Source organism: Panulirus ornatus, chromosome 55 (genome assembly GCF_036320965.1).
Source record: "Panulirus ornatus isolate Po-2019 chromosome 55, ASM3632096v1, whole genome shotgun sequence".
Classification (NCBI taxonomy): domain Eukaryota; kingdom Metazoa; phylum Arthropoda; class Malacostraca; order Decapoda; family Palinuridae; genus Panulirus; species Panulirus ornatus.
Window position 1 is genome coordinate 29410565 of NC_092278.1, and position 65563 is coordinate 29476127.

The 65563-nt window shown below is 43.0% G+C and overlaps 2 protein-coding genes across 3 annotated transcripts; both read left to right on the forward strand.

The window, feature by feature from the left end:
• Nucleotides 1-18201: 18201 nt before the first annotated feature.
• Nucleotides 18202-45634, forward strand: LOC139765630 (anti-lipopolysaccharide factor-like). Its single transcript, XM_071693316.1, has 4 exons — nt 18202-18376; nt 42602-42760; nt 44275-44411; nt 44970-45634. Exons 2-4 carry the CDS (start codon nt 42609-42611, stop codon nt 45080-45082), a joined length of 402 nt encoding a protein of 133 aa, XP_071549417.1. The 5' UTR covers nt 18202-18376; nt 42602-42608; the 3' UTR covers nt 45083-45634.
• A 6629-nt stretch (nt 45635-52263) lies between these two features.
• Nucleotides 52264-56688, forward strand: LOC139765629 (anti-lipopolysaccharide factor-like). Of its 2 annotated transcripts, XR_011716707.1 has the most exons (5): nt 52275-52411; nt 54041-54211; nt 54916-55052; nt 55582-55753; nt 55922-56688. XR_011716707.1 is itself a non-coding variant. In XM_071693315.1 (4 exons), the coding sequence occupies exons 2-4, from the start codon at nt 54060-54062 to the stop codon at nt 55692-55694; spliced, it is 402 nt and encodes a 133-aa protein (XP_071549416.1). In that variant the 5' UTR covers nt 52264-52411; nt 54041-54059; the 3' UTR covers nt 55695-56688. The 2 variants fall into 2 exon arrangements, 1 of the variants encoding a protein (XP_071549416.1); XM_071693315.1 differs by having other exon boundaries at nt 52264-52411; nt 55582-56688.
• Nucleotides 56689-65563: the final 8875 nt, after the last annotated feature.

Below are 65563 nucleotides of genomic sequence, written 5' to 3' on the forward strand. Positions count from 1 at the left end.
TGTACCAAATAACCTTGCTCTGATTCACATTTACTCTCAGCTTTCTTCTTTCACACACTTTATCGAACTCAGTCATAAGCATTTGCAGTTTCTCACCCGAATCATCCACCAACGCTGTATCATCAGCGAACAACAACTGACTCAGTTCCAAAGCCCTCTCATCCACAACAGGTTGCATATTTGCCACTATCTCCAAAACTGTTTCATTCACCTCCCTAACAACCCCATCCATGAACAAATTAAACACCCATGGAGACATCACCCTACCGCAAACCGACATTCATGGGGAACCAATCACGTTTTTCTCTTCCTACTCGTACATATGCCTTACATCTTTGATTAAAACTTTTCATTGCTTCTAGCAATTTACCTCCCACACCATATACTTATAATACCTTCCACAGAGCATCTCTATCAACTCTATCATATGCCTTTTCCAAATCCATAAATGCTACATACAAATCCATTTGTTTTTCGAAGTATTTCTCACATACATTCTTCAAAGCAAACACCTGATCCACACATCCTCTACCACTTCTGAAACCACACTGCCCTTCCCCAATCTGATGCTCTGTACATGCCTTTACCCTCTCAATTAATACCCTCCCATATGATTTCCCAAGAATATTCAACAAACTTATACCTCTGTAATTTGAGCACTCACCTTTATCCCCTTTGCCTTAATACAGTGGCATTATGCATGCATTCCACCAATCCTCATGCACTTCACCATGAACCATACATATAGTGAATATCCTCACCAACCAGTCAACAACACAGTCACCCCCTTTTTTAATAAATTCCACTGCAGTACCATCCAAAACGCCACCTTGCCGGCTTTCATCTTCCGCAAAGCTTTTACTACCTCTTCTCTGTTTACCAAACCATTCTCCCTGACCCTCTCACTTCGCACACCACCTCGACCAAAACACCATATATCTGCCACTCTATCATCAAACACATTCAGCAAACCTTCAAAATACTCAATCTATCTCCTCACTTCATCACTACTTGTTATTACCTTCCCATTAGCCCCCTTCACCGATGTTCCCATTTGTTCTCTTGTCTTACACACTTTATTTACCTCCTTCCGAAACATCTCTTTATCCTCCCTAAGATTTTACGATACACTCTCAATCTCTCATTTGCCCTCTTTTTCTCCTCTTGCACTTTTTTCTTAACCTACTGCCTATTTCTTTTATACATCTCCCATATATATATATATATATATATATATATATATATATATATATATATATATATATATATATATATATATATATATATCTTTTTTTTTTTTGCTTTGTCGCTGTCTCCCGCGTTTGCGAGGTAGCGCAAGGAAACAGACGAAAGAAATGGCCCAACCCACCCCCATACACATGTATATACATACGTCCACACACGCAAATATACATACCTACACAGCTTTCCATGGTTTACCCCAGACGCTTCACATGCCCTGATTCAATCCACTGACAGCACGTCAACCCCGGTATACCACATCGATCCAATTCACTGCATTCCTTGCCCTACTTTCACCCTCCTGCATGTTCAGGCCCCGATCACACAAAATCTTTTTCACTCCATCTTTCCACCTCCAATTTGGTCTCCCACTTCTCCTCGTTCCCTCCACCTCCGACACATATATCCTCTTGGTCAATCTTTCCTCACTCATTCTCTCCATGTGCCCAAACCATTTCAAAACACCCTCTTCTGCTCTCTCAACCACGCTCTTTTTATTTCCACACATCTCTCTTACCCTTACGTTACTTACTCGATCAAACCACCTCACACCACACATTGTCCTCAAACATCTCATTTCCAGCACATCCAACCTCCTACGCACAACTCTATCCATAGCCCACGCCTCGCAACCATACAACATTGTTGAAACCACTATTCCTTCAAACATACCCATTTTTGCTTTCCGAGATAATGTTCTCGACTTCCACACATTCTTCAAGGCCCCCAGAATTTTCGCCCCCTCCCCCACCCTATGATCCACTTTCGCTTCCATGGTTCCATCCGCTGCCAGATCCACTCCCAGATATCTAAAACACTTTACTTCCTCCAGTTTTTCTCCATTCAAACTTACCTCCCAATTGACTTGACCCTCACCCCTACTGTACCTAATTATTTTGCTCTTATTCACATTTACTCTTAACTTTCTTCTTTCACACACTTTACTAAACTCAGTCACCAGCTTCTGCAGTTTCTCACATGAATCAGCCACCAGCGCTGCATCATCAGCGAACAACAACTGACTCACTTCCCAAGCTCTCTCATCCCCAACAGACTTCATACTTGCCCCTCTTTCCAAAACTCTTGCATTCACCTCCCTAACAACCCCATCCATAAACAAATTAAACAACCATGGAGACATCACACACCCCTGCCGCAAACCTACATTCACTGAGAACCAATCACTTTCCTCTCTTCCTACACGTACAAATGCCTTACATCCTCGATAAAAACTTTTCACTGCTTCTGACAGTGATGGATTTGTATGTAGCATTTATGGATCTGGAGAAGGCATATGATAGAGTTGATAGAGATGCTCTGTGGAAGGTATTAAGAATATATGGTGTGGGAGGCAAGTTGTTAGAAGCAGTGAAAAGTTTTTATCGAGGATGTAAGGCATGTGTACGTGTAGGAAGAGAAGAAAGTCATTGGTTCTCAGTGAATGTAGATTTGCGGCAGGGGTGTGTGATGTTCCCATGGTTGTTTAATTTGTTTATGGATGGGGTTGTTAGGGAGGTGAATGCAAGAGCTTTGGAAAGAGGGGCAAGTATGAAGTCTGTTGTGGATGAGAGAGCTTGGGAAGTGAGTCAGTTTGTTCGCTGATGATACAGCGCTGGTGGCTGATTCATGTGAGAAACTGCAGAAGCTGGTGACTGAGTTTGGTAAAGTGTGTGAAAGAAGAAAGTTAAGAGTAAATGTGAATAAGAGCAAGGTTATTAGGTACAGTAGGGTTGAGGGTCAAGTCAATTGGGAGGTGAGTTTGAATGGAGAAAAACTGGAGGAAGTGAAGTGTTTTAGATATCTGGGAGTGGATCTGGCAGCGGATGGAACCATGGAAGCGGAAGTGAATCATAGGGTGGGGGAGTGGGCGAAAATCCTGGGAGCCTTGAAGAATGTGTGGAAGTCGAGAACATTATCTCGGAAAGCAAAAATGGGTATGTTTGAAGGAATAGTGGTTCCAACAATGTTGTATGGGTTCGAGGCGTGGGCTATGGATAGAGTTGTGCGCAGGAGGGTGGATGTGATGGAGATGAGATGTTTGAGGACAATGTGTGGTGTGAGGTGGTTTGATCGAGTAAGTAATGTGAGGGTAAGAGAGATGTGTGGAAATAAAAAGAGCGTGGTTGAGAGAGCAGAAGAGGGTGTTTTGAAATGGTTTGGTCACATGGAGAGAATGAGTGAGGAAAGATTGACCAAGAGGATATATGTGTCGGAGGTGGAGGAAACGAGGAGAAGTGGGAGACCAAATTGGAGGTGGAAAGATGGAGTGAAAAAGATTTTGAGTGATCGGGGCCAGAACATGCAGGAGGGTGAAAGGAGGGCAAGGAATAGAGTGAATTGGATCGATGTGGTATACCGGGGTTCACGTGCTGTCAGTGGATTGAATCAGGGCATGTGAAGCGTCTGGGGTAAACCATGGAAAGTTGTGTGGGGCCTGGATGTGGAAAGGGAGCTGTGGTTTCGGGCATTATTGCATGACAGCTAGAGACTGAGTGCGAACGAATGGGGCCTTTGTTGTCTTTTCCTAGCGCTACTTCGCACACATGAGGGGGGAGGTGGATGGTATTCCAGGTGTGGCGAGGTGGCGATGGGAATGAATAAAGGCAGACAGTGTGAATTGTGTGCATGGGTAGATATGTATGTGTCTGTGTGTGTATATATATGTGTATATTGAGATGTATAGGTATGTATATTTGCGTGTGTGGACGTGTATGTATATACATGTGTATGGGGGTGGGTTGGTCCATTTCTTTCGTCTGTTTCCTTGCGCTATCTCGCAAACGCGGGAGACAGGGAGAAAGCAAAATAATAATAATAAATAATAATGATAATAATCATATATATATATATATATATATATATATATATATATATATATATATATATATATATATATATATATATATATATATATATATATATATATATATAAATTCCTGGGGATAGAAGAGAAAGAACACTTCCCATGCATTCCCCACGTGTCGTAGAAGGCGACTTAAGGAGAAGGGAACGGCAGGCTAGAAACCCTCCCCTCCTTGTGTTTCAACTTTCTGAAAGGGGAAACAGAAGAAGGTGTCACGCGGGGAGTGTTCATCCTCCTCAAGGGCTTAGATTGGCATGTCTAAATGTGTGTGGATGTAACCAATATGAGAAAATAGGAGAGATAGGTAGTATGTTTCAGGAAAGGAACCTGGATGTTTTTGCTCTGAGTGAAATGAAGCTCAAGGGTAAAGGAGGAGAGTGGTTTGGAAATGTTTTGTGAGTAAGGTCAGGGGTAGGTGAGAGGATAAGAGCAAGGGAAGGAGTAGCACTACTCCTGAAACAGGAGTTGTGGGAGTATGTGATAGAGTGTAAGAAAGTAAACTCTAGATTGATATGGGTAAAACTGAAAGTGGATGGAAAGAGATTGGTGGTTATTGGTGCCTATGCACCTGGGCATGAAAGAAAGATCATGAGAGGCAAGTGTTTTGGCAGCAGCTGAGTGAGTGTGTTAGTAGTTTTGATGTAGGAGACCGGGTTATAGTGATGGATGATTTGAATGCAAAGGTGAGTAATGTGGCAGTTGAGGGAATAATTGGTATACATGGGGTGTTCAGTGTTGTAAATGGAAATGGTGAAGAGGTATTAGATTTTTGTGCTGAAAAATGACTGGGAATACCTGGTTAAAAATGTGAGATATACATAGGCATACGTATGTAAGTAGGAGAAATGGCCAGAGAGCGTTATTGGATTGCGCGTTGATTGATAGGCGCGTGAAAGAGAGACTTTTGGATGTTAATGTGTTGAGAGGTGCAACTGAGGGGATGTCTGATCATTATCTTGTGGAGGCGAAGGTGAAGATTTGTCGATGTTTTCAGAAAAGAAGAGAGAATGTTAGGGTGAAGAGAGTGGTGAGAGTAAGTGAGCTTGGGAAGGAGACTTGTGTGAGGAAGTACCAGGAGAAACTGAGTGCAGAATGGAAAAAGGTGAGAACAAAGGAGGTAAGGGGAGTGGGGGAGGAATGGGATGTATTTAGGGAAGCAGTGATGGCTTGCGCAAAAGATGCTTGTGGCGTTAGAGGTGGGCAGACTTGAAAAGGTAGTGAGTGGTGGGATCAAGAAGTAAGATTATTAGTGAAAGAGAAGAGAGAGGCATTTGGAATTTTTTTGCAGGGAAATAGTGAGAATGACTTGGAGCTGTATGAAATAAAGAGGCAGGAGGTCAAGAGGAAGGTGCAAAAGGTGAAAAAGAGAGCAAATGAGAGTTAGGTTGAGAGAGTATCATTAAATTTTAGGAGGACAAAAAGATATTTTGGAAGGAGGTAAATAGAGTTTGTCAGACAAGAGAACGCATGGGAACATCGGTGAAGGGGGCTAATGGGGAGGTAATAACAAGTGGTGGTGATGTGAGAGGGAGATGGTGTGAGTATTTTGAAGGTTTATTGAATGTGTTAGATGATAGAGCGGTAGATATTGGGTGTTTTCGTCGAGGTGGTATGCAAAGTGAGAGGGTTAGGGAGAATGAAGTGGTAAAAAGAGAAGAGGTAGTAAAAGCTTTGCGGAAGATGAAAGCCGGCAAGGCAGCGGGTTTGGATGGTATTGCAGTGGAATTTATCAAAAAAGGGGGTGACTGTTGTTGACTGGTTGGTAAAGATATTTAATGTATGTATGACTCATGGTGAGATGCTTGAGGATTGGCGGAATGCATGCATAGTGCCATTGTACAAAGGCAAAAGGAAAAAAGGTTAGTGTTCAAATTACAAAGGTATAAGTTTATTGAAATTATATAGGAGGGTATTGATTGAGAGGGTGAAGATATGTACAGAGCATCAGATTGGGGAAGAGCAGTGTGGTTTCAGAAGTGGCAGAGGATGTGTGGATCAGGTGTTTGCTTTGAAGAATGTATGTGAGAAATACTTCGAAAAACAAATAGATTTGTATGTGGATCTGGAGAAGGCATATGAAAGAGTTGATAGAGGTGCTCTGTGGAAGGTATTAAGAATATATGGTGTGGGAGGCAAGTTGCTGGCAGCAGTGAAAAGTTTTTTTTATCGAGGATGTAAGGCATGTGTACGAGTAGGAAGAGAGGAAAGTGATTGGTCCCCAGTGAATGTCGGTTTGCGGCAGGGGTGTGTGATGTTTCCATGGTTGTTTAATTTGTTTATGGATGGGAGTGTTATGGAGGTGAATGCAAGAATTTTGGAGAGAGAGCAAGTATGCAGTTTGTTGTGGGTGAGATGTGTTGGGAAGTGAGTCAGTTATTGTTCGCTGATGATACAGCGCTGGCGGCTGATTTGGGTGAGAAACTGCAGAAGCTGGTGAATGAGTTTGGTAAAGTGTGTGAAAGAAGAAAGCTGAGAATAAATGTGAATAAAAGCAAGGTTATTACGTAGAGTCGGGTTGAGGGACAAGTCATTTAGGAGGTAAGTTTGAATGGAGAAAACTGGAGGAAGTGAAGTGTTTTAGATATCTGGGAGTGGATTTGGCAGCGGATGGAACCATGGAAGCGGAAGTGTGTCACAGGGTGGGGGAAGGGGCGAAAGTTTTGGGAGCATTGAAAAATGAGTGGAAGGATAGAACATTATCTCCGAAAGCAAAAATGGGTATGTTTGAAGGAATAGTGGTTCCAACAATGTTATATGGTTGCGAGGCATGGGCTATAGATAGGTTTGTGCGGAGGAGGGTGGATATGTTGGAAATGACATGTTTGAGGACAGTATGTTGCGTGAGATGGTTTGATCGAGTAAGTAATGAAAGGGTAAGAGAGATGTGTGGTAATAAAACGAATGTGGTTGAGAGAGCAGAAGAGGGTGTATTGAAACGGTTTGGTCACATGGAGAGAATGAGTGGGGAAAGATTGACAAAGAGGATATACATCTCGGAAGTTGAGGGAACAAGGTGAAGTGGGAGACCAAATTGGACGTGGAAGGATGGAGTGAGAGAGATTTTGAGCGATCGGGGCCTAAACATGTAGGAGGGCGAAAGGCGTGCAAGGAATAGAGTGAATTGGAACAATGTGGTATACCGGGGTCGACTCGCTGTCAATGGAGTGAACCAGGGCATGTGAAGCGTTTGGGGTAAACCATGGAAAGTTTAGTGGGGCCTGGATGTGGAAAGGGAGTTGTGGTTTCGGTGCATTATACATGACAGCTAGAGACTGAGTGTGAACGAATGTGGCCTTTGTTGTCTTTTCCCAGTGCTATCTCGCGCGCGTGCGGGGGAAGGGGGGCGTCATTTCATGTTTCAGGGTGGCGACGGGAATGAATAAAGGCAGCAAGTATGAATTATGTACATTTGTACATATGTATATGTCTGTGTATGTGTATATATGTATACGTTGGCATGTATAGGTGCGTGTGTGGACGTATATGGATATACATGTGTATGTGGGTGGGTTGGGCCATTCTTTCGTCTGTTTCCTTGCGCTACCTCGCTGACGCGGGAGACAGCGACAAAGTATTATATATATTGTTACGAACTCTATACTTATTCTGGCGAGGTCGCCAACTTCACATATGTTACAAATACTAATTACTATACTAATCGTTGTCTTTGCAAGGACGTTAAATTTGTTACGTTACACAACACAGGGTAACACTATCTTAAAGTCATGGGATTAAATCAAACACCAGCATCAAAACTTTTTGTGATGAAACTAAAGAGCACAAAATGACAGACACATGAATCAGGCGCAAATCATTTACGTTAACACTGAACATGAGTTTAACATTCCAGGTAAGATTTCAAACCAGGAGATCTCTTTCCTTTATGGCAATTTCTCTTCGATAACATGATTTAAGATACACTTATTGTTAGACACTTTTATGACAAAAATACTCCATGACACTCGAAATTAAATGACAGAGGCAGTACAACACCGTAGAATCTATATCACGCACTTCACTCTGGTTACGGGCTTTGGGACAGAGGGAAAAACCACTTACCTCGCTGGGCTAGAGAAGGAATCGAGGCTCAGCGGGTGTCAGAGGTTTTTATTACAAGTAGAAACGATTTGCGTCCCCCCTGTTACCTAACAATGCTACCCTTGATTGGCTATCGGCTAAGGTCCAGTTGTTATTGGAGGAGGGTGGCTCCTAAGTGCCAATCTTACTTGGTTAGAGAGCCGCAGGTCCGCCGGTGATTGGAGAAGGGGCTATCCGTGAACCTGCTGGTTGGCTGAAGGATCCTAAATCCGTCCCACATCTTGCCTAAAGCTCAATCTCCTTTTGTAATGACAGCGACAACGCTGTACAGGAGGCCGTAGCCTGACCTCCCAACTTGGCCTGTTGCCTCGGATGAAAGGTCCAAGTGTTGTGGTTAACTGACCGCGCGGCCAGCTGGAATCTCCTGAGGCGTGGGAACGCAGCAGGCCTAAGGGTCCTGTTTCCCCCTCGGTTTCCTACCCTAAAATATCACTTACACTATGAATACAAAGACATTCACACATACATATATACCCGAACATGTGGGCACACACACGTTTGTAACAACCTCTGGAATCTCTAGGGGTGTGGGAACGCAGCAGGCCTGATGGTCCGGCTCTCCCCTCGGTCGTCCTGCCATAAAATATCATTTTACACCACAACCAAAAGTCACACACATATATATAGAGACGAACATGTGGGCACACACACACACATGTTCGTAACGATACATATATACATAGGGTTTTGATGCACAAGACCGGGTTATAGTGATGGGTGATTTGAATGCAAAGGTGAGTAATGTGGCAGTTGAGGGAATAATTGGTATACATGGGGTGTTCAGTGTTGTAAATGGAAATGGTAAAGAGCTTGTAGATTTATGTGCTGAAAAAGGACTGGTGATTGGGAATACCTGGTTTAAAAAGAGAGATATACATAAGTATACTTATGTAAGTAGGAGAGATGGCCAGAGAGCGTTATTGGATTACGTGTTAATTGACAGGCGCGCAAAAGAGAGACTTTTGGATGTTAATGTGCTGAGAGGTGCAACTGGAGGGATGTCTGATCATTATCTTGTGGAGGCGAAGGTGAAGATTTGTATGGGTTTTCAGAAAAGAAGAGAGAATGTTGGGGTGAAGAGGGTGGTGAGAGTAAGTGAGCTTGGGAAGGAGACTTGTGTGAGGAAGTACCAGGAGAGACTGAGTACAGAATTGAAAAAGGTGAGAACAAAGGAGGTAAGGGGAGTGGGGGAGGAATGGGATGTATTTAGGGAAGCAGTGATGGCTTTCGCAAAAGATGCTTGTGGCATGAGAAGCGTGGGAGGTGGCCAGAATAGAAAGGGTAGTGAGTGGTGGGATGAAGAAGGAAGATTATTAGTGAAAGAGAAGAGAGAGGCATTCGGACGATTTTTGCAGGGAAAAAATGCAATTGAGTGGGAGATGTATAAAAGAAAGAGGCAGGAGGTCAAGAGAAAGGTGCAAGAGGTGAAAAAGAGGGCAAATGAGAGTAGGGGTGAGAGAGTATCATTAAATTTCAGGGAAAATAAAAAGATGTTCTGGAAGGAGGTAAATATAGTGCGTAAGACAAGGGAGCAAATGGGAACTTCAGTGAAGGGGGCAAATGGGGAGGTGATAGCAAGTAGTGGTGATGTGAGAAGGAGATAGAGTGAGTATTTTGAAGGTTTGTTGAATGTGTTTGATGATAGAGTGGCAGATACAGGGTGTTTTGGTCGAGGTGGTGTGCAAAGTGAGAGAGTTAGGGAAAATGATTTGGTAAACAGAGAAGAGGTAGTAAAAGCTTTGCGGAAGATGAAAGCCGGCAAGGCAGCAGGTTTGGATGGTATTGCAGTGGAATTTATTAAAAAAGGGGGTGACTGTATTGTTGGCTGGTTGGTAAGGTTATTTAATGTATGTATGATTCATGGTGAAGTGCCTGAGGATTGGCGGAATGCTTGCATAGTGCCATTGTACAAAGGCAAAGGGGATAAAATTGAGTGCTCAAATTACAGAGGTATAAGTTTGCTGGGTATTCCTGGTAAATTATATGGGAGAGTATTGATTGAGAGGGTGAAGGCATGTACAGAGCATCAGATTGGGGAAGAACAGTGTGGTTTCAGAAGTGGTAGAGGATGTGTGGATCAGGTGTTTGCTTTGAAGAATGTATTTGAAAAATACTTAGAAAAGCAAATGGATTTGTATGTAGCATTTATTGATCTGGAGAAGGCATATGATAGAGTTGATAGAGATGCTCCGTGGAAGGTACTAAGAATATATGGTGTGGGAGGCAAGTTGTTAGAAGCAGTGAAAAGTTTTTATCGAGGATGTAAGGCATGTGTACGTGTAGGAAGAGAGGAAAGTGAGTGGTTCTCAGTGAATGTAGGGGTGTGTGATGTCTCCATGGTTGTTTAATTTGTTTATGGATGGGGCTGTTAGGGAGGTGAATGCAAGGGTTTTCGAAAGAGGGGTAAGTATGCAGTCTGTTGTGGATGAGAGAGCTTGGGAAGTGAATCAGTTGTTGTTCGCTGATGATACAGCGCTGGTGGCTGATTCATGTGAGAAACTGCAGAAGCTGGTGACTGAGCTTGGTAAAGTGTGTGACAGAAGAAAGTTAAGAGTAAATGTGAATAAGAGCAATGTTATTAGGTACAGTAGGGTTGAGGGTCAAGTCAATTGGGAGGTGAGTTTGAATGGAGAAAAACTGGAGGAAGTAAAGTGTTTTAGATATCTGGGAGTGGATCTGGCAGCGGATGGAACCATGGAAGCGGAAGTGAATCATAGGGTGGGGGAGGGGGCGAAAATCCTGGGAGCCTTGAAGAATGTGTGGAAGTCGAGAAAATTATCTCGGAAAGCAAAAATGGGTATGTTTGAAGGAATAGTGGTTCCAACAATGTTGTATGGTTGCGAGGCGTGGGCTATGGATAGAGTTGTGCGCAGGAGGGTGGACGTGCTGGAAATGAGATGTTTGAGGACAATATGTGGTGTGAGATGGTTTGATTGAGTAAGTAATGAAAGGGTAAGAGAGATGTGTGGCAATAAAAAGTGCGTGGTTGAGAGAGCAGAAGAGGGTGTTTCTAAATGGTTTGGGCACATGGAGAGAATGAGTGAGGAAAGATTGACCATGAGGATATATGTGTCGAAGGTGGAGGGAACGAGGAGAAGTGGGAGACCAAATTGGAGGTGGAAAGATGGAGTGAAAATGATTTTGAGTGATCGGGGCCTGAACATGCAGGAGGGTGAAAGGCGTGCAAGGAATAGAGTGAATTGGATCGATGTGGTATACCGGGGTCGATGTTCTGTCAGTGGATTGAATCAGGGCATGTGAAGCATCTGGGGTAAACCATGGAAAGTTCTGTGGGGCCTGGATGTGGAAAGGGAGCTGTTGTTTCGGTGCATTATTACATGACAGCTAGAGACTGAGTGTGAACGAATGGGGCCTTTGTTGTCTTTTCCTAGCGCTACCTCGCACACATGAGGGGGGGAGGGGGATGGTATTCCATGTGTGGCGAGGTGGCGATGGGAATAAATAAAGGCAGACAGTATGAATTATGTACATGTGTATATATGTATATGTCTGTGTGTGTATATATATATGTATACGTTGAGATGTATAGGTATGTATATTTGCGTGTGTGGACGTGTATGTATATACATGTGTATGGGGGTGGGTTGGGCCATTTCTTTCGTCTGTTTCCTTGCGCTACCTCGCAAATGCTGGAGACAGCGACAAAGAATATATATATATATATATATATATATATATATATATATATATATATATATATATATATATCCCTGGGGATAGGCTATCCCTGGGGATAGGGGAGAAAGAATACTTCCCACGTATTCCCTGCGTGTCGTAGAAGGCGACTAAAAGGGGAGGGAGCTGGTGGCTGGAAATCCTCCCCTCTCGGTTTTTTTTTTTTTTTTTTTTTTAATTTTCCAAAAGAAGGAACAGAGAAGGGGGTCAGGTGAGGATATTCCCTCTAAGGCCCAGTCCTCTGTTCTTAGCGCTACCTCGCTGATGCGGGAAATGGCGAATAGTATTAAAGAAAGAAAGATATATATATATATATATATATATATATATATATATATATACTAACGGTGTTGTTATCGGCTAGGATTTACCCCTTGCGCCTGGAGGCATGGCATAGATCACTACTAGCTTCTGCGACCTTCCAGTCTCCAACATTTGGCAACCAACGTTATCTATATCCCGAAAATCCGCAACTGCTCTCATTCTCCCTGGCGATGTGTAGTGTCCTAATATAACACCCAGAACTACGAACAAAATTGTACACGCACACACACTCGGGTTCTCATGGCCTGGTTGAGCTGTACACTCACTTGACTGTCAGTATGAACGATAACAGCTGAAGTGGCTGATGACTGAACGTCTTGTCCACCCGCACGTACATGCCAAGTGGATCATGTGTCCTGTTTTGTTGTTATTTTGGATATTATTCTACACACACACACACACACACACACACATATATATATATATATATATATATATATATATATATATACACACACACATATACTGTGTTATTCATTTTCTGTTCATTACTCCTTAGACCTGATTCGGACTTTAGTGCAGATGGAACGATCGCTTTCCTGGATGTGGAGGCCCTCTTCACGAACGTGGACCAGATTGTCGACTTTATCCTGAAATAAACAGACGGAAATAACGACATTCCACACTGGACGTCCCACAGACAGCCTTCAAAACCCTCCTCGAGCAGTGTACCAAGGTGGCCTCCATTTGTGTGCCCTTCAGACGTCGCCTTGATGTTGCCCATTCGGAGCTCTTTTCCCAAATTTCTACATGGTGGGTGTTGTGGAGGGGATGGTGTATGATATGTGGACGATATTTTGATATATGGACGATATCTTCGGTTGTTAGAGTTTGAGACGTAGAAGAACTGCAGGAGTTGAGGAAGAATTATATGGTGAAGTCAAGCATCAACTTCAGGATAAGAAACAGCATCGACGGCTTCTTCCCTTTCCTGAATGTATTATGAAAGCAATCGGACGACCACTTCGACCCCACCGTTTACGTCAAAGCCACCACTCCTGGACACTGTCTGAATGGCAAGGGTGAGTTTCCCCCAGCGGTATATGGACTCCATCATGAACGCTTATGTGAGGAGGGCACTACTACCCCACTGTTCGTCGTGGACCTGCACCAGTGAAGAATCAGGCCGTGTCACTCAGGTCCTTGTTGACAATGGATATTGCAACAGGGAAATCTGCACCTCTATTGGCAAGAACCTGGAAATATGTTACCGAGATAACCACACAATAAGACGACCACCGAGCCAGACGCCCCCATATCAAACAATGTCCTGTGACCCGATCCGTCTTTACTACAAGGTCTTCATGTGCACTTTGTACAAGTTGGATGAACGAGTGATCACGGGCATAATCAAGAGAAATCTGACTCCATCCAATAATGATCGGAAGTAGATTTCGTTATCTATTACCAAAGCGAGAAAACGTCGATATCTCTTGCTTAAAAACAACCCAGCACCAAGACCAGCGACTTTCTGGGGGAATCATGTCAAATACGAATTCCTAATGCCCCAACGAGGACTGCACGCCTCGTTCGCCATATATAGTCATGACTACCACTAAGTTTTCCCGGCGTCTTTAGTGTCCTTTACAGTGGTAATCCCAAGGCAAACCTGAGATCCTGCAACAACACCACCCTCACAAGAGATGTTAGAGATATGGACGGTCATATTAGACACATCACCCGACCCCTGACGCCTTCAGATACTCGAAACCCTGTAAATCACGGAGAGATTCTGAAGTATGAACTTAGACTGACGATCTTGTGGAGTTATCTAGCGCTCACTATGTAACCTCTCCCAGGGAGAGCGGAATGAGAACTGCGACGTCAGGTGGCAGTACGCCCCGCTACCCAGAGGCGGCGAACTTTCATTGGTCAGTCGAGGGAGTAGCCGCCTCCCGCATTCATGTCTCATTGGTCAATGATTTTACTTCTGATTGTTTACTTTTTTCAAGTAAACTTGACCATACTGCACTGTCCTTACACTTGAGAATGCGACACGAGTCAGGAGACGTTATGTTATTGTATACATTGTATACATTGGTTCGGTTCTTCCCGTTATTAACGTTGGCCACCTTATTGGTAATCCACCTAGGCAGTGAAAGAGAATCGTTAGACAAGTTGAGAACATCAGCAAGAAAGTGATGAATGTTGAATTACCGTCACATTTAGTGAAACATGTTTGAAAGATCTCCTGCCAAGACACACACACACACACACACACACAAATATATATATATATATATATATATATATATATATATATATATATATATATATATATATATATATATATTTTTTTTTTTTTTTTTCTTTAACTATTCGCCATTTCCCGCGTTAGCGAGGTAGCGTTAAGAACAGAGGACTGGGCCTTTTTTGGAATATCCTCACCTGGCCCCATCTGTTCCTTCTTTTGGAAAATTAAAAAAAAAAAAAACGAGAGGGGAGGATTTAGCCCCCCGTTCCCTCCCCTTTTAGTCGCCTTCTACGACACGCAGGGAATACGTGGAAAGTATTCTTAATCCCCTATCCCCAGGGATAATATATATATATATATATATATATATATATATATATATATATATATATATATATATATATATATATATATATATATATATATGATCACACTTGCTCATGATGATATGATGAAGGTGAAGTCGCACTTCAGTAGGAGTTCATACAATCTTATTTAACATGTAATTTTTCCATACATGTTGCACGACATGTTTCGTGGAGACAATCCACCTCATAAAGTGCCAGTGCTTAACAAAGTTATTTAAATCCCGACATCACACTTGGTTCCCGCCTAGAAATATTGGGAAGTGAGTCAGTTGTTTGCTGATGAAACAGCACTGGAGGCTGATTCGAGTGAGAAACTGCAGAAGTTGGTGACCGAGTTTGGTAAAGTGTGTGAAAAAAGAAAGCTGAGAGTAAATGTGAATAAGAGCGAGGTTATTAGGTTCACCAGGGTTGAGGGACTTAGTACAATAATAGAAAAATCATATATATATATATATATATATACATGTATATAACATACAAACCTCCAACAGCCAGGATCGAACCCGGGACCCCTGATCCACAGGAAGGAATGCTACCGCTAGGCTATGGGCCTGGATAATAGGCATTAACTATTCGAATTCTATGTACTCGAATACCCTTCGTCTCACGTTGGTGAGCAACGGGGTCTACACCGGTCTTCTGTATGTATGTTCTATGAAGGTGCGCGTTCATAAGCACTTTGTTCGTATTCATATACCTCCGTGTTGTACAGTTAGGTTCGGTAAAATGCTATCTGCTGGCTATGTGCTCCTGTTGAGAAATGACCGGTGTAGATCCCGTTGCTCACCAACGTGAAACGAAGGGTATTCGAGTACATAGTATTCGAACAGTTATATCCTATTAGCCAGGCCCACAGCCAAGCGGTAGCATTCCCGCCTGTGGCACAGGGGTCCCGGATTCGGTCCTGGCTGTTGGTGGTTTGTATGTTCTGTGGAGTTGCGCCTTCCTATGCACTTTGTTCGTATATATATATATATATATATATATATTTCTTTTTTTCATACATATTCGCCATTTCCCGCATTAACGAGGTAGCTTAAGAAAGAGGACTGAGCCTTAGAGGGAATATCCTCACTTGGCCCCCTTCTCTCTTACTTTTTTGGAAAACGAAAAAGGGGGAGGAGAGGGTTTCTAAACCCCCGCTTCCTCCCCTTTTAGTCGCCTTCTACGACACGAACGGAATACGTGGGAAGTATTCCTCCTGCCCTATCCCTAGAGAGAGAGAGAGAGAGAGAGAGAGAGAGAGAGAGAGAGAGAGAGAGAGAGAGAGAGAGAGGATACAATGATATAGTTTTCACAACATCAACAACGTTCACTGGACAAAGCGAGCCAGCCTGCCCGACCTTGGGTTGGGAGGGAGAGTGATGACTATCAAACCGGTGATTCTGTTGTTAATGTTTGACACTGAAACAACCGAGTTCTGTGCCTGTGTGCATGAGGCATACATGAGGTGGGGTTGTCGAACAGCTGAAGGTATCTGTTTTGCGGTGGAAATCCGTCTTTCTCCTGTCTTTACCAAACATGACCCTTGAAGAAGACGGAAAAAAAAAAACTGATGGTGCTGTGGCGTCAGTCAGAACGGCGCCTTGCGATGGACGACGAGAGGTCTTGACCTCACTCTGTGTGTGTGTAGGTTTCCCGCTCCTCTGGCTAGGCAATACCCATGTTACGAAGAACTTGTCGCCTCTGTCCTCAAAGATCGCTTGGAACACAACGCATCCGGGCCTGGCACTGTAAACCCACTGAGTCGTGCTTCGCTCTATCATAGCACTGATCTACACCCATACCTGCCAACTTCCTGCCTGTTTTTCGCCCTGGGATGGCGACCATGTGTTGCCTCATCATTCGGGACATAATTCACTGCCTTTCAAATATCTTCACTTTTCTCGTATTTTTTTCCTAAGGACGATTAAAGTCAGGCGAGCGTAACAGAAAACTTCACATGGTCTGCCTGCGTCAATTTTTCTATATTTGATATCGGTTAACACGAGTGAGTAGAGGTGGGGACTGGGGAAGAGGAAGGAAAGGGGAGGCCATCATGAGAATGATGGACGGGATACGGGGTAGCGAAGAGTGTGTTTAGCAACAGTAGCTTGTGTGTACAGTACGGGGAGGGAGTTCTACACTCGTGGGGTCGTATCTCTTCAACTTTACTCTCGTGCAACTTTCTATGCTTATCTATGTTGGCCACATTCACAACATCCTCCTGTAGATGCCGTGTGTGTGTGTGTGTGTGTGTGTGTGTGTGCGTGGGAGACAGTGAACAACATAATAGCCAGGAAACTGACGTTTGGACATCCTGTCAACTCTTGTAAACAATCTGACATTTCATCTAAATGTCATTTTTCTTTCATGTGTCATCCAGAGTCGAGCGCTGGTTATGTGATATGAAGCAGGTCTGCTTTTTATAGTGGATGGTCATACTATTGACACAGACATGAATGTTGGATGATCATACTAATGACATAAACATGAATATTGGATGATCATACTTGTGACACAGACATGAATATTGGATGATCATACTTGTGACACAGACATGAATATTGGATGATCATACTTGTGACACAGACATGAATATTGGATGATCATACTTGTGGCACAGACATGAATACTGGCCTCGTCACTTACCCCAGCCCAGCTGCTGCCGCACTATGTAACGCTACCCTCTGAAGCCCTCCCTCTGTAGGCGACACTGGGAACGCTGTAACGTTCGTTCCTTCCATAAGGTTTTGGAATTCTTTGTTCTTTGAACTTCTCTCGCTCCTCCCGAAGATCTACGACTCTCTCTCTCTCTCTCTCTCTCTCTCTCTCTCTCTCTCTCTCTCTCTCTCTCTCTCTCTCTCTGTCTTTCTAAGAGGCAGTTTTTTTTCGCCCTTTTGCGTGTCACTTCCGCGCGTTATCCTTATATGAATCTTTACTTATGTCTGGAACCTTCGACATGAATCATGATAGTAACAGGTTGGGTTTCGGCGCTGAACCGACGTACAGAAGTACAAGAACGGACAGACAGACTGACGCACATCATAAAACTAGAGGCACTAACAAAACAGACAGACAGACAGACTCAGACAGACGACAGACAGACAGACGCAGACAGACGACAGACTCACAGGAGTGTTCCTAGTGTTGTGTGTGTGTTTGATTACTAATTGCAGGTTGTGGGTACAACTTTGTCATGACACACTTGTTGCTCCGTATCTTAATATTTTATATATACGTGTGTGTACGTATGTGTAGTCATGGCTTTACCTCTGTGGATTTAGATTATTTTCTTTCTTAACTAAAAGACGAACAACAGCTTACTCCTGAGGCGGGAACATCCTTGCCTCCGTGGAGCAAGAAGAGATTTCCTTTGTTTATCGTTTACATTGCGCTTGTGGGGCCTCTTGGGGGAATGGCTCATGGGAAGCCCCGGGGCTTCTGGGGTCAGTGTCGGGCGGCTGGGATAGGAGTGAGGAGTGGGGGGGGGGGGGGGAGGCGACTCGGTGCGCAGAAGATGGGCTGAGGAGGTGGCACGCTCAGCAGTGCCTAGTGACACGTAGCAGAGGCACAACCTCAGACCCGCCTGACCCTCACCACCACACTACGGTAAGTGCTGACCACAGGACAGTGACAGGTGCTGACCACAGGACAGTGACAGTCGCTGACCACAGGACAGTGACAGTTGCTGACCACAGGACAGTGACAGTTGCTGACCACAGGACAGTGACAGTTGCTGACCACAAGACAGTGACAGTTGCTGACCACAAGACAGTGACAGGCGCTGGCCACAGGACAGTGACAGGTGCTGACCACAGGACAGTGACAGATGCTGACCACAAGACAGTGACAGGCGCTGGCCACAGGACAGTGACAGATGCTGACCACAGGACAGTGACAGGTGCTGACCACAGGATTACATGAGTTCCTGCCTCAGATTCACCAGTAGTAATATAACATAAATAAAGGACATAAACTAACTTCTGGTGGATTACGTGTTAGACATAATCATCTGAACTCATACTTGAATTACGATTTCACCTTCATAACTATCATCACCGACTAGTATGATTCATATAATGTTTTCCCCAAAATTCACACAGATGGACGTCCCTTTAGATCAATTATCTTCATTATTGATTCTTCTGGTCATAGACTATCCAGAGGGTTAACTAAACACCTTAGCCATGTTCAAGGAGAACATCTCTCCATCGCATGTTAAGAATTGCTTAGATTTTGTAAACGAGGCTAGGAACATTGATTTGCATGAAGGTAAATATGAAAATAAACCTAAGCTAAAGTCTCCATTGAAGAAGCCATCACATCCCAAAGGAGGAAATTACGTGATCTCGGTCTTGCCTTACCTCTGCCCATATAAACTTTCTTTGACTTAATTGAGCTTTGTGTTTCCAGTAATGTTTTCCAAAATGATAAGAATGATTCTTATAGACAGAAGTTTGGTCTTGCCATGGGAAAATCCTCTCAGTCTCATCCTCAGTAACTTGTTCATGGAATACTTTGTGACTCAGATTCTAACTTCAATCAGTAACTATCCAAAACTCTGGCTTAGATATATTGATGTTATGTAGTCCTTATAGCCATCTTCCCAAGATTGTGATGTTTTCTTTAATTAATTGAATGACATCCACCCCATCATCAGATTCAAGATGGAATAGGAAAAAGAAGGCGAAATGCCCTATCTTGACGTGTTGATGAATAGAGAATCTGATCACTTATCCTTCAAGATCTTGAGGTAGCCTACCAACGCTGAGATAGATTCATTAATTTTCGGTAGATGATTCTTCTGTAAAAATGTCTGTAGTTATGTCTATGTTTTTAAGAGCATTACGGGTATGTGATCCCATAAGTTTGGTAGATGAATGTAGTCATATAAGACGCATCTTTAAGAAGTTATCCCACTGTAAAACTAGGAAGACAATCTATGCATCTATTAACCAAAATATGGAAAAGGAGGATACGTGTAAATGTCTGGTGTTGCTCTATTCTCCTAACTTACCTAATGTAAGACACTCCCAGATATCTAAAACACTTCACTTCCTCCAGTTTTTCTCCATTCAAACTTACCTCCCAAATGACTTATCCCTCAATCCTACTGTACCTAATAACCTTGCTCTTACATGCCTTCACCCTCTCAATCAATACCCTCCCATATAATTTCCCAGGAATACTCAACAAACTTATACCTCTGTAATTTGAGCACTCACTCTTATCCCCTTTGCCTTTGTACAATGGCACTATGCAAGCATTCCGCCAGTCCTCAGGTACCTCACCATGAGTCATACATACATTAAATATCCTCACCTACCAGTCAACAATATAGTCACGCCATTTTTTAATAAATTCCACTGCAATACCATCCAATCCCGCCGCCTTGCCGGCTTTCATCTTCTGCAAAGCTTTTACTACCTCTTCTCTCTTTACCAAATCATTTTCCCTAACCCTCTCACTTTGCACACCACCTCGACCAAAATAACCTATATCTTCCACTCTATTATCAAACACATTCAAAAAAACCTTCAAAATACTCACTCCATGTACTTCTCACATCACCAATACTTGTTATTACCTCCCCATTAGCCCCCTTGTCTTACGCACTTTATTTACCTCCTTCCAAAACATCTTTTTATTCTCCCTAAAATTTAATGATACTCTCTCATCCCAACCCTCATTTGCCCTCTTTATCACCTCTTGCACCTTTCTCTTGACCTCTTCCTCTTTCTTTCATATACATCTCCCAGTCATTTGCATTATTTCCCTGCAAAAATTGTCCAAATGCCTCTCTCTTCTCTTTCACTAATAATCTTACTTCTTCATCCCACCACTCACTACCCTTTCTAATCTTCCCACCTCCCATGCTTCTCATGCCACAAGCATTTTTTGCGTAAGCCATCACTGCTTCCCTAAATACATCCCATTCCTCCCCCACTCCCCTTACCTCCTTTGTTCTCACCAATTTCCATTCTGTACTCAGTCTCTCCTGGTACTTCCTCACACAAGTCTCTTTCCCATGCTCAATTACTCTCACCACTCTCTTCACCCCCATATTCTCTCTTCTTTTCTGAAAACCTCTACAAATCTTCACTTTCGCCTCCGCAAGATAATGATCAGACATCCCTCCAGTTGCACCTCTCAGCACATTAATATCCAAAAGTCTCTCTTTCGCGAGCCTATCAATTAACACGTAATCCAATAACGCTCTCTGGCCATCTTTCCTACTTACATACATATACTTATGTATATCTCTCTTTTTAAACCAGGTATTCCCAATCACCAGTCCTTTTTCAGCACATAAATCTACAAGCTCTTCACCACTACCATTTACAACACTGAACACCCCATGTACACCAATTATTCCCTCAACTGCCACATTACTCACCTTTGCATTCAAATCACCTGGTCTCGTGCATCAAAACTACTAACACACTCACTCAGCTGCTCCCAAAACACTTGCCTCTCATGATCTTTCTTCTCATGCCCCGGTGCATATGCACCAATAATCACCCATCTCTCTCCATCCACTTTCAGTTTTACCCGTATCAATCTAAAGTTTACTTTCCTACACTCTATCACATACTCCCACCACTCCTGTTTCAGCAGAGCTACTCCTTCCCTTGCTCTTGTCCTTACCCCTGACCATACTCCCAAGACATTCCCATACCACTCTTCCCCTTTACCCTTGAGCTTCGTTTCACTCAGAGCCAAAACATCCAGGTTCATTTCCTCAAACATACTACCTTTCTCTCCTTTTTTTCTCATCTTGGTTACATCCACACACATTTAGACACCCCAGTCTGAGCCTTCGAGGAGGATGATCACTCCCCGCGTGACTCCTTCTGTTTCTCCGTTTAGAAAGTTAAAATACAACGAGGGGAGATTTTCTAGCCCCCCCGCTCCCGTCCCTTTTAGTCGCCTTCTACGACACGTGAGGAATGCGTGGGAAGTATTCTTTCTCCCCTATCCCAATGGATACATATGCATACATATACGTATTCATACTCACTTTCCTTCATCTATTCTCGACGCCACCCCACCCCACAGGAAACAGCATCGTCACCCCCTGCTTCATCGAGGTAGCTCCAGGAAAACAAACAAAAAAAAGGCCACATTCGTTCACACTCACTCTCAAACTGTCATGTGCAATGCACCGAAACCACAGCTTCCTATCCACATCTAGGCTCCACAGACTTTTCCATGGTTTACCCCAGACGTTTCACATGCCCTGATTCAGACCATTGACAGAACATCGACCTCGGTATACCACGTTGTTCCAATTCACTCTATTCCTTGCACGCCTCTCATCTTACTGCATGTCTAGGACCCAATCGTTCAAAATCTTTTTTACTTTATCCTTCCACCTCCACTTTGGTCTCCCGCTTCTCCTTGTTCCCTCCAGCTCTGACACATATATTCTCCTTGTCAACCTTTCCTCATTCATTCTTTCCATATGTCCAAACCAGTTCAATACACCCTCTTCTGCTTTCTCAATCACGTTTATTATATTGCCACACATCTCTCTTACCCTTTCATTACATACTCGGTCAAGCCACCTCACACCACATATTGTCCTCAAACATTTCATCCTCAACACATCCACCCTCCTCTGTACTACCCTATTTATAGTCCATGCCTCGCAACTGTGTGATATGGTTGGAAGTACTATTCGTTCAAACATACCCATTTCCGCTTCCCGAGATAACGTTCTCTCCACACATTCTTTATCGCTCCCAGAACCTTCGCCCTATCAATCACTTCCACTTCCATGGTAACATTTGTTGTTAAGTTCACTCCCAGATATCTAGAACACTTCACTTCCTCCAATTTTTCTCCATTCAAACTCACATCCCACGTAACTTGTCCCTCAACCCTAATGTACCTAATAACCTTGCTCTTATTTACATTTACTCTCAGCTTTCTTCTTTCACACACTTTACCAAACTCAGTCACCAACTTTTGCAGTTTCTCATCCGAATCAGCTACCGGTGCTGCATCATCGGCGAACAACTGACTCACTTCCCAGGCCCTTTCATCCCCAGTGAACTGCATACTCGCCTCTCTCTCCAAAACTCTTGCATTTACTCCCCTAACCACCCCATCCATAAACAGATTAAACAACCATAGGGACAATATACACACCTGTCGTAGACCGAACTTCACTAGGAGTTAATCACTCTCCTCTCGTCCTACTTGTACACATGCCTTACATCCTTGATGAAAACTTTTCACTGCTTCTAACAAGTAATGATATACCCTCTAAGGCTCACTCCTCTGTTCTTAACTTGGTAAAACTGAAAGTGGATGGAGAGAGATGGGTGATTATTGTTGCTGTTGCACCTGGTCATGAGTAGAAAGATCATGAGAGGCACATGTTTTGGGAGCAGCTGAGTGAGTGTGCTAGCAGCTTTGATGCACGAGACCCTATTATATGCCTTCTCCAGATCCATAAATATCACATACAAACCCATCATTTTTTTTCAAAGTAGTTCTCACACACATTCTTCAAAGCATACATCTGAACCACACACCCTCTACCATTTCTGAAACCACCCTGCACTTCTCCAACCTGATGCTCTGTACATACCTTCACCTTCTCAATCAATACCCTCTCATACCCTCAATCAATACCCTCTACAAACTTATGCCTCTGTAGTTTGAACACTTACCTTTATCCCCTTTGCCTTCGTACAATGGCACGATGCATGTATTCCGAAATTCCTCAATCACTTCACCAGGATCAATACATACAGTGTAAATCCTTACCAACCAATCAACAACACAGCCACTCCGTTTCTTATCAAATTCAACTGCAATGCCATCTAACTCCGATGCCTTGCTGGATTTCATCTTACGAAAGTTTACTGATGCTCTCTCACCCCAACTCTTATTTGCCCTCTTCTTCAAATCTTGCACCTCCTTCTTGACCTGCTGCTTTCTTTTATACATCTCCGGGTCATTTAAACTCCTTCCGTGTAGGTATAGTTCAAACGCTTCTCTTTTCTCTGTCACTAACAGCTTTACTTCTTCACCATTCACTACCTTTTCTAATCTTTCCACCACCAACCTTTCTCATTTTACATGTATCTCTTGCATATGCCATCACTGAATCCCTAAATACGGGTTATTCCTCACCCACTCCCATTACGTCATTTGATCTTTCCTTTTGCCATATATATATATATATATATATATATATATATATATATATATATATATATATATATATATATATTTTTTTTTTTTTTTTCTTTCTTTTAAACTATTCGCCATTTCCCGCATTAGCGAGGTAGCGTTAAGAACAGAGGACTGGGCCTTTTTTGGAATATCCTCACCTGGCCCCCTCTGTTCCTTCTTTTGGAAAATTAAAAAAAAAAAAACGAGAGGGGAGGATTTCCAGCCCCCCGCTCTCTCCCCTTTTAGTCGCCTTCTACGACACGCAGGGAATACGTGGGAAGTATTCTTAATCCCCTATCCCCAGGGATAATATATATATATATATATATATATATATATATATATATATATATATGTATATATATATATATATTCATATATGTATCTCTCTCTCTCTCTCTCTCTCTCTCTCTCTCTCTCTCTCTCTCTCTCTCTCTCTCTCTCTCTCTCTCTCTCTCTATGTATATATATATATATATATATATATATATATATATATATATATATATATATATATATATATATATATATATATATATATATATATATATATATCCTTTTTTTTTTCTTTCAAACTATTCGCCATTTCCCGCACCAGCGAGGTAGCGTTAAGAACAAAGGACTGGGCCTTTGAGGGAATTATTGGTGCATATGCACCTGGGCACGAGAAGAAAGATCATGAGAGGCAAGTGTTTTGGGAGCAGCTGAATGAGTGTGTTAGTGGTTTTCATGCACGCGACCAGGTTATAGTGATGGGTGATTTGAATATAAAGGTGAGTAATGTGGCAGTTGAGGGAATAATTGGTATACATGGGCTGTTCAGTGTTGTAAATGGAAACGGTGAAGAGCTTGTAGATTTATGTGCTGAAAAAGGACTGGTAATTGGGAATACCTGGTTTAAAAAGAGAGATATACATAAGTATACGTATGTAAGTAGGAGAGATGGCCAGAGAGCGTTATTGGATTACGTGTCAATTGATAGGCGCACGAAAGAGAGACTTTTGGATGTTAATGTGCTGAGAGGTGCAACTGGAGGGATGTCTGATCATTATCTTGTGGAGGCGAAGGTGAAGATTTGTAGGGGTTCTCAGAAAAGAAGAGAGAATGTTGGGGTGAAGAGAGCGGTAAGAGTAAGTGAGCTTGGGAAGGAGACTTGTGTGAGGAAGTACCAGGAGAGACTGAGTACAGAATGGAAAAAGGTGAGAACAAAGGAGGTAAGGGGAGTGGGGGAGGAATGGGATGTATTTAGGGAAGCAGTGATGGCTTGCGCAAAAGATGCTTGTGGCATGAGAAGTGTGGGAGGTGGGCATTTTAGAAAGGGTAGTGAGTGATGGAATGAAGAAGTAAGATTATTAGTGAAAGAGAAGAGAGAGGCATTTGAACGATTGTTGCAGGGAAAAAATGCAAATGAGTCGGAGATGTATAAAAGAAAGAGACAGAAGGTCAAGAGAAAGGTGCAAGAGGTGAAAAAGAGGACAAATGAGAGTTGGGGTGAGAGAGTGCCATTAAATTTTAGGGAGAATAAAAAGATGTTTTGGAAGGAGGTAGATAAAGTGCGTAAGACAAAGGAGCAAATGGGAACTTCAGTGAAGGGGGCTAATGGGGAGGTGATAACAAGTAGTGGTGATGTGAGAAGGAGATGGAGTGAGTATGTTGAAGGTTTGTTGAATGTGTTTGATGATAGAGTGGCGGATATAGGGTGTTTTTGTCGAGGTGGTGTACAAAGTGAGAGGGTTACGGAAAATGATGTGGTAAACAGAGAAGGGGTAGTAAAAGCTTGGCGGAAAATGAAAGCCGGCAAGGCAGCGGGTTTGGATGGTATTGCAGTGGAATTTATTAAAAAAGGGGGTGACCGTATTGTTGACTGGTTGGTAAGGTTATTTAATGCATGTATGATTCATAGTAAGGTGCCTGAGGATTGGCGGAATGCTTGCATAGTGCCATTGTACAAAGGCAAAGGGGATAAGAGTGAGTGCTTAAATTACAGAGGTATACGTTTGTTAAGTATTCCTGGTAAATTATATGGGAGGGTATAGATTGAGAGGGTGAAGGCATGTACAGAGCATCAGATTGGGGAAGAGCAGTGTGGTTTCAGAAGTGGTAGAGGATGTGTGGATCAGGGGTTTGCTTTGAAGAATGAATGTGAGAAATACTTAGAAAAGCAAATGGATTTGTATGTAGCATTTATGGATCTGGAGTAGGCATATGATAGAGTTGATAGAGATGCTCTGTGGAAGGTATTAAGAATATATGGTGTGGGAGGCAAGTTGTTAGAAGCAGTGAAAAGTTTTTATCGAGGATGTAAGGCATGTGTACGTGTAGGAAGAGAGGAAAGTGATTGGTTCTCAGTGAATGTAGGTTTGCGGCAGGGTTGTGTGATGTCTCCATGGTTGTTTAATTTGTTTATGGATGGGGTTGTTAGGGAGGTGAATGCAAGAGTTTTGGAAAGAGGGGCAAGTATACAGTCTGTTGGGGATGAGAGAGCTTGGGAAGTGAGTCAGTTGTTGTTCGCTGATGATATAGCGCTGGTGGCTGATTCATGTGAGAAACTGCAGAAGCTGGTGACTGAGTTTGGTAGTGTGTGAAAAATGAAAGTTAAGAGTAAATGTGAACAAGAGCAAGGTTATTAGGTACAGTAGGGTTGAGGGTCAAGTCAATTGGGAGGTAAGTTTGAATGGAGAAAAACTGGAGGAAGTAAAGTGTTTTAGATATCTGAGAGTGGATCTGGCAGCGGATGGAACCATGGAAGCGGAAGTGAATCATAGAGTGGGGGAGGGGGCGAAAGTTCTGGGAGCCTTGAAGAATGTGTGGAAGTTCAGAACATTATCTCGGAAAGCAAAAATGGGTATGTTTGAAGGAATAGATGTTCCAACAATGTTGTATGGTTGCGAGGCGTGGGCTATGGATAGAGTTGTGCGCAGGAGGGTGGATGTCCTGGAAATGAAATGTTTGAGGACAATATGTGGTGTGAGGTGGTATGATCGAGTAAGTAATGTAAGGGTAAGAGAGATGTGTGGAAATAAAAAGAGTGTGGTTGAGAGAGCAGAAGAGGGTGTTTTGAAATGGTTTGGTCACATGGAGAGAATGAGTGAGGAAAGATAGACCAAGAGGATATATGTGGCAGAGGTGGAGAGAACGAGGAGAAGTGGGAGACCAAATTGGAGGTGGAAAGATGAAGTGAAAAAGATTTTGAGTGATCGGGGCCTGAACATGCAGGAGGGTGAAAGGCGTGCAAGGAATAGAGTGAATTGGAACGATGTGGTTTACCGGGGTGGACGTGCTGTCAATGGATTAAACCAGGGCATGTGACGCGTCTGGGGTAAACCATGGAAAGTTGTGTTGGGCCTGGATGTGGAAAGGGAGCTATGGTTTCGGTGCATTATTACGTGACAGCTAGAGACTGAGTGTGAACGAATGGGCCTTTGTTATCTTTTCCTTGCGCTACTTCGCACACATGAGGGGGGAGGGGGTTGTTATTCCATGTGTGGCGAGGTGACGACGGGAATAAATAAAGACAGAAAGTATGACTTATGTACATGTGTATATATGTATATGTCTGTGTGTGTATATATATGTGTACATTGAGATGTATAGGTATATATATTTGCGTGTGTGGACGTGTATGTATGTGTATGTGTATGTGGGTGGGTTGGGCCATTCTTTCGCCTGTTTCTTGCGCTACCTAGCTAACGCGGGAGACAGCGACAAAGCAAAATAAAATAATCATAATTAATATATATATATATATATATATATATATATATATATATATATATATATATATATATATATATATATATATATATATATATATATATATATATTTTTTTTTTTTTTTTTTTTTTCTTTCTTTGTCGCTGTCTCCCGCATTTGCGAGGTAGCGCAAGGAAACAGACGAAAGAAATGGCCCAACCCACCCCCATACACATGTATATACATACGTCCGCACACGCAAATATACATACCTACACAGCTTTCCATGGTTTACCTCAGACACTTCACATGCCCTGATTCAATACACTGACAGCACGTCAACCCCGGTATACCACATCGATCCAATTCACTCTATTCCTTGCCCTCCTTTCACCCTCCTGCATGTTCAGGCCCCGATCACACAAAATCTTTTTCACTCCATCTTTCCACCTCAATTTGGTCTCCCACTTCTCGTTCCCTCTACCTGCACACACACACACACACACACACACATATATATATATATATATATATATATATATATATATATATATATATATATATATATATATCACTTACTCGATCAAACCACCCCACACCACACAACAAAGGCCCCATTCGTTCACACTCAGTCTCCTGCTGTCACGCAATAATGTCCGAAACCACAGCTCCCTTTCCAAATCCAGGCCCCACACAACTTTCCATGGTTTACCCCAGACGCTTCACATGCCCTGAATCAATCCACTGACAGCACGTCAACCCCGGTATACCACATCGATCCAATTCACTCTATTCCTTGCCCGCCTTTCACCTTCGTGCATGTTCAGACCCCGATCACACAAAATCTTTTTCACTCCATCTTTCCACCTACAATTTGGTCTCCCACTTCTCCTCGTTCCCTCCACCTCCGACATATATATCCTCTTGGTCAATCTTTCCTCACTCATTCTCTCCATGTGCCCAAACCATTTCAAAACACCCTCTTCTGCCTCTCTCAACCACGCTCTTTTTATTTCCACACATCTCTCTTACCCTTACATTACTTACTCGATCAAACTACCTCACACCACACATTGTCCTGAAACATCTCATTTCCAGCACATCCACCCTCCTGCGCACAACTCTATCCATAGCCCACGCCTCGCAACCATACAAATTGTTGGAACCACTATTCCTTCAAACATACCCATTTTTGCTTTCCGAGATAATGTTCTCGACTTCCACACATTCTTCAAGGCTCCCAGGATTTTCGCCCCCTCCCCCACCCTATGATTCACTTCCGCTTCCATGGTTCCATCCGCTGCCAGATCCACTCCCAGATATCTAAAACACTTTACTTCCTCCAGTTTTTCTCCATTCAAACTTACCTCCCAATTGACTTGACCCTCAACCCTACTGTACCTAATAACCTTGCTCTTATTCACATTTACTCTTAACTTTCTTCTTTCACACACTTTACCAAACTCAGTCACCAGCTTCTGCAGTTTCTCACATGAATCAGCCACCAGCGCTGTATCATCAGCAAACAACAACTGACTCACTTCCCAAGCTCTCTCATCCACAACAGACTGTATACTTGCCCCTCTTTCCAAAACTCTTGCATTCACCTCCCTAACAACCCCATCCATAAACAAATTAAACAACCATGGAGACATCACACACCCCTGCCGTAAACCTACATTCACTGAGAACCAATCACTTTCCTCTCTTCCTACACGTACACATGCCTTACATCCTCGATGTATATGTATATATATTTATTCTTTCTCCCCTATCCCTGGGGGTAAGGGGAAAAGAATACTTACTTCCCACGTATTCCCTGCGTGTCGTAGAAGGCGAATAATGGGGGCGGGGGCGGTTCGATGGAAACCTCCTCCTCCTTGCATTTAAATTTCTAAAAGGGGAAACAGAAAAAGGAGCCATTCGGGGATTGCTCATCCTCCTCGAAGGCTCAGATTAGGGTGTCTAAATGTGCGTTGATGTAACCAAGATGTGAGAAAAGAAGAGACAGATACTATGTTTGAGGAGAGGAACCTGGATGTTTTGGCTCTGAGTGAAACGAAGCTCAAGGGAAAGGGGGGAGAGTGGTTTGGGAATGTCATGGGTGTATAGTTAGGTGTTGGTGAGAGGACAAGAGCTACGGAAGGAGTAGAACTTCTCCTGACGCAGGAGTTGTCGGAATATGTCATAGTGTCTAAGAAAGTAAACTCCAGATTGATATAGGTAAAATTGAAAGTGGATGGAAAGAGATAGGTGATTATTGGTGCCTATGCACCTGGTCATGAGAAGAAAGATCGTGAGGGGCAAGTGTTTTGAGAGTAACTGAATGAGTGTGTTAGCAGTTTTCATACACGAGACCGGGTTACAGTGATGGGTGATTTGAATGCAAAGGTGAGGAATGTGGCAGTTGAGGGAATAATTGGTGTACATGAGGTGTTCAGTGCTGTAAATGGAAATGGTTAAGAGCTTGTAGATTTGTGGGCTGTAAAAGGACTGGTGATTGGGAATATCTAGTTTAAAAAGAGAGATATACATAAGTATACGTATGTAAGTGGGAGAGATGGCCAGAGAGCGTTATTGGATTACGTGTTAATTGATAGGCGCGTGAAAGAGAGACTTTTGGATGTTAATGTGCTGAGAGGGGCAGTTGTTGAGATATCTGATCACTATCTTGTGAGACGAACGTGAAGATTTGTAGAGGCTTTCAGAAAAGAAGAGACAATGTTGGGGAAAAGAGAGTGGTGAGAGTAAGTGAGCTTGGAGAGGAGATTTGTGTGAGGAAGCACCAGGAGAAATTGAGTGCAAAATGGAAAAAGGTCGTAAGGGGAGTGGGGGAGGAATGGAATGTATTTTGGGAAGCAATGATAGCTTGCGCAAAAGATGCTTGTGGCATGAGAAAGGTGGGAGGTGGGCAGATTAGAAAAGGTAGTGAGTGGTGGGATGAAGAAGTAAGATTGTTAGTGAAAGAGAAGAGATAGGCATTTGGACGATTTTTGCAGGGAAGTACTGCTAATGAATAGATGTATAAAAAAAAGCGGCAGGAGGTCAAGAGAAAGGTGCAAGAGGTGGAAAAGAGGGGAAATGAGAGTTAGGGTGAGAATCATTAATTTTTAGGGAGAATAAAAAGATGTTTTGGAAGGAGGTATATAAAGAGCGTAAGACAAGAGAGCAAATGGGAAACTCTGTGAAGGGGGCTAATGAGGAGTAAATAACAGGTAGTGATGAAGTGAGAGGGAGATAGAGTGAGTATTCTGAAGCTTTGTTGAATGTTTCTGATGATAGAGTGGCAGATATAGGGTGTTTTGGTCGGGGTGGTGTGCGAAGTGAGAGGGCCATGGAGAATGGTTTGGTAAAGAGAGAAGAGATAGTGAAAGCTTTGTGGAAGATGAAATCCGGCAAGACGAAGGGTTTGGAAGGTATTGCAGTGAAATTCATAAGAAAAAGGTTTTGACTGTGTTGTTGATTGGTTTGTAAGGATATTCAATGTAGATATGGATCAAGGTGAAGTGCCTGAGGATTGGCGGAATGCATGCATAGTGCATTTGTGCAAAAGGCAAAGGGAGTGTTCAAATTACAGAGGCATAAGTTTGTTGAGTATGCCTGGGAAATTATATGGAAGGGTATTGATTGAGAGGGTAAAGGCATGTACAGAGCATCAGACTGGGGAAAACAATATGGTTTCAGAAGTGGTAGATGATGTGTGGATCAGGTGTTTGCTTTGAAGAATGTATGTGAGAAATACTTGGAAAACAGATGGATTTGTATGTAGCATTTATTGATCTGGAGAAGGTATATGATCGGTGCTTTGTGGAAAGTTTTAAGAGTATATGGTGTGGGAGGTAAGTTGCTGGAAGCAGTGAAAAGTTTTTAGCAAGGATGTAAGACATATGTACGAGTAGGAAGCGAAGAAAGTGACTGGTTCCCAGTGAAAGTCGGTTTGCGGCAGGGTGCATGATCTTTAATTTGTTTGTGGTTGAGGTGGTTAGGGAGGTGAATGCAAGAGTTTTGGAGAGAGGGGTAAGTAAGCAGTTTGTTGTGGACGAGAGGGCTTGGGAAGTGAGTCAGTTGTTGTTCGCTGATGTTACAGCGCTGGTGGCTGATTCGAGTGAGAAAATGCAGAAGTTGGTGACTGAGTTTGGTAAAGTGTGTGAAAGAAGAAAGTTAGAGTGAAAGTGAATAAGAGCAAGGTTATTAGGTTTAGTAGGGTTGAGAGACAAGTTAATTGGGAGGTAAGTTTGAATGGAGAAAGATTGAAGACAGTGAAGTGTTTTAGATATCTGGGAGTGGACTTGTCAGCGGATGGAACCATGGAAGCAGAAGTGAGTCACAGGATAGGTGAGGTGGGAAGGTTCTGGGAGCGTTGAAGAATGTGTGGAAGGCGAGAATGTTATCTCAGAGAGCAAAATTGGGTATGTTTAAAGGAACAGTGGTACCAACAATGTTATATTGTTGTGAGGCATGGGCTATAGATAGGGTTGTGCGGAGGAGGGTGGATGTGTTGGAAATGAGATGTTTTAGGACAATATGTGGTGTGAGGTGGTTTGATCGAGTAAGTAATGAAAGGGTAAGAGAGATATGTGGTTATAAAAAGAGTGTGGTTGAGAGAGCAGAATAGAGTGCGTTGAAATGGCTTGGTCACATGGAGAGAATGCGTGAGGAAAGATTGACAAAGAGGATATATGTGTCAGAGGTTGAGGGAACAAGGAGAAGCGGGAGACCAAATTGGAGGTGGAAGGATGGAGTCAAATAGATTTTGAGCGATCAGGGCCTGAACATATAGGGAGGTGAATGGCGTGCAAGGAATAGAGTGAATTGAAACGATGTGGTATACCAGGAAACAGACCAAAGAATGGCCCAACCTACCCACATACACATGTATATACATACACGTCCACACACGCAAATATACATACCTATACATCTCAACGTATACATGTATATACACGCACAGACATATACATATATACACATGTACATAATTCATACTGTCTGCCTTTATTCATTTCCATCGCCACCTCGCCACACAGGCCCCACACAACTTTCCATGGTTTACCCCAAACTCTTCACATGCCCTGGTTCAATCCATTGACAGCACGTCGACCCCGGTATACCACATCATTCCAATTCACTCTATTCCTTGCCCTCCTTTCACCCTCCTGCATGTTCAGGCCCCGATCACTGAAAATATTTTTCAGTCCATCTTTCCACCTCCAATTTGGTCTCCCAATTCTCCTCGTTCCCTCAACCTCTGACACATATATCCTCTTGGTCAATCTTTCCTCACTCATTCTCTCCATATGACCAAACCATTTCAAAACACCCTCTTCTGCTCTCTCAACCACACTCTTTTTATTTCCACACATCTCTCTTACCCTTACATTACTTACTCGATCATACCACCTCACACCACATATTGTCCTCAAACATCTCATTTCCAGGACATCCACCCTCCTGGGCACAACTCTATCCATAGCCCACGCCTCGCAACCATACAACATTGTTGGAACCACTATTCCTTAAAAAATACCCATTTTTGCTTTCTGAGATACTGTTCTCAACTTCCAAACATTCGTCAAGGCTCCAAGAATTTCCGCCCCCTCCCCCATCCTATGATGCACTTCCTCTTCCATGGTTCCATCCGCTGCCAGATCCGCTACCAGATATCTAAAACACTTTACTTCCTCCAGTTTTTCTCCATTCAAACTTACCTCTCCAATTTACTTGATCCCCAACCCTACTGTACCTAACAACCTTGGTCTTATTCACATTTACTCTTAACTTTCTTCTTTCACACACTTTACCAAACTCAGTCACCAGCTTCTGCAGTTTCTCACATGAATCAGCCACCATCGCTTTATCATCAGCGAACAACAACTGTCTCACTTCCCAAGCTCTCTCATCCACAACAGACTGCATACTAGCCCCTCTTTCCAAAACTCTTGCATTCACCTCCCTAACAACCCCATCCATAAACATATTAAACAACCATGGAGGCATCACACACCCCTGCCGCAAACCTACATTCACTGAGAACCAATCACTTTCCTCTCTTCCTACAAGTACACATGCCTTACATCCTCGATAAAAACTTTTCACTGCTTCTAACAACATGCCTCTCACACCATATATTCTTAATACCTTCCACAGAGCATCTCCATCAACTCTATCATATGCCTTCTCCAGATCCATAAATGCTACATACAAATCCATTTGCTTTTCTGAGTATTTCTCACATTCATTCTTCAAAGCAAACACCTGATCCACACATCCTCTACCACTTCTGAAACCACACTGCTGTTCCCCAATCTGATGCTCTGTACATGCCTTCACCCTCTCAATCAATACCCTCCCATATAATTTACCAGGAATACTCAACAAACTTTTTTTTTTTTTTATTATACTTTGTCGCTGTCTCCCGCGTTTGCGAGGTAGCGCAAGGAAACAGACGAAAGAAATGGCCCAACCCCCCCCCCCCCCCCCCCATACACATGTATATACATACGTCCACACACGCAAATATACATACCTACACAGCTTTCCATGGTTTACCCCAGACGCTTCACATGCCCTGCTTCAATCCACTGACAGCACGTCAACCCCGGTATACCACATCGCTCCAATTCACTCTATTCCTTGCCCTCCTTTCACCCTCCTGCATGTTCAGGCCCCGATCACACAAAATCTTTTTCACTCCATCTTTCCACCTCCAATTTGGTCTCCCTCTTCTCCTTGTTCCCTCCACCTCCGACACATATATCCTCTTGGTCAATCTTTCCTCACTCATTCCTCTCCATGTGCCCAAACCACTTCAAAACACCCTCTTCTGCTCTCTCAACCACGCTCTTTTTATTTCCACACATCTCTCTTACCCTTACGTTACTCACTCGATCAAACCACCTCACACCACACATTGTCCTCAAACATCTCATTTCCAGCACATCCATCCTCCTGCGCACAACTCTATCCATAGCCCACGCCTCGCAACCATACAACATTGTTGGAACCACTATTCCTTCAAACATACCCATTTTTGCTTTCCGAGATAATGTTCTCGACTTCCACACATTCTTCAAGGCCCCCAGGATTTTCGCCCCCTCCCCCACCCTATGATCCACTTCCGCTTCCATGGTTCCATCCGCTGCCAGATCAACTCCCAGATATCTAAAACACTTCACTTCCTCCAGTTTTTCTCCATTCAAACTCACCTCCCAATTGACTTGACCCTCAACCCTACTGTACCTAATAACCTTGCTCTTATTCACATTTACTCTTAACTTTCTTCTTCCACACACTTTTCCAAACTCAGTCACCAGCTTCTGCAGTTTCTCACATGAATCAGCCACCAGCGCTGTATCATCAGCGAACAACAACTGACTCACTTCCCAAGCTCTCTCATCCCCAACAGACTTATACCTGTGTAATATGAGAACTCACTCTTATCCCATTTGCCTTTGTACAATGGCACTATGCACGCATTCCGCCAATCCTCAGGCACTTCACCATGAGTCGTACATACATGAAATAACCTTACCAACCAGTCAACAACCAACCCCCTTTTTTAATAAATTCCGATGCAATACCATCCAAACCTACTGCCTTGCCGGCTTTCATCTTCCGCAAAGCTTTTACTACCTCTTCTCTATTTACCAAACCATTTTCCCTAACCCTCTCACTTTGCACACCACCTCGACTAAAACACCCTATATCTGCCACTCTATCATCAAACACATTCAACGAACCTTCAAAATACTCACTTCATCTCCTTCTCACATCACCACTACTTATCATCACCTCCCCATTAGCTCCCTTCACTGAAGTTCCCATTTGCTTCCTTGTCTTACGCACTTTATTTACCTCCTTCCAAAACATCTTTTTATTCTCCCTAAAATTTAATGGCACTCTCTCACCCCAACTCTCATTTGTCCTCTTTTTCACCTCTTGCACCTTTCTCTTGACCTTCTGCCTCTTTCTTTTATACATCTCCGACTCATTTGCATTTTTTCCCTGCAAAAATCGTTCAAATGCCTCTCTCTTCTCTTTCACTAATAATCTTACTTCTTCATTCCATCACTCACTACCCTTTCTAAAATGCCCACCTCCCACACTTCTCATACCACAAGCATCTTTTGCGCAAGCCATCACTGCTTCCCAAAATGCATCCCATTCCTCCCCCACTCCTCTTACCTCCTTTGTTCTCACCTTTTTCCATTCTGTACTCAATCTCTCCTGGTACTTCCCCACACAAGTCTCCTTCCCGAGCTCACTTACTCTCACCACTCTCCTCACCCCAACATTCTCTCCTTTTTTCTGAAAACTCCTACAAATCTTCACCTTTGCCTCCACAAGATAATGATCAGACATCCCTCCAGTCGCACCTCTCAGCACATTAACATCCAAAAGTCTCTCTTTCGCGCCCCTGTCAATTAACACGTAATCCAATAACGCTCTCTGGCCATCTCTCCTACTTACATACGTATACTTATGTATATCTCGCTTTTTAAACCAGGTATTCCCAATCACCAGTCCTTTTTCAGCACATAAATCTACAAGCTCTTCAACATTTCCATTTACAACACTGAACACCCCATGTATACCATTTATTCCCTCAACTGCCACATTACTCACCTTTGCATTCAACTCACCCATCACTATAACCTGGTGCATGAAAACCACTAACACACTTATTCAGCTGCTCCCAAAACACTTGCCTCTCATGATCTTTCTTCTCATGCCCAGGTGCATATGCACCAATAATCACCCATCTCTCTCCATCAACTTTCAGTTTTACCCATATCGATGTAGAATTTACATTCTTACACTCTATCACATACTCCCACAGCTCCTGTTTCAGGATTAGTGCTACTCCTTCCCTTGCTGTTGTTCTCTTACTAACCCCTGACTTTACTCCTAATTCCCAAACCACTACATTCCCAAACCACTCTTCCCCTTTACCCTTGAGCTTCGTTTCACTCAGAGCCAAAACATATATATATATATATATATATATATATATATATATATATATATATATATATATATATATATATATATATATATATATATATATATATATATATATATATATATTTTTTTTTTTTTTATACTTTGTCGCTGTCTCCCGCGTTTGCGAGGTAGCGCAAGGAAACAGACGAAAGAAATGGCCCAACCCCCCCCCATACACATGTATATACATACGTCCACACACGCAAATATACATACCTACACAGCTTTCCATGGTTTACCCCAGACGCTTCACATGCCTTGATTCAATCCACTGACAGCACGTCAACCCCGGTATACCACATCGCTCCAATTCACTCTATTCCTTGCCCTCCTTTCACCCTCCTGCATGTTCAGGCCCCGATCACACAAAATCTTTTTCACTCCATCTTTCCACCTCCAATTTGGTCTCCCTCTTCTCCTCGTTCCCTCCACCTCCGACACATATATCCTCTTGGTCAATCTTTCCTCACTCATTCTCTCCATGTGCCCAAACCACTTCAAAACACCCTCTTCTGCTCTCTCAACCACGCTCTTTTTATTTCCACACATCTCTCTTACCCTTACGGTACTCACTCGATCAAACCACCTCACACCACACATTGTCCTCAAACATCTCATTTCCAGCACATCCATCCTCCTGCGCACAACTCTATCCATAGCCCACGCCTCGCAACCATACAACATTGTTGGAACCACTATTCCTTCAAACATACCCATTTTTGCTTTCCGAGATAATGTTCTCGACTTCCACACATTCTTCAAGGCCCCCAGAATTTTCGCCCCCTCCCCCACCCTATGATCCACTTCCGCTTCCATGTTTCCATCCGCTGCCAGATCCACTCCCAGATATCTAAAACACTTCACTTCCTCCAGTTTTTCTCCATTCAAATTCACCTCCCAATTGACTTGACCCTCAACCCTACTGTACCTAATAACCTTGCTCTTATTAACATTTACTCTTAACTTTCTTCTTTCACACACTTTACCAAACTCAGTCACCAGCTTCTGCAGTTTCTCACATGAATCAGCCACCAGCGCTGTATCATCAGCGAACAACAACTGACTCACTTCCCAAGCTCTCTCATCCCCAACAGACTTCATACTTGCCCCTCTTTCCAAAACTCTTGCATTTACCTCCCTAACAACCCCATCCATAAACAAATTAAACAACCATGGAGACATCACACACCCCTGCCGCAAACCTACATTCACTGAGAACCAATCACTTTCCTCTCTTCCTACACGTACACATGCCTTACATCCTCGATAAAAACTTTTCACTGCTTCTAACAACTTTCCTCCCACACCATATATTCTTAATACCTTCCACAGAGCATCTCTATCAACTCTATCATATGCCTTCTCCAGATCCATAAATGCTACATACAAATCCATTTGCTTTTCTAAGTATTTCTCACATACATTTCTCACATTCATTTTTTTTTCATTCATTTCAAGCTAGAAGTTTCAGTTTTCTAAATTGTTTCTTACATTTTTCATATGTATATATATGTGTGTGTGTGTGTGTATATGTGCGTATGTATGTGTATGTGTGTGTATGTGTATATGTATATATATATGTATATTATCCCTGGGGATAGGGGTGAAAGAATACTTCCCACGTATTCCTCGCGTGTCGTAGAAAGCGACTAGAGGGGACGGGAGCGGGGGGCCAGAAATCCTCCCCTCCTTGTATTAACTTTCTAAAATGGGAAACAGAAGAAGGAGTCACGCGGGGAGGGCTCATCCTCCTCGAAGGCTCAGAGTGGGGTGCCTAAATGTGTGTGGATGTAACCAAGATGTGAAAAAAGGAGAGATAGGTAGTATGTTTGAGGAAAGGAACCTGGATGTTTTGGCTCTGAGTGAAACGAAGCTCAAGGGTAAAGGGGAAGAGTGGTTTGGGAATGTCTGGGGAGTAAAGTCAGGGGTTAGTGAGAGGACAAGAGCAAGGGAAGGAGTAGCAATACTCCTGAAACAGGAGTTGTGGGAGTATGTGATAGAGTGTAAGAAAGTAAATTCTCGATTAATATGGGTAAAACTGAAAGTTGATGGAGAGAGGTGGGTGATTATTGGTGCATATGCACCTGGGCATGAGAAGAAAGATCAAGAGAGGCAAGTGTTTTGGGAGCAGCTGAATGAGTGTGTTAGTGGTTTTGATGCATGAGACCGGGTTATAGTGATGGGTGATTTGAATGCAAAGGTGAGTAATGTGGCAGTTGAGGGAATAATTGGTATACATGGGGTGTTCAGTGTTGTAAATGGAAATGGTGAAGAGCTTGTAGATTTATGTGCTGAAAAAGGACTGATGATTGGGAATACCTGGTTTAAAAAGCGAGATATACATAAGTATACTTATGTAAGTAGGAGAGATGGACAGAGAGTGTTATTGGATTACGTGTTAATTGACAGGCGTGCGAAAGAGAGACTTTTGGATGTTAATGTGCTGAGAGGTGCAACTGGAGGGATGTCTGATCATTATCTTGTGGAGGCTAAGGTGAAGATTTCTATGGGTTTTCAGAAAAGAAGAGTGAATGTTGGGGTGAAGAGGGTGGTGAGAATAAGTGAGCTTGAGAAGGAGACCTGTGTGAGGAAGTACCAGGAGAGACTGAGTACAGAATGGAAAAAGGTGAGAACAATGGAAGCAAGGGGAGTGGGGGAGGAATGGGATGTATTTAGGGAATCAGTGATGGATTGCGCAAAAGATGCTTGTGGCATGAGAAGAGTGGGAGGTGGGTTGATTAGAAAGGGTAGTGAGTGGTGGGATGAAGAAGTAAGAGTATTAGTGAAAGAGAAGAGAGAGGCATTTGGACGATTTTTGCAGGGAAAAAATGCAATTGAGTGGGAGATGTATAAAAGAAAGAGACAGGAGGTCAAGAGAAAGGTGCAAGAGGTGAAAAAAAGGGCAAATGAGAGTTGGGGTGAGAGAGTATCATTAAATTTTAGGGAGAATAAAAAGATGTTCTGGAAGGAGGTAAATAAAGTGCGTAAGACAAGGGAGCAAATGGGAACTTCAGTGAAGGGCGCAAATGGGGAGGTGATAACAAGTAGTGGTGATGTGAGAGGGAGATGGAGTGAGTATTTTGAAGGTTTGTTGAATGTGTTTGATGATAGAGTGGCAGATATAGGGTGTTTTGGTCGAGGTGGTGTGCAAAGTGAGAGGGTTAGGGAAAATGATTTGGTAAACAGAGAAGAGGTAGTGAAAGCTTTGCGGGAGATGAAAGCCGGCAAGGCAGCAGGTTTGGATGTTATTGCAGTGGAATTTATTAAAAAAGGGGGTGACTGTATTGTTGACTGGTTGGTAAGGTTATTTAATGTATGTATGACTCATGGTGAGGTGGCTGAGGATTGGCGGAATGCGTGCATAGTGCCATTGTACAAAGGCAAAGGGGATAAGAGTGAGTGCTCAAATTACAGAGGTATAAGTTTGTTGAGTATTCCTGGTAAATTATATGGGAGGGTATTGATTGAGAGGGTGAAGGCATGTACAGAGCTTCAGATTGGGGAAGAGCAGTGTGGTTTCAGAAGTGGTAGAGGATGTGTGGATCAGGTGTTTGCTTTGAAGAATGTATATATATATATATATATATATATATATATATATATATATATATATATATATATATATATATATATATATATATATATATATATATATATATATATATATATATATATATATATATTCCTATGAGTTCACGGGGAAAATGAAACACGAAAAGTTCCCAAGGGCACTTTCGTGTAATAAGGCTAACACTGTTGTGATTTTAGACAAAAGTAACTGTTTATCTAAAATGAATGATCTTCTAAATGATAACACAACATATTCTAAACTTAGTAAAAATCCCTTAGAAGCATTTAAATCTCACTTCAATAAAGAAACGAAGTTGTTGTTGAAAGGTAACATTTCTCTTATCAAAAGTATGTCATCTTTGTCCCCTTCATTGCCATATATGTATGGACTTATCAAAACACATAAACAAAATTTTCCAGCAAGACCTATAGTGAGTTCAGTAGGCTCCATCACATATAAATTGTCAAAATGGTTAGTTTCTTTATTGAGCCCTATAGCGGGTAAGGTATCAAATTCTAATATCATAAACAATGTAGATTTAGTCAACAAGCTAAACAATATCAATATTAATTTTGATTTCAAACTAGTTAGCTTTGATGTTTCCCCACTTTTCACTAAAGTTCCAGTTGATTACCTTTTAGAATATTTATTTGATGTCTTGGATGATATTCATTTACCTGTTTCAAAGTCTAATTTCATTGAACTGATAAAATTGTGTCTAAAAGACTGTGTATTTCAATTTAATGGAGATTATTATGCTCAAAAAATTGGTATGGCAATGGGTACCCCTCCTAAGTAATCTTTATATGGAATTTCTTGAAACATTATTACTAAAGGACTTCTTACCTTCTAATGCAATTTGGTTTAGGTATGTAGATGATGTTCTTTGTGTTTGGCCAACAAATGAAAATTTACAAATATTTCTCCCCTTACTTAACAATTTAATACCTCCCATCAAATTTACTGTAGAAAATGAGAATAATGGTATGTTACCATTTTTGGATTGCATGATTCATAGACAAGGAAACAAGTTTAAGTTTAGCATATACAGAAAACCCAACAATGTATGCTCATAAAGTACCCCAGGTCTTTCATTGATAAATCCCTTAAGTTAGGAAAGAAATCATTTTATAGAGTTGAGCCCAAACCTCCCATTAACACCAAGAATCTTTTAGTTCTCCCTTTTAATAATAATTTCACTTTGCTTCCCATGTTGCTTAAATCCTTTAATGTAAATGTTGCCTTTAGCAACAATAATACTATAAAGAATATCTTAATCAGGAATTCACCTGAAAATTCTCTTGGTTGCATCTATAAAGTGCCTTGTGGAAACTGTTATGAATTCTATGTTGGTCAGACTGGCAAGGATCTTTCTGTTAGACTTAAGCAACATAAATATAGTATAAGAACGGGACAAGAATCAAATGCCTTGTTTAATCATGTTAAAAACTATGACCATTGTATTGACTGGAGTAACGCCATCTCAGTTATTAATTCTAACTCTAGTACTAAGAGAAATATCATTGAATCTTCTATTATCAAATACACAAAGAATTATAATCTTAATATTAGTGATGGTCTATACAAATTAGATAACTTTATTGTTGATAAGATTTGTAAAATGATAAGTTTATGAACGCTCGTTGTATGTTTTGGACAATCACATGTTTACCAAATGGCGTCCTAGCTTCGTCTCTTCGATGTATATCAACTGACTATTATATTTCTCTCTTGTGTCTTCCCTGATGATGTGATTATTACACGAAAGTGCACTTGGGAACTTTTCGTGTTTCATTTTCCCCGTGGACTCATATGAATATCTTAATCACGCGCAAAATTGTGATCCTTTCCAATATATATATATATATATATATATATATATATATATATATATATATATATATATATATATATATATATATATATATATATATATATATATATATATATATACATGACTAAACTGGGACTCAATGAAGGTCTCTAGACAACGCTCATCCGTACAAGATTTTTTTGTTTGAGACTTGTTGATGATCTGTATGACCGACGATACATACTGGAATGGCTTTCATCATGAATAACTAAGATGGTAATGGAGTAATTGGTCTTGTGAGTCACTGCTCTTCCTTACAGAGTACGTGCATCTGTGGTGTCATGTTGAGTCATTTGGATTTAGGAATCTCTGAGATACGGCGGGTCTTGTAGTGATTTGTCAAACCCACGCCGTCAACAGAAATCTTTTTTTGGTCGACCCTAACTACATTCTGGCGTACGTCCTCCTTTGTTGCATAGTTTTTGGCCTTGCAGGACCGAGGCCACAGGTTGACTATGATCTCAATCGGACTTTAACTAATGCTGTTTCACATAACCTTGCACAGTGTCAGCATGGCAGCAACATCAACGTCGTCAGGGAGGTGCCAGGGAGTGCCGCGCCTCCTCCTCCTCTCACTGGGCCTCGCCCTTCTGCTGCCTCCTACACCCACATCCTGCATTGACTTCGAGCAGATCCTGGGTCAGATTTTCTCCAAAGTGGCTACGTAAGATATCCAAAGGTTGAGTAGATATTCTATTGCTGGAGATGTTAATGGCTCGATGTACAGTAACAATGTGTAGGGTCTCCTATTTACTCCTAGAGAAGTTATTCTCCTTCTGGCTGTGGCATCCTATATAAACGTTAACTATAATCGTGATAGACACCCGATGGCTGGGTATATATCCAAAGACAAATCAAGACGTCAACGCACCCTTCAGGATTGAACGGCTGAGTGTATTAGACGTACGATCTCCGTGTCTCACGGCCATAACACGCGATCCACCTGCAGGAGTAAAATGCTGTAGCATTTTATAAGAATGGCTTTAATGCAGTCTAAAGTCGTTTGAGTGAGTGCGATGATCAGATCCACAATAACACTGTTTGAACCTTTGACCTCTCGAGGGTTACCAACCCTTCCAGAGGGCTCACCTATGGGATTCTCAGTCCCTGACGTGAGTTAACAGACCGACGGACAAACACAGCAAGATCACGAACACACTTCACGAGAAGCTGAAGGTATGGGAGGGAAAGAATTCCATTTGGCTGGATGGCAGACAGTTGATGTGTAACGTGTCTCCCTGGCGGGAGGCGAGTGTGTGTGATCCAGGCAAGTGATGAGTTTGTTAGTGTGTTACTTCCAGACAGATGAAGAAATGCCATATTATATTTTCCCAGGCAGGTGATGAGTGAGGTGCTTGTGTCTCAGGTGAGTGATAAGTGATTTGTCTTCCAGACAAATGTGTGTTACTTCCCTTCCAGGCACGTGATGAATGTGTGTTACTTCCCTTCCAGGCACGTGATGAATGTGTGTTATTTACCTTCCAGGCACTTGATGAATGTGTGTTACTTCCCTTCCAGGCACGTGATGAATTTGTGTTACTTCCCTTCCAGGCACGTGATGAATGTGTGTTACTTCCCTTCCAGGCACGTTATGAATGTGTGTTACTTCCCTTCCAGGCACGTTATGAATGTGTGTTACTTCCCTTCCAGGCACGTGATGAATGTGTGTTACTTCCCTTCCAGGCACGTGATGAATGTGTGTTACTTCCCTTCCAGGCACGTGATGTGTGTTACTTCCCTTCCAGGCACGTGATGAATGTGTGTTACTTCTCTTCCAGGTACGTGATGAATGTGTGTTACTTCCCTTCCAGGCACGTGATGAGTGTGTGTTACTTCCCTTCCAGACACGTGATGAATGTGTGTTACTTCCCTTCCAGGCACGTGATGAATGTGTGTTACTTCTCTTCCAGGCACGTGATGAATGTGTGTTACTTCCCTTCCAGGCACGTGATGAATGTGTGTTACATCCCTTCCAGGCACGTGATGAGTGTGTGTTACTTCTCTTCCAGGCACGTGATGAATGTGTGTTACTTCTCTTCCAGGCACGTGATGAATGTGTGTTACTTCCCCTCCAGGCACGTGATGAATGTGTGTTACATCCCTTCCAGACACGTGATGAATGGTTATTGTTGTTGTCTTCTCCAGACCGGCGTTAAACATGTACCATTCACTTCACAGGCAGGTGTTCCAGAAAGGAGAGCTAGAGCTGCTGGACCATATCTGCTCATACACTACGAAACCTCATTTCTACTCCTGGAAGATGTATTACCGCTGCAGTATTTGGTGTCCAGGCTGGACTCCCATTGTCGGTCAAGGTACGGGTCTTCTTATCTGTTTCTTTCTTAGCTAGTAACATGCGAGTCTGTCTCACAATCTTACTTGATCTTAAATCTTAACTCGTGTTATCGTTGTTATAACGTACTCCTGAAGAACTGAATGATCACCGGAAGCCTGAGAGATCTATATTCCGCCCTCACTGTAAGCATGAGAAATCTTTATTCCACCATCACTCTGAGCTTGAGAGATCTATATTCCGCCCTCACTCTGGGCTTGAGAGATCTTTATTTCGGCCTCACTCTAAGCTTGAGGGATCTTTAGTCCACCCTCACTCTGAACCTGAGTCAGTGTTCATTTGACTTACTTCGTTTCAGTATAAAATCCCTTCAGTAAGTTGACCCTTATCTCTCTTTTTAATTTCGGTTCCGGTTTCAAACTCTTAACTTTGATCACAACTACTTACGTTGCCTCTTGTTCTCGGAGGATGCACGTCAGCCCACATATATCACACATGCACTCCTGTTATCCCTATGACCAAGTCCCCAGACATGCTTAATGTCCAGCTAGACAAATGATGATCTTTCCCTTCGTCACAGCTTCCGGCCATAGAAGAGCAATGACGGCCAGGATAGAGGCCACGAAGGACTTCGTCAAGAAGGCCGTAGCCAGTGGCCTTGTCACCGAGGAGGAGGCTGACCCGTGGCTTTAAGGCATTCTCACATCTCTCGCTATGGATACACCTCGACTCCTTCCGCACACTTCTGGGAAGTTCTCATCATCCACCTGTAGGAGTTTCCGCCACCAATGAGTTTCTCCACCATCTGCGCCTCTGAGGGTCTCTGTCATCCTCGTCTTTGGGGGTTCATCGTCATTCTCGTCTCTGGGGACCACCCTCATCCGTGTATCTTGGGTGCTCCCTCCCTCTTTCTTTGGGGTGTTTCCCTTGCCCTAGACTTTAGTCTGAACACCTGCACGCATCACGTGCTGTGGACACCCCTCAGCCTATAGCTTTACAATCTCCCCAACTCGTAGCTTTGGACGCTCCCCAGTCTATAGCTTTAAAACTTTTCCAGCCCATAGCTTTGGCCACTCACCAACCCATAGCTTTGGACACTTCCTAAACCCAGAGCCTTAGCCACTCCCTAACTCATAGCTTTGGACACTCTCCAGGTAACCACTCTCTTGCGATTTTGTTTACTTGTAATCACCGTTGACACTCTCTGTATAATCAAATCTTGATCAATAAATCTTACAACTCTCCCATTGGAATATTTTTCTTTAGAAAAGCATCGATAATTGTCATGATTTGCTTACCAGACTGAGCGTAAGGTGGACAAAAATGAGTTGGAGAGAGGCTGGTGATGATTGTAAAGGTGGTTTTGCGTCTGGCGCTGGTGGCTCATGACTTACTGGTGTGGGTGCTTCATGACTGACTGTTGTTGGTGTTTCATGACGGATTGATGAGGTTAGTTCAGGACTGACTGGTGATTGTTGTTCAAGACTGAATGGTGTTGGTGGTCCAGGACTGACTGGTGGTGGTGGTGGTTTAGGACTGACTGGTGGTGGTGGTTCAGGACCGACTGGTGATGGTGGTTCAAGGCCGACAGGTGATGATGTTTCATGACTGACTGGTGATTGTGTTTCATAACTGACTGCTAGTAATAGTTCAGGAATTACTGGTGTTGGTAGTTCATGACAGAGAGGTGATGGTGTTTCATGACTGACTGGTGATTGTGGTTCATGACTGACTGGTAGTGGTGGCTCATGACTGACTGGTGATTGTGGTACATGACTGACTGGTAGTGGTGGTTCATGACTGACTGGTGGTAGAGGTTCATGACTGACTGGTGGTGGTGGTTAACGACTAATTAGTGAGGTTGGTTCATGACTGACTAGTGTGATTCTTGACTGACTGGTAGGCTGGCTCATGACTGGCTGGTGGTAGTTCTTGATTGACTGGTGGTTGTAGTTTATGGCTGACTGGTGATGATGGTTCATGACTGACCGTTGATGGTGGTTCATTACTGACTAGTAAGACTGTTTTCTGACTGACGGATTGTGGTGGTCCATGAGTGACTTGTGGTTGTGGTTCATGACTGACTTGTGATAGTGGTTCATGACTGACAGGTGGTGGTGGTGGTTAATGACTGACTTGTGAGAGAGGATCATGATTGACGAGTGGTGGTGATTCATGACTGACTGGTGATGTTGGTTCTTGACTGATAGGTGGGGATGGTACATAACTTACTGGTGATGGTGATTCATGACTGGTTTATGGTAGTAGTTCATGACTGACTGGTGGTGGTTTATGAATTCCTGGTGATAGTGGTTCATGACTGACTTGTTACAGTAGTTGTGACTGACTGATGATGGTGTTTCATAACTGACTGGTTATGGTGGTTCATAACTGAATGTTGTTGTGGTTCTTGACTGACTGGTGGTGGTGGTGGTTCTTGACTGACAGGTGGTGTTGGTTCACGACTGACAGGTGATAGTGGTTCATGACTGACTGGTGGTGGTGGTGGTTCATGACTGACGGGTGGTGGTGGTTCACGACTGACTGGTGATAGTGGTTCATGACTGACTGGTGGTGGTGGTGGTTCTTGACTGACGGGTGGTGGTGGTTCAGGACTGAATTTTGATTGTGGTTCATGACTGACTGTTGATAGTGTCGCATGACTGTCTGGTGATGATATTTCTTGGCTGACTGGTGATGGTGGTTTATAACTGCATGATAGTGATGCTGTTTGACTGGCTGATGATGGTGGTTCATGACTGGCCGGAGGTGGTGGTTCATGATTGACTGGCGATAGTGGTTAATGACTGACAGGTAAGGGTGGTTCATGCCTGATTTGTGATAGTGATTCGTTACTAACTGGTGGTGGTGGTTCATGACTGAATAGTGATTATGATTCATGACTGACTGATGGTGATGGTTCATGACTGAATAGTGGTGGTTGCTCATAGCTGAACGGTAGAGGTGGTTTTTGACTGACTGGTGGTGGTGGTGATACATGACTGACTGGTGGTGGTGATGATACATGACTGACTGGTGGTGGTGGTGATACATGACTGACTGGTGGTGGTGGTGATACATGACTGACTGGTGGTGGTGGTGATACATGACTGACTGGTGGTGATTGCTCCTGACTGAACGATATTTGTGGTTCTTGACTGGCCATCATTAGTGACTCATGGCTGATTAGTTACAGTGGTTCATGACTGACTGGTGGAGGTGCTTCATGACTGACTGGTGATGGTGGTTCATAACTGACTGAGGGGGGTATTTCATGAGTGAATGGTGGTGGTGGGTGTTCATGACCGACTGGTGGGGTGGTTCATGACTGACTGGTGGTGGTGGTTCATGACTGAATAGTGAGGTTTGTTCATGCCTGACTGGTGGTAGTGGTTATCGACTGACTGGTGATGGTATTTCATGGCTGACTTGTGATGTTGGTTCATGACTAAATGGTGATAGTGGTTCATGACTGGCTTGTGATGGTGGTTCATGACTCACTGGTGATAGTTTTCATGACTGAATGGTGATGGTGGTTCATGGTTGACTTGTGATGGTGGTTCGTAACTGCATGATGGTTGTTTTTGACTAACTGGTGGTAGTTTTTCATGACTGACTGGTTGTGGTGATTCATGACTGAATGGTGAGTGTGGTTCATGACTGACTGGTGATGGTGGTTCATGACTGAATGGTGATGGTAGTTCATGACTGACTGGTGGTGATAGTTCATGACTGACTGATGATGGTAGCTCATAACTGACTGGTGGTGTTTGCTCATGACTGACTGGTGGTGTTTGCTCATGACTGACTGGTGGTGGAGGTTCATGACTGACTGGTGGTGTTTGCTCATGACTGACTGGTGGTGGAGGTTCTTTAATGACTGGTGATAATGATTCATGGCTGATTGGTTATAATTGTTCATGGTTGACTGATGATGCTAGTTCATTGGTGACAGGTGATGCTGGTTCATGACTGTTTAGTGTGATGGTTATATGACTATCTAGTCCTAATCGTTACTATCTGACAAATGATTGTAATTAGCAAGTGATTAGTAAAGGTTGTTTGTTACTGTTTATGATGGTTCTTGACTGACCGGTGGTGGTGGTTCGTGTCTGACTGGTGAGGGTGGTTCATGACAGCCCAGTGAGGGAGGTTCATATCTGACTGGTGATGGTGGTTCATGACTGACTAGTAGCAGTGGTTCATGAATGACTGGTGGTGGTAGTTTATGTGTGACTGGTGATGGCGGTTCATGATTGACTGGTGATGGTAGTTCATGGCAAAATGGTGAATGTTCATAACTGACTGTTGGTGTTGGTACATGACTGACTGCTGGTGACGGTTCATGACTGACTGTTGGTAGCGGTTCATGACTGACTGATGACGATGATACACGGTTAACAGGTGTGTAGGACTGGTGGTAATGGTTCTTGTCGTAATTAGAACGAAAGGTTTGTGGTACTTTCGCTTGATAACTGAATTCAACGACAGAGTTTGTGGAGGGAGGAGAGCTTATCTTGTGTGTGTGTGTGTGTGTGTGTGTGTGTGTGACTCACTCGCTATACAATCCCTTGTGTATACAAGACAGGCAGAGAACCTCCCCCAACGCTTATGACCTTGTAATGCCTATGATGCACATCATCACGTACAGCATGAGATCATTATTATCATCATTATTATCATTATTATTGTTATTATCATTATTATTATCATTATCATTATTATTATCATTATTATTATATTTCTTATCATTATCATTATTATTATCATTACTATTATCATTATTCTATAATAATAATAGTAGCAATCATTGATATAATCTATATTACCTACGAACTCCTCTTCAAAGATCCCTGCAACTTCATGGCTGCGCTACAGTCAGCAGGAGGGAAGGGCTGGACTCCGTTAGAGCGGAAAGTTCGACGAGATTGTTCCCCCGTCAAACATCCTCGCCAAAGGCGACTGCGCATTCCTGGCGTAATGACAAGAAGACTGAGTCCAGCAACGCCTACATGAACACACACACACACACACACACACACACACACACACACACACACACACATATATATACATATACATATTGGAAAGGATCACAATTTTGCGCGTGATCAAGATATTCCTATGAGTCCACGGGGAAAATGAAACACGATAAGTTCCCAAGTGCACTTTCATGTAATAATCACATCATCAGGGGAGACACAAGAGAGAAATATAACAGTCAGTTGATATACATCGAAGAGACGATGCTAGGACGCCATTTGGTAAACATGCGATTGTCCACAGACAAACAGACAGACACACACACACTAAGAGGAACTTGGCCTCGAGCTGATATAGCTGGGAATCACGGTCGGCGATGACGTGAGCAGCTAATAATGCACAGCGTTATGAGGATATCGAATACGATACAAGTTCACTTGGAAGCAAAAGCTGAGATGAAACACCAGATGATAATCAGAAACAATCGATGCAAGTTAGGCAAGAGAGATAGTGACTGGGGTACAGCTGAGCCCCAAAGATAATAACAGGGACGTACTGGAGAGCCAAAGAGTTATATAGTTACATGGATACACAGACCACACAGACCCTTGGTCCGAGCGAGGGGGTCCGGCCTTAACACTATTTAAAAGAAAAGAAAAGGACTCAGTCTCCTTAAAGGCAATAGAAGAAAAGAATTCCAGAGCAAAGGTTCTCTCTCCCCATACCGTTCACTCCCTCTAGCAACACGCAAGACGGAGAGCAGCACTCCAGGAGCTGGCCCTGCCTGCCCTGGTGCTAACCTGTGGGGCTGACCACTCCAGGAGCTGGCCTTGCCTGCCCTGTTGCTAACCTGTGGGGCTGACCACTCCAGGAGCTGGCCCTGCCTGCCCTGTTGCTAACCTGTGGGACTGACCACTCCAGGAGGTGGCCTTGCCTGCCCTGTTGCTAACCTGTGGGGCTGACCACTCCAGGAGGTGGCCCTGCCTGCCCTGGTGCTAACCTGTGGGGCTGACCACTCCAGGAGGTGGCCCTGCCTGCCCTGTTGCTAACCTGTGGGGCTGACCACTCCAGGAGGTGGCCCTGCCTGCCCTGGTGCTAGCTTGTGGGGCTGTAGAGAAAAATACCTTGCAGGATTAATATGCCTGAGGAGAGTTTTAATAGGAAAGTCACAATGTAGAATGGACATGAATATGTTATGCATCCCATGTCATGCATCCCTTCACTTTTTGTTATAAAGACAAAGGGAAGAATAAACTTGAGCTCCAGCCACTCTACCTAACATATCTATATTGTTCCTGATGTTGAAGAATAATACTATCATTCTTACTCTCTCAAAGCAGGTAACATGAGTCAATCAATGTTGGTGTGTTACCGCCTCGTGGCCAGAGAGAGATCGGTTGTTGAGATTGTAGTATGATACACCACTGTGGTATGAGGATCGATCAAATGAATCTATCAATATCGAAGTGATGATCAAGCATTCTTTTTTTTCTGAAATATTGAGGGCTTTACTCTGAACATTTTGCTGGGAGTTTATTCCAATGATATTGCTGGTAAAGAAACATTTCGTACAGTCCAGAAAACTTGTTTACCTCTAAGTTTTAGTCCATTTTCTCTCGTGGGTAATGCTGGGGGTACTGCAAAAGACTTTCAAATTCGAGGTTGCTGAATCCTTTCAGTATTCTAAAACATTCTGTTCACTTACGTCACAGTTGTCTCTTGCTTAAGGGAATCAATCTAAATTCTCTCAGTCTGACCATCTATATATGTTGCATACTGTGGGACCACAACAGAGCAAGGCCGCTTTGCTGTAAGGCCGCTACACTGTATGGCCGACACACTGAAGAGCTGTAAGGGTATACCAAGGTATACATCATGAGTATACCAAACCAGACAGTGTGGGTATACATAACTAGATATAATGGGTATATCTAGTCAGCCATTATGGGTCATCATCAATAGGTCATCCAGCCAGCCATCATGGTATACACACACACACGCACACACACACACACATAGCGCTACTGACCATGACTTACCACAGGCCAGCCTGGGATCGGACCCGCATGAGTTCGAGCCCTGGGCGTGGAAGTTGGCCTACACCCAACCCAGGTGTTCATCCTTCCTCGGGGATGATCGATTAATGGGTGCCTGACATAGGCTGGTGTGTGTGTGTGTGTGTGTGTGTGTGTGTGTGTGTGTGTGTGTGTGTGTGTGTGTGTGTATAGGAATAAAGACATGGTACATATATACAAAGTTAAGAGACGGGGCAACACGATTCAAAAATCTCTCTCCCTGCAACATTAGCAAGCATGATAGAAAGGCAGGTGATCATGCACGTAGTCATAATGGTGCATGATAGTCAGGCATGAGAGCATTATGCAGGAGAGTCATGAAGGGGATACCATAGCCTGACCTTTGACCAGACCTCCCAAGGTCAAAGGTCTATGATTCCCGGAATACCTCGTCTGAACGCATGAAGAGACGGTCAGTGGCTGTGTGTGTGTGTGTGTGTGTGTGTGTGTGTGTGTGTGTGTGTGTGTGTGTGTGTGTGTGTGTGTGTGTTCTCTTGCCTGCCTCTGGGTCTCGGCTCCTCACATACATAAAGCCGACAACGTTGATTATTAGGTTTACAGCACAGCAGAGGCACGGCGCTACATGCAGCTTGGGATGTTACGTGGGTCTCTAAGGTCGAACTCCAGAATACTTCAGGCCTTGGAACTGGACCTTAATGACTATCAGAACGTTTTAAGGATCAAGAAATTTCACTCAGGGGCGACTGCTCCTCTACTTTACACTAGGGATATCGACCGTCAGAGCGTCCTGTTGCCGCCCGGACGCTTTGACGTAGAAACCCAGACAGTTAAATGTCATCAGAATTTTCCCAGAGTGACGTGAAAACCGGATATAAAGCGTGTGTATCTTGGTGTGTGACGCCAGTGGCTCAGCAGCCGTCTCACTGCGAGCACCTACTCTGACCATCGTCCTCCACTCACACACATTCTCACACACTCGCACACCGCTAGTGGTCCACTTGAAGTAAGTGTATGGTACTTGCAACATTATGTGTACCTGCAACATTATGGTACTTGCAACATTATGTGTACCTGCAACATTATGGTACTTGCAACATTAGGGTACTTGCAACCTTGTGGTACCTGCAGACCTGGAATGTTACGGTGCCTGTAACCTCACAGTACCTGGAGCATAACTGTACCCGTATCCTCACGGTGTCTGCAGTCGTACTGAACCTGTAACCTTACTATACCTATAACTTGGAGTACCTGTAACCTCACTGTACCTGCAACCTTCATGCACCTGCAACTTTATATGTGTAACCTTACGGTATCTATAACCTTACTGTACCTGTAACCTTATGATATATGTAACCTTACTGTGCCTGTAACCTTAAGGCACCTGTAACCTTACTGTACCTGTAACATTACTGTACCTGTAACCTTACTGTACCTGTAACCTTACGGTACCTGTAACCTTACTGTGCCTGTAACCTCACGGTCCTGTAACCTTATTGTACCTGTAACCTCACGGTACCTTTAACCTTACTGTACCTGTAACCTCACGGTCCTGTAACCTTATTGTACCTGTAACCTCACGGTACCTGTAACCTTACTGTACTTGTAGCCTCACGGTACCTGTAACCTTACTGTGCCTGTAACCTCACGGTACCTGTAACCTTACTGTGCCTGTAACCTCACGGTACCTGTAACCTTACTGTACCTGTAACCTAACGGTACCTGTAACCTTACTGTACTTGTAGCCTCACGATACATATAACCTTACTGCATCTGTAACCTTCCGGTACCTGTAAACTTACTGTACCTGTGACCTTACTGTACCTGTAACCCTTCTGTTCCTGTAACCTTACTGAACCTGTAATCTTACTGTACCTGTAACTATACTGCACCTGTAACCGTATGGTACCTGTAACCTTATGATATCTGTCACCTTACGGTACATGTAACCTTACTGTACCTGTAACCTTACTGTACTTGTAACCTTATAGTATTTGTAAAATTACTGTACCTGTATCCTTACAGTACATGCAGCTGTACTGTACTTGCACTTTTATGGTACCTGTATCCTTGCCGTACCTGTAACCGTTCGGTATCTGTAACATTAATGTACCTGTAACTTTACGGCACCTGTAACCATACTGTACCTGTAACCCTATAGTATCTATAACCTTTCTGTGCCTGTAACCATCTTTTTGATACTTATGCAATGCAAGTCCACTGACCTCGCTGCTGTAGCCCCAGGCTATGAAATATTTGTAAAGACCAGATTCCTTTAACAACAGACCTTGGGTCTGTGTGGTCTTTGTATCTACGTAACTCATGTAGAACATTCAGTAAACATCTACGACATTTCTTAGCTCGAATGTTTCCATGCTGAACATTAGACTGGACACTTCTCTCACTGGTTTCATTCCCTGGGATAACATGAGTAACATGCTTGCCTTCATGCATATTGTCTCTGTATATTTACTAGCAGTGTCCTTACGTTGGGACGCCCTGTCATTACTCGAACTAGAATTTATCTTTGTTCAACATACAGCAGACGTCATCCAGCCTAATACTACAGGCAGCTCACGCCAGAAGTTTGTTTTGACAGGACGAAAATTAACGACATTTATCATGCTATCTCCAGAGCCCTGCACAGTGTCAACATGAGAGCAGCGTCACCGTCGTCAGGGAGGTGCCAGGGAGTGCCGCGCCTCCTCCTCCTCTCTCTGGGCCTCGTCCTCCTGCTGACTCCGACACCCACCCAGCAATTCGACTTTTCCAGCCTGCTGTCCACTGTTGCTGATAATGTGATCAAGTAAGTAACCGTTTTAGTTACGAGATTAATTTCTTCTTTGTCCCATCGAGATGAAGCGATTTGTCCTCTTGCCTTCAGTCATTTGCCACAAAATTTTCTCGAGGAATTGTGGCCCCACTGGATATTGCCAGCCCTTATGGTACGGCACCTCCCAGGCCTCCCCTTGTGGCCCCACTGGGCACTACCAGCTCTTATGGTGAAGTGAGGCACCTCTCAGACCTCCCCCTGTGGCCCCACTGGGCACTACCAGCTCTTATGGTGAAGTGAGGCACCTCCCAGGCCTCCCCCTGTGGCCCCACTGGGCACTACCAGCTCTTATGGTGAAGTGAAGTACCTCCCAGGCCTCCCCCTGTGGTCCCACTGGGCGCTACCAGCCATCACCACCATAACAACTGGTCCTATATATGGATGTAGATCACTTTCAGGGAGGGAACATCATACCGAAGGAATCTAAACAATTTTCGTGGATGTGTTTATGGTTTCATGGCAACCTTATATCCATCAATGACTAGCGCCAAGAAAAGATTTAGATTATCGTGTTACAACTGGGTAATGATGATATCATAGTTTGAAATCTAGATAACTACCCGTCTGGTGTTTATCAATTGTTCTTATTGTTTGTTTATAATGTTGGTTATGGGTAAATAAGTCAATAATATTACTCTTCCTAGTGTGTCAAGACTTCCTCCTTTTCTCACATGTAGTCGATTGTACAACGAAGGCGAGATGGAACTCCTGGGCCACTACTGCACCTACAGTAGGCGACCCTACTTCTACAAGTGGGAGCTGCACTACCGGGCTCAGGTGAACTGCCCGGGTTGGAGTACCATCATCGGGAAAGGTTAGTAACTACATCATTACCACATCGTGGGGCTTGGGGTCCTCACCCTACGTGGTAATGTCTTCGTCACCGTCGGCGTTCCCTTCAGGTACAGCAGGTCCTTATTAACAACACATTTGTTCTTAGCCCCTTGGCAGCGTCGTCTTACGCCATCATTTCTCTTCCTCCGAGATTCTGGGAGTAATTTCTTTGTAACCTTTTGATCTAGCACAGGATTTGGGTTGATAAGAATTAGTACAGTGCTAATTATTCTGTCAACGGCAGTTTACCCAATTTTTCCCCCTCTCGTTTCACCTAACATCATGTTCTTTGATAGCCAAAATATGTTAAACAGCATGTTTATGTTGCATGAATCTTATGGTGAGGATTTTATTCAATATGTCATTAAGTTTCGTTCTTGTTTCGTTCTTTTACCACCACAAAGTAAATTGATCAGTATAAATCTATTAGGGATGAGTAACTAACTGAGATATTCATAGAGAGATAAAGTCACTTATGTTGATAACCGTCTCCCCTTGCCTCCCTCCAGCCGAGGGTTACCTCAACCCAACGTCGGCCGAGCGGGAGGCGACGCGAGACTTCGTACGGCAGGCAGTGGAACGGGAGCTGGTGACGCCGGAGGAGGCGTCCGAATGGCTATGAGGTTTCCTACACCACTGCCATACAGACAGGCGGCCCGTCCACACCAGAGACACAGGGAGGTACCGTCCACATCAGAGCCACAAGTAGGTACCGTCCACGCCAGAGCCACAGGGAGGGCCCGTCTACACCAGATCTACAAGGAGGGCCCGTCTATACCAGAGCCACAAGGAGGACCCGTCTACACCAGAGCCACAAGGAGGGCCCGTCCACACCAGAGCCGCAAGTAGGTACCGTGCACACCAAAGCCACAAGTAGATCCCGTCTACACCAGAGCAACAAGGAGAGCCCGTCTACACCAGAGCCGCAAGGAAGGTTCGTCTACACCAGAGCAACAAGGAGGGCCCGTCTACACCAGAGCCACAAGGAGGGCCCGTGTACACCAGAGCAACAAGGAGGGCCCGTCCACACCAGAGCCACAAGGAGGGCCCGTGTACACCGGAGCCTCAAGTAGGTCCCGTTTACATCAGAGCCACAAGGAGGGCCCGTCTACACCAGGGCCACAAGGAGGGCCTGTCTACACCAGAGCCACAAGGAGGGTTCGTCTACACCAGAGCCACAAGGAGGGTTCGTCTACACCAGAGCCACAAGGAGGGTTCGTCTACACCAGAGCCACAAGGAGGGTTCGTCTACACCAGAGCCACAAGGAGGGCCTGTCTACACCAGAGCCACAAGGAGGGTTCGTCTACACCAGAGCCACAAGGAGGGCCTGTCTACACCAGAGCCACAAGGAGGGTTCGTCTACACCAGAGCCACAAGGAGGGTTCGTCTACACCAGAGCCACAAGGAGGGCCCATAATTCACTGAACATTGAGTTGCCCGCACTACCGTGTGCTCTCATGGTTATCTTTGCAAAAGAAACAAACTTTTCCTTCATGATGTGCCTTGTCTTATTTTGGTTCTTGTAATGTTCTGGTAATATTTCTATGAAGACTCATGACATAATTAGTTGTTTACACGCCGTATCATCATTAATTACAATAAAAATTTACTTTTACTCATATTATCATACCCAAAGATATGATTCAACTGAAAGCACAACCCATGATCGACCTATCTATCTATCTATCTATGTCTATCTATCTATCTATATATCTATTTTTTTCTTTTTTTATCTATTATACTTAGTCGCTGTCTCCTGCGTTAGCGAGGTGGCGCAAGGATACAGACGAAAGAATGGTCCAACGCACCCACATACACATGTATATACATAAACGCCCACACACGCACATATACGTACCTATACATTTCAACGTATCCATACATATACATACATAGATATATACATATATACATATGTACACATCCACACTTGCTGCCTTCATCCATTTCGTCGCCACCCTACCACACATGAAATGGTACCCCTCTACCCCCCGCGCGCGTGCGAGGTAGCGTTAGGAAAAGGCAACAAAGGCCACATTCGTTCTCACTCAGTCTCTAGCCGTCATGTGTAATGCACTGAAACCACAGTTCCCTTTCCACATCCAGGCTTCATAAAAATTTCCATGGTTTACCCGGATGCTTCACATGCACTGGTTCACTCCATTGACAGAACGTCGACCCCGGTATACCACATCGTTTCAATTTACTCTTCTCCTAGCATGCACCTTTCACCCACCTGTATGTTTAGGCCTCGATCGCCCAAAATCTTTTCACTCCATCCTTCCACCTCCAATTTGGTCTTCTGCTTCTCGTTCCCTCCACATCTGAGACATATATCCTTTTTGTCAATATTCCCTCACTCATTCTCTCTATGTGGCCAAACCATTTCAGTACACCCTCCTCTGCTATCACCACCACACTCTTTTTGTTACCACACATATGTCTTACCCTCTCATTACTTACTCGATCAAACCACCTCACAACACATGTTGTCCTAAAACATTTCATTTCCAACACATCTACACTCGCAAATATATAACATTATTGGAACCAATATTCCTTCAAACATACCCATTTTTACTCTGAGATAAAATTCTCGCCTTCCACACATTCTTCAACGTTCCCAGAACCTTCACCCACTCCCGAACTCTGTGACTCACTTCCGTTTCCATGGTTCCATCCGCTGCTAAATCCACTCCCAGATATCTAAAACACTTCACTTCCTCCAGTTTTTCACCATTCACATTTACCTCCCAATTAACCTGTCCCTCAACCCTACTGAACCTAATAACCTTGCTCTTATTCACATTTACTCTCAGCTTTCTTCTTTCACACACTTTACCAAGCTCAGTTACCAACTTCTGCAGTTTCTCATCCGAATCAGCCACCAGCGATGTCATCAGCGAACAACAGCTGACTCACTTCCCAAGCTTTCTCATCCACAACAGATTGCATACTTGCCCCTCTCCAAAACTCTTCCATTCACCTCCTTAACAACCCCATCCATAAACAAATTAAACAACCAGGAGACATCACGCACCTCTGCCGCAAACTGACATTCACTGGGAACCAATCACTTTCCTCTCTTCCTAATCGTACACATGCCTTACATCCTTGGTGAAAACTTTTCACTGCTTCTAGCAACTTACCCCGACAACATATACTCTTAATACCTTCCATAAAGCATCTCTATCAACTCTGTCATATACCTTCTCCACATCCATAAATGCTACATACAAATCCATTTGGTTTTCTAAGTATTTCTCACATACATTCTTCAAAGTAAACACCTGATCCACACATCCTTTACCACTTCTGAACCCACAATGCTCTTCTCCATTCTGATGCTCGGTACATGCCTTTACCCTCTCAGTTAATACCCTCCCATACAATTTCCCAGAAATACTCAACAAACTTATACCTCTGTAATTTGAACACTCACCTTTATCCCCTTCGCCTTTGTACAATGACACTATGCATGCATTCCGCCAATTCTCAAGCACTTCACCATGAACAATACATACATTGAATATCCTTACCAACCAGTCAACAACACATTCACCCCCTTTTTTGATAAATTCCACAGCAATACCATCCAACCCCGTCGCCTTGCCGGCTTTCATCTTCAGCAAAGCTTTCACTACCTCTTCTCTATTATCAAACCATTCTCCCTGATCCTCCCACATCGTACACCGCCTTGACCAAAACACCCTATATCTGCCACTCTATCATCAAACACATTCAACAGACCTCCAAAATACTCACCCTATCTACTTCTCACATCACCACTACTTGTTATTACCTCCCCAATTGCCCCCTTCACCGATGTTCCCATTTGTTCTCTTGTCTTACGCATGTTATTGACCTCCTTCCAAAACATTTTTATTCTCCCTAAAATTTAATGATACTCTCTCACTCCAACTCTCATTTGCCCTCTTTTTCACCTATTGCATTTTTTGCTTGACCTCCTGCCTCTTTCTCTTATACATCTTCCAGTCATTCGCACTACTTCCCTGTAAAAATCGTCCAAACGCCTTTCTCTTCTCTTTCACTAGCAATCTTACCTCTTCATCACACCACTCACTACCCTTTCTAATCTGCCCAACTCCTACCTTTCTCATGCCACAAGCATCTTTTGCGCAAGCCATCACTACTTCCCTAAATACATTCCTTTCCTCCCACACTCCCCTTAAGTAATTTGCTTTCACCTTATTCCATTCTGCACTCAATCTCTCTTCTTTTCTGAAAACTTTTACAAATCTTCACTTTCGCCTTCACAAGATGATGATCAGACATCCCTCCAGTTGCCCCTCTCAGAACATTAACATCGAAAAGCCTCTCTTTCACGCGCCTATCAGTTAACACGTATTCCAATAATGCTCTCTGGCCATCACACTTAATTACATACGTATACTTATGTATATCTCTTTTCAAACAAGGGATTCCCAATCACCAATCCTTTTTCAGCACACAAATCTACAAGCTCTTCACCATTTCCATTCACAACACTGAACACCCCATGTCCACCAATTAAACCCTCAACTGCCACTTTACTCACCTTTGCATTTAAATCATCCACCACTATAACTCTGTCTCGTGCATCAAAGCTGCTAACACACTCACTCAGCTGCTACCATAACACTTGCCTCTCATGATCTTTCTTCTCATTACCAGGTGCAAAGGCACCAATAATCACCCATCTCTCTCCATCCACTTTCAGTTTTACCCATATCAATCTAGAGTTTACTTTCTTACACTCTATCACATACTCCAACAACTCCTGCTTCAGGAGTAGAGCTACTCCAACCTTTTGTTCTTGTCCTCTCACCAACCTCTGACTTTGTTCCCAAGACATTCCCAAACCACTCTTCATCTTTAACCCTGAGCTTCATTCACTCAGAGCCAAAACATTCAGGTTCCTTTCCTCAAACATACTACCTATCTCTCCTTCTTTTCTCATCTTGGTTACATCCACACACATTTAGACACCCCAATTCGAGCCTTCGAGGACGATGAGCACTCCCTGCATGACTCCTTCTGTGTATATATACTTGTGGAGGCGAAGGTGAAGATATGTAAAGGTTTTCTAAATAGAAAAGAAAATGTTGGGGAGAAGAGAGTGGTGAGAGTAAGTGAGTTTGGAAAGACTTGTGTGAGGAAGTACCAGGAGAGATTGAGTGTAGAATGGCAAAAGGTGAGAGCAAATAACGTGAGGGGAGTGGGTGAGGAATGGGGTGCATACGGCTCGAGAAAGGTAGGAGGTGGGCAGATTAGAAAGGGAAGTGAGCGATGGTATGACAAAGTTAGTGACAGATGAAAGGGAAGCGTTTGGACGATACTGGCAAGGATGGAGTGCAAATGACTGAGAGGTATATAAAAGAAAGCTACAGGTCAAGCGAAAGGTGCGAATTGAAAAACAGGGCAAATGAGAGTTGGGGTGAGAGAGTATCATTAAACTTTAGGTAGAATATAAAGATGTTTCGGAAGGAGGTAAATAACGTGCGTAAGACAAGAGAACAAACGGAATCATCGGTGAAGGGGGCAAGTGGGGAAGTAATAACAGGTGGTGATAAAGTGAGAAGGAAAAGGAGTGAGTATTTTGAAGTTTGTTGAATGTGATTGATGGTAGAGTGGCAGATGTAGGGTGTTTAGGTCGGGATGGTGTGTGAAGTGAGAGGGTCAGGGAGAATGGTTTGGTTAAGAGAGAAGAGGTAGTGAAAGCTTTGTGGAAGATGAAATCCGGCAAGGTAACAGGTTTGGATGGTACTGCAGTAAAATTTATTTGAAAGAGGGTGACTGTGTTGTTGATTGGTTGGTAAGAATATTCACTGTATGTATGGATCATTGTGATGTGTCTGAGGACTGGCGGAATGCATGCATAGTACCATATTACAAAGGCAAAGGGGATAAAGATGAGTGTTCATACTAAAGAGGCATATGTTAGCTGAGTGTTCCTGGGAAATTATAAGGAAGGGTTTTGAGTGACAGGGTGAAGGTATGTACAGAGCATCAGATTGGGGAGGAGTAGTGTGTTTTCAGAATGGTAGAGGATGTGTGAATCAGGTGTTTGCTTTGAAGAATGTATGTGAGAAATACCTAGGCGAACAGATGAATTTCTGTTTAACGTTTATGGATCTGGGGAAGGCATATGATAGGGTTTAAAGAGATGCTTTGTGGAAGGTATTAAGAGTATATGGTGTGGGAGGTAAGTTACTAGAAACAGTGAAAAGTTGTTACGAAGGATGTAAGGCATATGTACGAGTAGGAAGAGAGGAGGCTGATTGGTTCCCAGTTAATGTCGATTTGCGGCAGGGGTGTGTGATGTCCCCAAGGTTATTGAATTCGTTTATGGATGGGGTGGTTAGGGACGTAGATGCAAGAGTTTTGGAGAGAAGGGCGAGTATGCAGTCTGTTGTTCGTCGATGACACAGCTCTATTGGCTGATTCGAGTGAGAAACTGCAGAAGTTGGTGACTGAATTTGGAAAAGTATGAGAAAGGTGAAAGTTGCGAGTAAATGTGAATAAGAGCAAGGATATTTGGCTCAGGAGCGTTAAGGAACAAGTTAATTGGGATGTTAGTTTAAATGGAGAAAAATTGGACAATGTGAAGTGTTTTATATATCTGGAAGTAGGCTTAGCAGCGAATGGAACCATGGAAGCTGAAGTGAATCACAGGGTGGGGGAGGGGGCGAAGGGTCTGAGAGCGATGAAGAATGTGTGGAAGGAGAGAATGTTATCTCGGAGAGCAAAAATGGGTACACTTGAAGGAATAGTAGTTCCAACATTGTTATATGGTTGCGAGACATGGGCTATAGATAGGATTGTGGGCAGGAGGGTGGATGTGTTGGAAATGAAATGTTTGAGGACAATATGTGGTGTGAGGTGGTTTGATTGAGTAAGTAATGAAAGGGTAAGAGAGATGTATGGTAATAAAAAGAGTGTGGTTGAGAGAACAGAAGAGGGTGTGTTGAAATGGTTTGGATAGATGGAGTAAGGAAAGATTGAGAAACAGCATATATGTGTCAGAGGTGGAGGAAACAAGGAGAATTGGGAGACCAAACTGGAGGTGGAAGGATGGAGTGAAAAAGATTTTGAGCGATCGGGGCCTAAACGTACAGGAAGGTGAGAGGCGTGCAAGGAAAAGAGTGAATCGGAAGGATGTGGTATTTCGGGGTCGATGTGCTGTAAATGGACTGAAAAGTCTGGGATAAACCATGGAAAGATCTGTGGGGCCTGGATGTGGATAGGGAGCTGAAGTTTCGGTGCATTGCAAATGACAGCTCGAGACTGAGTGTGAACGAATGCGGCCTTTTTTTTTTTTTATCTGTTTTCCTCTCTCTACCTCGCTGAGGCAGGGGGTAAGGATGCTGTTTCCAGTGTGGCGGGGTAGCGCCAGGAATGGATGAAAGCCAGTAGGTATTAATGTGTATGCGTTTATACGTATGTCTTTGTACGTGTATGTATATTCATATATATTGGAAAGGATCACAATTTTGCCCGTGATCAAGATATTCCTATGAGTCCACGGGGAAAATGAAACACGATAAATTTCCAAGTGCACTTTCGTGTAATAATCACATCATCAGGGGAGAAACGAAAAAGAAATATAAATCTGTTGATATACATCGAAGAGACGAAGTTAGGACACCATTTGATAAACATGCGATTGTCCAAGACAGACAACGAGCGTTCGTAAACTTATCATTTTACAAATTTTATCACCAATAAAGTTATCTAATTTGTATAGACCATCACTAATATTAAGATTAAAATTCTTTGTGTATTTGATAATAGAAGATTCAATGATATTTCTTGTGGTAATAGAGTTAGAGTTAATAACTGAGATGGCGTTACTCCTGGCAATACAATAATCATAGTTTTTAACGTGATTAAACAAGGCATTTGATTCTTGGCCCGTTCTTATACTATATTCATGTTGCTTAAGTCTAACAGAAAGATCCTTAACAGTCTGCCCAACATAAAACTTATCACAATTTCTACATGGCACTTTATAGATGCATCCAGGAAAACTTTCTAGTGAATTCCTGATTAAGATATTCTTTATGGTATTACTGTTGCTGAAGGCAACGTTTACATTAAAGGATTTAAGCAGCATGGAAGTAAAGTGAAACTATTAATAAAATGGACAACTAAAAGATTCTTGGTATCAATGGGAGGTTTGGGTTCAACTCAATAAAGTGGTCTTTTTGCTAACTTAAGGGATTTATCAATGAAAGATCTAGGGTACTTTAACTTAGATCCAATAGAATATATCTTCTCAAACTCATCATCAATAAACTCTGGACTGCAAATACGTAATGCCGCAAGAAACATAGATTGAAATGATGATATTCTAACTCTGTCATGTTGAGATGAGTAATTATGGATATATGAGCATACATTGGTAGTTTTTCTGTATATGCTAAACTTAAACTTGTTTCCTTGCCTATGAATCATGCAATCTAAAAATAGTAACATACCATTATTCTAATTTTCTACAGTAAATTTGATGGAAGGTACTAAATTGTTAAGTAAGGGGAGAAATATTTATAAATTTTCATTTGTTGGCCAAACACAAAGAACATCATCTACATACCTAAACCAAATTGCATTAGAAGGTAAGATATCCTTTAGTAATTTTGTTTCAAAAAATTCCATATAAAGATTACTTAGTACAGGTGAAAGAGGGTTACCCATTGCCATACCAAATTTTTGAGCATGATAATCTCCATTGAATTGAAATGCACAGTCTTTTATACACAATTTTATCAGTTCATTGAAAACAGACTTTGAAACAGGTAAATGAATATCATCCAAGACATCAAATAAATATTCTAAAAGGTCATCAACTTGGAACTTTAGTGAAAAGTGAGGAAACATCAAAGCTAACTCGTTTGAAGTCAAAATTAACATTGATATTGTTAAGCTTGTTGACTAAATCTACATTGTTCATGATATTAGAATTTGATACCTTAGCCACTAAAGGGCTTAATAAAGAAACTAAACATTTTGTCAATTTATATGTGATGGAGCCTACTGAACTCACTATAGGAAAATTCTGTTTATGTGTTTTGATAAGTCCATACATATATGGCAATGAAAGGGACAAAGATGACAAACTTTTGATAAGAGAACCATTACCTTTCAACAAATATATATATATATATATATATATATATATATATATATATATATATATATATATATATATATATATATATATTTTTATTCATTTTGCTTTGTCGCTGTCTCCCGCGTTTGCGAGGTAGCGCAAGGAAACAGACGAAAGAAATGGCCCAACCCACCCCCATAGACATGTATATACATACACGTCCACACACGCAAATATACATACCCATACATCTCAATGTACACATATAAATACAAACACAGACACCTACATATATACACATGCACACAATTCACACTGTCTACCTTTATTCATTTCCATCGCCACCTCACCACACATGGAATAACATCCCCCTCCCCCCTCATGTGTGCGAGGTAGCACTAGGAAAAGACAACAAAGGCGCCATTCGTTCACACTCAGTCTCTAGCTGTCATGCAATAACGCCCGAAACCACAGCTCCCTTTCCGCATCCAGGCCCCACACAACTTTCCGTGGTTTACCCCGGACAGCACGTCGACCCCGGTATACCACATCGATCCAATTCACTCTATTCCTTGCCCGCCTTTCACCCTCCTGCATGTTCAGGCCCCGATCACTCAAAATCTTTTTCACTCCATCTTTCCACCTCCAATTTGGTCTCCCACTTCTCCTCGTTCCCTCCACCTCTGATACATATATCCTCTTGGTCAATCTTTCCTCACTCATTCTCTCCATGTGCCCAAACCATTTCAAAACACCCTCTTCTGCTCTCTCAACCACGCTCTTTTTATTTCCACACATCTCTCTTACCCTTACATTACTTAATCGATCAAACCACCTCACACCACATATTGTCTTCAGACATCTCATTTCCAGCGCATCCACCCTCCTGCGCACAACTCTATCCATAGCCCACGCCTTGCAACCATACAACATTGTTGGAACCACTATTCCTTGAAACATACCCATTTTTGCTTTCCGAGATAATGTTCTCGACTTCCACACATTCTTCAAGGCTCCCAGATTTTCGCCCGCTCCCCCACCCTATGATTCACTTCCGCTTCCATGGTTCCATCCGCTGCCAGATCCACTCCCAGATATCTAAAACACTTTACTTCCTCCAGTTTTTCTCCATTCAAACTTACCTCCCAATTAACTTGACCCTCAACCCTACTGTACCTAATAACCTTGTTCTTATTCACATTTACTCTTAACTTTCTTCTTTCACACAATTTACCAAACTCACTCACCAGTTTCTGCAGTTTCTCACATGAATGAGCCACCAGTGCTGTATCTTCAGCGAACAGCAACTGACTCACTTCACAAGCTCTCTCATCCCCAACGGACTTCATACTTGCCCCACTTTCCAAAACTCTTGCAT

Bases quoted from the DNA above. Each gene is read 5' to 3' on its own strand.
- LOC139765630 (XM_071693316.1), top strand. From the start codon at position 42,609: ATGGCAGCAACATCAACGTCGTCAGGGAGGTGCCAGGGAGTGCCGCGC. The intron at 42,761-44,274 runs GTAAGATATCCA...TTCACTTCACAG, and splicing joins ATTTTCTCCAAAGTGGCTAC to GCAGGTGTTCCAGAAAGGAG. The intron at 44,412-44,969 runs GTACGGGTCTTC...CCTTCGTCACAG, and splicing joins GACTCCCATTGTCGGTCAAG to CTTCCGGCCATAGAAGAGCA.
- LOC139765629 (XM_071693315.1), top strand. From the start codon at position 54,060: ATGAGAGCAGCGTCACCGTCGTCAGGGAGGTGCCAGGGAGTGCCGCGC. The intron at 54,212-54,915 runs GTAAGTAACCGT...TCTCACATGTAG, and splicing joins GTTGCTGATAATGTGATCAA to TCGATTGTACAACGAAGGCG. The intron at 55,053-55,581 runs GTTAGTAACTAC...GCCTCCCTCCAG, and splicing joins GAGTACCATCATCGGGAAAG to CCGAGGGTTACCTCAACCCA.